General features: G+C 50.7%; 8 protein-coding genes, 1 long non-coding RNA gene and 1 pseudogene across 10 annotated transcripts; 5 read left to right on the top strand and 5 right to left on the bottom strand.

Moving 5' to 3' along the window:
- The first annotated feature begins 234 nt into the window (after positions 1 to 234).
- Positions 235 to 16,087, top strand: LOC120702355 (haloacid dehalogenase-like hydrolase domain-containing protein Sgpp). 2 transcript variants are annotated; one of them, XM_039986117.1, is made up of 5 exons: positions 235 to 558; positions 14,681 to 14,789; positions 14,885 to 15,039; positions 15,287 to 15,548; positions 15,638 to 16,087. In XM_039986117.1, exons 1-5 carry the CDS (start codon positions 521 to 523, stop codon positions 15,830 to 15,832), a joined length of 759 nt encoding a protein of 252 aa, XP_039842051.1. In that variant the 5' UTR covers positions 235 to 520; the 3' UTR covers positions 15,833 to 16,087. The 2 variants fall into 2 exon arrangements, with proteins under 2 accessions (XP_039842051.1, XP_039842052.1); XM_039986118.1 differs by lacking the exon at positions 235 to 558 and adding an exon at positions 856 to 1,043 and having other exon boundaries at positions 14,624 to 14,789; positions 15,638 to 16,084.
- A 149-nt stretch (positions 16,088 to 16,236) lies between these two features.
- On the top strand, positions 16,237 to 17,612 carry LOC120702356 (haloacid dehalogenase-like hydrolase domain-containing protein Sgpp). The gene is made up of 2 exons (XM_039986119.1): positions 16,237 to 16,629; positions 16,741 to 17,612. The coding sequence occupies exons 1-2, from the start codon at positions 16,622 to 16,624 to the stop codon at positions 17,480 to 17,482; spliced, it is 750 nt and encodes a 249-aa protein (XP_039842053.1). The 5' UTR covers positions 16,237 to 16,621; the 3' UTR covers positions 17,483 to 17,612.
- LOC120702354 (cell division control protein 48 homolog C-like) lies at positions 17,519 to 25,668 on the bottom strand. The gene is made up of 10 exons (XM_039986116.1): positions 24,698 to 25,668; positions 22,367 to 22,959; positions 21,983 to 22,135; positions 19,086 to 19,202; positions 18,892 to 18,996; positions 18,638 to 18,703; positions 18,459 to 18,523; positions 18,175 to 18,376; positions 17,821 to 17,967; positions 17,519 to 17,704 (listed from the first exon to the last, which is right to left on the bottom strand). Exons 1-10 carry the CDS (start codon positions 25,464 to 25,466, stop codon positions 17,657 to 17,659), a joined length of 2,265 nt encoding a protein of 754 aa, XP_039842050.1. The 5' UTR covers positions 25,467 to 25,668; the 3' UTR covers positions 17,519 to 17,656.
- On the top strand, positions 19,400 to 21,486 carry LOC120702357. Its single transcript, XR_005686355.1, has 2 exons — positions 19,400 to 20,447; positions 21,205 to 21,486. It is a non-coding gene; the product is annotated as an uncharacterized LOC120702357 (long non-coding RNA).
- Positions 25,669 to 26,516: 848 nt separating the features above from the next.
- Positions 26,517 to 27,468, bottom strand: LOC120702353 (pectinesterase inhibitor 12-like). The gene has a single exon (XM_039986115.1). It carries the CDS (start codon positions 27,390 to 27,392, stop codon positions 26,757 to 26,759), a length of 636 nt encoding a protein of 211 aa, XP_039842049.1. The 5' UTR covers positions 27,393 to 27,468; the 3' UTR covers positions 26,517 to 26,756.
- A 157-nt stretch (positions 27,469 to 27,625) lies between these two features.
- LOC120702351 (WAT1-related protein At3g30340-like) lies at positions 27,626 to 29,788 on the bottom strand. The gene is made up of 6 exons (XM_039986112.1): positions 29,509 to 29,788; positions 29,329 to 29,391; positions 29,048 to 29,164; positions 28,336 to 28,753; positions 28,066 to 28,217; positions 27,626 to 27,971 (listed from the first exon to the last, which is right to left on the bottom strand). Exons 1-6 carry the CDS (start codon positions 29,697 to 29,699, stop codon positions 27,836 to 27,838), a joined length of 1,077 nt encoding a protein of 358 aa, XP_039842046.1. The 5' UTR covers positions 29,700 to 29,788; the 3' UTR covers positions 27,626 to 27,835.
- Positions 29,789 to 30,440: 652 nt separating this feature from the next.
- LOC120702352 (WAT1-related protein At3g30340-like) lies at positions 30,441 to 33,018 on the bottom strand. Its single transcript, XM_039986113.1, has 6 exons — positions 32,776 to 33,018; positions 32,619 to 32,681; positions 32,397 to 32,513; positions 31,919 to 32,312; positions 31,158 to 31,309; positions 30,441 to 30,946 (listed from the first exon to the last, which is right to left on the bottom strand). The coding sequence occupies exons 1-6, from the start codon at positions 32,964 to 32,966 to the stop codon at positions 30,808 to 30,810; spliced, it is 1,056 nt and encodes a 351-aa protein (XP_039842047.1). The 5' UTR covers positions 32,967 to 33,018; the 3' UTR covers positions 30,441 to 30,807.
- Positions 33,019 to 42,898: 9,880 nt separating this feature from the next.
- LOC120702350 (brassinosteroid-responsive RING protein 1-like) lies at positions 42,899 to 46,026 on the top strand. The gene has a single exon (XM_039986111.1). The coding sequence runs from the start codon at positions 43,050 to 43,052 to the stop codon at positions 43,455 to 43,457; it is 408 nt and encodes a 135-aa protein (XP_039842045.1). The 5' UTR covers positions 42,899 to 43,049; the 3' UTR covers positions 43,458 to 46,026.
- On the top strand, positions 44,363 to 46,123 carry LOC120702349 (phosphoglycerate mutase-like protein AT74H). Its single transcript, XM_039986110.1, has one exon. It carries the CDS (start codon positions 44,796 to 44,798, stop codon positions 45,879 to 45,881), a length of 1,086 nt encoding a protein of 361 aa, XP_039842044.1. The 5' UTR covers positions 44,363 to 44,795; the 3' UTR covers positions 45,882 to 46,123.
- A 10,188-nt stretch (positions 46,124 to 56,311) lies between these two features.
- Positions 56,312 to 59,127, bottom strand: LOC120702348 (annotated as a pseudogene).
- Between the last annotated feature and the right edge of the window lie 1,821 nt (positions 59,128 to 60,948).

Raw genomic sequence — 60,948 nt, 5'->3', positions numbered from 1 at the left:
CCACCTTCTCTGAGAAAAAGGTATTTTATCATACAAAACAAATGCACCCCTCAGGTACGTTTCCCTTGTGTGTTGACGTATTGTATTCGGACAATGGTGTAAAAAGGATGAACCGCAGCACAAAAGTACCGTATTTTCTCAGCAATTGGGTAGGTATTTGAGAAGTGCGACGGAAACCATCATCATATACTTACGCTGCTCGCAGCCAAAAAGAAAAGGAAAAAAAAAGGAATGGTGAGCATCTGATTCGCAGCAGCAGATAGGTTGGCAAGTGTCCTGCTGGTGGGCCCAGGGAGCAGCAGGCCGCTCGCTGCTGGGCCACACAAAGGAAACAGGGGAGAGGAGATCCAAAATAACAAGAAACTCCAGCAGATTGCGAAACCCATCTGCGCCTCCTCCTCCTCGATCGAGAGAGGGAGCTCGCTCATCTCATCTCATCTCATCTCTCTCCGCCCCCGCCGGCCGGTCTTCTCGCCCGGGGCCCTTCCTCCGGATCCTGGATCGATCGCCTGTTCGGCACATGGCGGCTCCCACTGCCAACGGCAATTCCACTGTCAGGTATCACTTCTTTTCTTTTCTTTTTCTTTGTCTCAAGGAAATAGAGCATCTCGCGATCTGCTTGTTCTCCCCGAACTGCGATCCTTCATGCAGACGCCCATGTTTTGAATTTCCATACACTAAAGCCATAGCATAGCGAGAATTAAATTATCTACTAGCAAGAGGTAACGCCCTTTCGTGATCGATGTTGGTATGTACTAATGAACCAACCGTACAGATTTTTAGAAGCTTACAACATACCAAGACAGCGCCTAGACACGCTTTTGTTGATCCATCTTGTAATAGAGATCTTGCAAAATTAGGGCGTGTTTTACAGCTGCACAACATTGCTGGATGGGCCAATCGGCACAGGACATTGCATTGTTCTACTTCTACCCGGTGTATACATGTGAATTTGCCAACTGAATTTCTACCGCTTCTCTACTGAAACTGCTGAGTTGCACGAGCACAGTCCTAGTCCTAATAGGGGAATTAGTTCCGCTTTGATATTGTCGGTACCCTGTAGCAGGGGTACCCACTCTTACCGCAGCAAGACAGGACCCTCGTAGTTATCCGTAACTACGCGTAAGGACGGAGTAGCCAGGCCCCACCGGTCAGGCTCTTCCCTCACCAGGCCAACGGCCCCGGGCCCGTTCCCCGCCTGGGGATGGGTCCGGAGACGCCACGTGTCTCTAAGGGATGGAAGCTCCGAGCTGACAGCCAGGCCTCGGACCCCCCATAGGGGTCCGGGACCTCCTGCACCGTCCGGACCCCATACCGTGCGGGGGTCCAGAGACGCCACGTGTCCTAGGGGCACGGGCGCGGGCTCGTGCGCGAGTCCTCCGCAAGGGGGACTCGCCCACCCACCACATTTAATGCGGATGGTTGACGCATGCTCTGCCGCTGCAGCACGCGGGACAGCCTTTGACAGGCCCCGCTGTGCACCGCGTATTACCAAGGTGTACAGTGCAGCCACCTGTGCCGCGCCCGCGCAGAGCTCGTCAGCCGCATTAAATGGATACGACGGCACGGCACTTTTCCATCATGCCGCCTACGCCGCTCCCTACACAGCCGTTCAGCTACGTGGCAGGCGACGCCACTGGCTACGACGGGCGCCGTTCCGACAAGACAGCGCCTAGACACGCTAAACGGGAGACTCCAAGAGCAGGCAAAGATATCCAGAGAAAGATCTCGTTTGCCTGCAGCGCCATAATGATGAACAGTACTATATTTTATACCGCATCGCTGGGCCCACTTGTCGGGGTCCCAGCAACCATGTACGCGCCTCCCTTGGGATATAAAAGGGAGGCACTCGCTGTGCACAGGACAGGTTTTTTCCAGACGAACGCAAGCTCTCACACTCTCGTGGGGAGGCAATACAACACACAGTGGACGTAGGGTATTACGCTCCGGCGGCCCGAACCACTCTAAATCTTGCTGTGTTCATCGTGTTCTTGAGTGAGATCGTTCTGGGACTAGCTAACCCCCGAGTACACACCCTCTGGGCTAGGGCGGGTGCCTTCCGCCACCCGGCCGTGGTTGCAGCTCCACGACATTTGGCGCGCCAGGTAGGGGGCGTCTTTAGCTGGTCACAGTTCATCTCCTCAACGTCCCCATGGTTCGTGTGGACGACGTAGAGATGACGGAGGGTGTGGCGTCCTCTACGCCACACGCTCCTCGTGTTCCTGCTCCAGGGGCAACTGTGCCTGTGGAGCAGCCACCGTCGGCAGCAGCGCGCGCTGCTCGCCGGCAAGAGTCAGGGCGCCCATCAAGGGCCCCCTCACAAGGTGCGAGCGGCGGAGCGCTGGCAGCGGCTAGGGAGTTGCTTCGCAACCCCCCGGCTGGGGCAGCCTCGCCAGACGCCCTGAAGCAGTGGCGGGATGACGTTGACCGTCTCCTCCACCTGGCTCAGGCCTCCCCCAGCTCTGCAAGGACTGGGCAACGACCTCCGCCCGGCAACGCGGTGGTACCTTACCACCAGCGTCAGGGCGGTGCGTCGGCGTCTGTGCGCTCCCCTACCGTGAGGGGTGCACGAACAGAAGACCTGCGGGCGGAGATCAACCGCCGGCGCGGGAGAGGATGCCCGCGTCTCCGTTGAGAGGGCGCGAGAGCGCCGTCTTAACATTGAGGGTCGTAACCTCAACGCCGACTTGAATGTGGTGGCACCCAAGCCCCCGGTGAACGCCCGGATACAGCCAGGCGCACCAGTTGGCGGGGTGGGCTGCGCTGCACTGGCGGACCACCTCCGAGCGGTGGCATGGCCATCCAAGTTCCGCCCCCATCTGCCGGAAAAGTACGACGGTACCACTAACCCGTCGGAGTTCCTGCAGGTGTACGTTACTGCCATCACAGCGGCTGGTGGTAACGGCGCCGTCATGGCAAGCTACTTTCATGTAGCCTTGTCTGGGCCAGCCCGGACCTGGCTCATGAACCTCACGCCTGGGGCGATCCAGTCCTGGGAAGAGCTATGTGCAAGGTTCACAGCGAACTTCGCCAGTGCGTACCAGCAGCATGGCGTGGAGGCGCACCTCCACGCCGTGAGGCAAAAGCCCGGAGAAACGCTCCGGGCCTTCATCTCGCGCTTCACCAAGGTACGGGGTACCATTCCTCGTATCTCAGATGCATCTATTATCACTGCTTTCCGCCAGGGGGTACGTGACGAGAAGATGCTCGAGAAGCTGGCGACGCACGAGGTGGAAAGCGTCACTACGCTCTTCTCCCTGGCAGACAAGTGTGCCAGGGCCGCTGAGGGTCGTGCATGGCACTCAGCCCCCCAAAGCGGAGACGCCAAGGCTGGCGGCTCCAGTGCTACCGCTCAGGGCGGTGGCAAGAAGAAGAACAAGAACCGGAATCGCGGGGAACTGCAATCTGGTGGACCAGTCGTTGCAGCGGCGGCGCCAGCGGCGACGCCGGCTACGGCAGCAGCGGCTGGGGGCCAGAATGCACACGGCAAATGCCCTCGCCCGCAAGGTGGAAGCGGAGGTTCATGCCCAGTGCATCCCACCGCTCGCCACAGCGCCGCTGACTGCCGTGAGATCCAGAAGCTCGCGAAGCGGGTCAGTGGGCGGCGTGAGCAGTCCTCCAAGGACGGTTCATCCCCTCCTCGCCAGCGGGCCGGCAAGGAGAAGGCCTCCGACAGCGGGGCCGCCGCCGGGGAGAAGGAGCTGGGGTACCAACCCCCCGCTCGAGAGCTGAAGGGCGTCTACCACGACGACGACTCCGATTCCGACAACGGCGACCGCCGCAAGAAGCTGTATGTAATGTACGGCGGAAGTTGGGAGCTTGTCTCCCGACGGGATGTGAAGACCCTTCGCCGAGAGGTCCTCTCGGTGAAGCCGGGGGTCCCGAAGGCGGCGCCGCACCAGAGGTGGATGAACACCACCATCTTTTTTGGGCCATCTGACTGCCCGGAAAATATGGCCGGAGCTGGTGTACTACCTCTAGTCACCGCTCCTGTCATATCCAACGTGAGGCTCTATCACGTGCTGATTGACGGTGGGGCAGGCCTCAATGTCATCAGCTATGCAGCGTTCAAGCAGCTGCAGATTCCGGAGTCCAAGCTGACTCCCTCTCGCTCATTCTCTGGAGTGGGCCCACACCCGGTGTTCCCTCTGGGGAGCATCACACTGCTGGTCACGTTCGGGACCGAGGAGAACTTCCGCACATAGAGCGTTCTGTTCGATGTTGCGGAAGTAAACCTCCCGTTCAACGCCATCATTGGCCGACCGGCGCTCTACCGCTTCATGGCCATTGCTCATTATGGGTATTTGGTCTTGAAGATGCCTTCTCCTGCCGGAGTCCTCACCGTGCAGGGCGACCGCACCGCTGCCGTCGCTGCAGTTGAGAGGCTGCATGCTCTGGCGGCAGAGGCTGCGCGTTCCGAGGAGGATCCGTCCACCTCGCAGCCCAAGGCGCCTGCAAAGGCTCCCAAGGTCCAACCGTCCAATCCGGACCATGTTTCCGTGAAGACGGTGCAGATTGGAGCGGACTCCACCAGGACCACCCGTATTGCAGGGAACCTGGAGGAGAAATAGGAAGACGCGGTCATCGCTTTCCTCCGGGCAAATGTCGACGTGTTCGCCTGGGAACCGTCACAGATGCCCGGGATCCCCAGGGAAGTGATCGAGCACAATCTGAGGGTCTACCCCGACGCCACGCCGGTGCGCCAGAAGCCTCGGAAGCAGTCCGTGGAGCGACGAAACTTCATCCGCGAAGAAGTCCACAAGCTCCTACACGCCGGCTTCATCGAGGAGGTCCACCACCCCGTGTGGTTGGCCAATCCGGTCGTCGTCCCAAAGGCCAACGGGAAGCTTCGGATGTGCATCGACTACACCAGCCTCAACAAGGCATGTCCTAGAGACCCCTATCCTCTACCACGTATCGATCAGATCGTGGACTCCACCTCCGGGTGTGACCTTTTGTCTTTCCTAGATGCGTACTCTGGTTTCCACCAGATTCAGATGTCTATAGAGGATAGGAAGCATACTGCCTTTGTAACAGTAGATGGGCTTTATTGCTACATTATCATGTCGTATGGTCTAAGGAATGCCTTACCCATGTTTGTACGAGCTATGAACAAAACCTTCTGTAATCTGATTAGAGATGTTGTTGAGGTTTATGTCGATGACATTGTGGTCAAGACTAAGGTAGGGTCAACACTAGTGGAGGACCTGTTCCTCGTCTTCGACCGGCTCCGCGCCACACGCACGAAGCTGAATCCCGAGAAGTGCATCTTCGGCGTCTCAGCAGGGAAGCTGCTGGGTTTCCTGGTCTCACATCGAGGCATCGAGGCAAACCCAGCCAAGATCAAGGCGATCGAAGCAATGAGGCCTCCTGACCGCATCAAGGATGTCCAGAAGCTCACTGGATCTCTCGCTGCTCTTAGCCGCTTCATATCGAGGCTAGCTGAGAGGGCCCTCCCCTTCTTCAAATTATTGAGGAGGTCCGGTCCATTTACTTGGACCGAAGAGGCTGAACAGGCCTTCCAGGAGCTGAAGCAACACCTCACCTCGATGCCAGTATTGGTGGCTCCAGAGCCCGGTGAGCCGTTGTTTCTGTATCTTGCTGCGTCTGCGGAGGCAGTCAGCATGGTGCTGGTCGCCGAGAGGGCGGAGCAAGCTCGCCAAGGGGACACCAGGGTCTCCCCGGCCAAAGATGGTGAGCCGGACCCCGGACACGGGGGCGCGTCAGCCTCACCTCTGCCTGAAGCCCCGGGCCCCGCACAAGGGGGTCCGGACGAGCCTTGTGCCAGTGGGAGCCCGGAGCCGTTGGGGGCCCAAGGACCTGATGTGGTGGATAAGGGCGTGCCGGACCCGGTAATCGGGATCCGGACTGTCCAAAAGCCGGTTTACTACGTCAATGAAGTCCTCCACGAGGCGAAGGCCAGGTATCTTGAGACGCATAAGCTTATCTATGCGATACTAATTGCGTCCAGGAAACTGCGCCACTACTTTCAGGCACATCGAGTTGTCGTAGTGACCTCTTACCCGTTAAGAGCGATCCTGCACAACTCCAACGCCACAGGCAATATCGCCAAGTGGGCGGCAGAGCTGGCAGAGTTCCAACTGGACTTCCAGCCACGCCATGCAATCAAGAGCCAGATCCTGGCCGATTTCATAGCGGAGTGGACTCCCTCCCCAAGCAATCCTGGGGGTCCGGTCGTCAACGCTGGACCCCCGGAGCCGGAAATCAGGGCACCAGTCTTCACCGAACCCCACTGGACACTCTTCTTCGACGGGTCCGCCCGCGAAAAGTGGGCCGGAGCTGGTGTGGTCCTCATCAACTCAAATGGAGATCAGCTGAAGTACATGGTGCACCTTGAGTTCAAGGCCACCAACAACATGGCGGAATACGAGGCGCTGATCTTTGGCCTGACGCAAGCCCTCTCATTAGGGGTCCGACAGCTCCTGGTGAAGGGGGACTCCCAGCTAATCATCAAACAGGTCCGAGGGGATTGCAACTGCAACAATCCCCAGCTCGCGGCATACCTCATACACGTGAGGAAGCTCGAGAAGGACTTCGACGCCTTGGAACTACAACACGTTCCCCGCGAGCACAACTCAGCAGCAGATGATCTCTCCGCGAGAGCATCTACCTGGGCACCCGTGCCTGAAGGTGTCTTCGAAAGACGGCTGCAGAGACCTACCGCCCAGCCTGTCGAGCTGGGTGAAGGGGATCAAGCTAGCACCTCAAAGCCAGCGGTCCCGGCAGCACTCCACCTGTGGTGCCCAACCTGGGCCGTGTGCCCTGTAGAGGATCCTGGTGACCTCGCAGAGCCACACCCACCTACTCAGGGAGCTCCCGATGCATGGATCTCCGAGATCCGGGACTACCTGAAAGATAACATCCTCCCTAATGACGATGTGTCCGCTGAGCGCATAGTCCGGTTGGCTAAACGCTACGCGGTGGTAGAAGGGGATCTCTACCACCGTGGCGCCAACGGTGTCCTCATGCGGTGCATTTCCCAGGGAGAGGGCCGCGAGTTGCTCGCGGAGATCCATGGAGGCGAGTGCGGAAGTCATTCCTCCTCTCGCACGCTTGTTGGCAAGGCCTTTCGGCATGGCTTCTACTGGCCAACAGCACTCCAGGATGCGGCTGAGCTGGTAAGGTCCTGCAAAGCATGTCAATTCCATGCAAAGCAAATACACACCCCGGCTCAAGCTCTACAGATGATTCCGCCCTCATGGCCATTCGCTGTGTGGGGTGTGGATATCCTGGGGCCATTCCCCCGGGCTGTCGGCGGGTACCGGTTCCTCTATGTCGCCATCGACAAGTTCACCAAGTGGCCGAAAGTTACCCCTGTGGTGAATATCACTAAGAAATCAGCAGTCGCCTTCCTCAGGTCCATTGTGTGCAGATTTGGCGTCCTAAGCCGCATCATTGCGCATAACGGGACCCAATTCAAAAGCAGACTCTTCCAAGAGTACTGTGAGGACATCGGCATCCAGCTATGCTTTGCGTCCGTAGCACACCCCCGCAGCAATGGACAGGTTGAGAGAGCGAATGCAGAGATCCTCAGGGGACTCAAGACCCGCACCTACAACTACTTGAAGAAGCATGGTGCCAAATGGGTTGACGAGCTTCCATGCGTACTATGAGGCAACCGGACCACACCCAGCCGAGCCACCGAGGAGACTTCGTTCTTCCTGGTCTACGGGGCTGAAGCATGCTTTCCCCTAGAAATTCACCTGGGCTCACCACGGGTCCAGGCCTTTGACGAATCCATGCAGGAACAGCTGCGGCGCGACGACGTGGACTTCGTTGATGAGCGAAGGTGGCGAGCAGCAATCCGAAATGCACGCTACAACCAGGCGCTCCGGCGCTATCATCAACGGTTCGTGCACAGCAGGGAGCTCCGGGCTGGCGACCTCGTCCTCAGACGAATTCTGAGCCGAGCAGGGCTTCACAAACTCTCCCCCAGCTGGGAGGGGCCCTTCAGGGTTACAGAGGTATGCCGGCCCGGATGCGTTCGCCTCGCCACAGAAGATGGAGTGCCGCTGCCCAACCCATGGAACATAGAGCATCTGCGTAAGTTCTACACCTAGGCAGAGCCGGAAAATAATCCTTTCCTTTGTAATAAGATAGAGTTACCGTGCGGCCCAGAGCGGTTGGGGACCACCCTCGTAAACCCGACCTCTGGCATCCATCGCACCGTCGGCTAACGCGCGGCCCAGAACGGTAGAGGTCTGACCTCGTAAACCCGGTCTCTGGCACCCATCGCGCAAGCCATGTACAACAAGATTGCAAAGGAAATAATTTCTCTCAGTTCTGTCTTTGTGTTAAAATTTAAATTCACATGCCGATTCTCAAAGTTTTTACCTCTCTAACCCCCTCGGGGACCTCTGCCCTTGTTGCTACAACTAAGATCTGAGCTGAGTTACTGGACTGCCGTACAGATCCGGACCCTCTTGCTGCTGGAGAAGAGTCCAGACCCTTAGGGACCTACTCTGGAGAGCGGGTGCTTGTTTCCTGGGGTGGTCCGGAGTCCTGTGTAGCCGCTTAGCTGGTTCTGTACTCAAAAGCCTACACATTCCACCACCCTGTAACAAGTACTCTAGTACCTGGAGTCAGGTAATTAAGGGCCCGGACCCCGTTCCAGCTCAAGAGTTGGTTTCCTAAATCCAACACGGCATGCCCAGTCCTATAACTCAAAAGATCAAGTACAACGAAGTGACCTTGCCACTGCTGCCAGAGGCCTGGGATGATGAAGCCAGGTCCGGGAAGATCGTGCTGTTTCCTGGAATGGTCCGGAGCCTTGTGTAGCGCCTTAGCCTGGTCCCGTACCCTAAGACTACACACTCCACCACTCTGTAACAAGCGCTGAACAACCTGGACCTGTGCATCTAAGAGCCCGGACCTTGTACCAGCCTGGCACTGGTCACGGACGAGTCCCGCGGGCCTGTTACTAAGCTGTAAATTTGAAGTGGTACACAGGTTAAGCCCTGATTGGTGGTAGACAGCCTCAAACCATTGAGCCTACCTACCAGGGGGTCCTAGCATCTGCTTCAAAGCCTTCATGCAGATCAAGATCCAGTCTCAATGGTAGACAGACTCAAAATATCTGAGTCTATCTTCCAGGGGGCCCGGAGCATCCGCTTTGTTCCACACATCACAGACGGATTCTGCATGCGTCAAGCAGCTAAGTTGTAGTATCATTGCTATTGTATAAGTGAACTTGATTCTTCTATATGAAGTCCTGAATATTACACAGGGAGCAAGGCGCTAGCTCGTCTTACAGACTATGCTGCCCTATACCAAGGAGGTCCAGAGCATCTCCTACGGCTCACGTGGCAGACAGGTCCAATCAATTGAACCTATCCGCCAGGGGGCCAGGGCGCCGGGGTGCTGCATACCGCAAATCAACAGACAAACAGCTAAGTTGAAGTTTCTTCTACTTCAAAAATTTCAGCTAATACAAAGTTTGTTACATAATGCAAAAGGAAAAAGGTACAATGCCCCGCTCAAGGGTCCGCAGGCTCCCGCTTGAAGTAGGCGGCAACGAAGTCAACGACCTCTCGCACGCTGTCCCGAGCGGCAGCCTCCGTCTCCGCTACAGGGCCATTGACCACGGGCGCCAGCGACATGGCCGGGTCATGGCTCCGGAGGCAAGTCAGGATGTGCTCCGCCACCATCCGGATCAGCTCGCGACCCTCGGCTTCAAGCTAACCAGCAAGGACTGGCTCCAGACGATGGAGCCTATCCGAAGCAGAGCTCAGCACTGGGAGAGCGTCAGCTATCGAAGCTGGCGGCTCCGCCACCTGGATCGGGCTCATTCCCAATGGCACCAGTGCGAGGCTCGCTTCGGCCGCCCAGTCAGCGATCCGCTGGGCTCCCGCGCGCTGGTCCTCCTGGTGCTTCCGGACCGCCTCCTGGACCGCCTCTTGCACCCGGGTGTCCAGGGCCGCCTTGGCCACCTCCACCTCGCGGGACCTCTCCTCGAGCACGCGGGACCTCTCCTCGAGCTTGGCCTCCCTCTGCTCCGCCCACTCCTTCAGCTTCTTGAGCGAGTCTCGCTGGCGCCCAAGTTCTTTCTCTATGCCGGTGGCGTGAGCCTCCCGCTTGGCGAGGGACTTCCGGCCCTCCTCCAAATCCGCCTCGTCGGCAGTTAGCTGGCGGGCTCTCTCCTGCAGTTGTTCACGCCATCCCTGCAGAGTCGCAGAGAAGACGTCGAGCTCCTGCCTCCGGACCTCGAGGTCCCCGCTGCGAGCCTCCAGCTCGGACTGTTGAGCTGCGAGGTGAGCCTCGAGGTCGGACCGCTGAGCAGCGAAGCCAACAACCTCCAGGGTGAAGTCCTGCTCCCGCTGCGCCAAGGACTTCTCTCGGTTTGACACTGCGAACTCTTGGTCAAACACCTTCCTAAGGTTGGCTCGGTAGGCCTCTTGGTCCGCCTTGAGTTTTGACCGAGTTTCCGCAGCGAGGGAGGCTTCAGCCTTCGTGCGCGCTTCCAGGCGGGTGTGCCAATCGGAGAGGCGCTGGCGCTCGCTCTCCAGGGCAGACCACTCCCGCCGGAAGGCCACCTCGGCGGAAGAGGTTGCCTCCTCGATCGACCGCCGAACCTGCAACAGCACCTGGGGAAGGGGAGTCGCATCCTCCTCCGGGAGTTGGAGCTGCAGGAGCCGCCGGCCAAAGACCACCTCCAACTCCTCCTCTGCAACCGGACCGGAGCTGGAAGTGGGGGCTTCCGCTGCGGCACTTGTCTCCGGCGCCTCCGCTGCCACCGCCGTCGGGTGCGGCTGTGCCCAGCTCCGGCGCCCCCGCTGCCGTCGTGTCGGGCGCGGCCGAGCTCAACTCCGGTGCCTCCGCCGCCGCCGCGTCGGGCGCGGCCGTGTCCAGCTCCGGTGCCTCCGCCGCCGCCGCGTCGGGTGCGGCTGCGCCCAGCTCCGGTGCCTCCGCCGCCACCGCGTCAGGTGCGGCTGCGCCCAGCTCCGGCATCTCCACCACCGCGTCGGGTGCGGCTGCGCCCAGCACTGGCGCCTCCGCCGCCGCAGCGCCGGGGGCCACGGCGCCCAGAGCCGGCATTGCAGCCGCCGCGGCATCGGGTGCGGCAGCACCCGGCACCGGCGTCTCCACCGTCGCCGTGTCGGGCGCGGCTGCACCCAGCACCGGCGCCCCTGTCGCCGCCGCCGCGTTGTGCGCTGCGGAGTCTAAAAATGACACGCCAGTCAGCATCACGTCATACGCCACGAAGCTAGTAGCAGGTCGCCGTACCTGTGGGTCCCGCATTTGCTGTTGCCGTCGCTGTCGACGCCGAGGCCGCCGACGCCTGGGCACCTGCCGATGTGCCGGCGAGGGTAGAAGAACCGCTGGGGCGAGGAGCCCTGGTAACAAAGCAGAAAAGCCTTCAAAAAACAAAACAGAGCACCGGCGCAAGGGAAGAGAGCAGGATGACACTAACCCAGAAGTACCGGGTACCCAGCGTCCCCGGAGCCCGGGCCTCTTCTCTTGCGGCTGCTGCTGCTGCTGTTGCTGCTGCTGTCCTTGCAGCTGCGTTGCAGGTGCAACCCGGGCTTGCTCCCGCTGCTGCTGTCCCTGTGGCTGCGACATAGGCGCAACCCGGGGTCACACCTGTTGCTGCTGTTGCCGCCCGCGTGCCTGCTGCCGCTGCTCTTGCGGCTGTTGCTGCTGCTGCTGCTCTTGCTGCCGGCGGGAGGAATCCCTCGGCGGCGATGGTGGTGGTCCAGTCGCCCCAGAGGGCCCGTGGGGCCGGCAGCCCGGGAGCTACCCTGGCCTGCACCCTCGGAAGACCTCTGGCGCTTCGCGGCGGGCTCCGAGACCAGGGTCCCGTCGCCCCGGAGTAGCCTGCGCCGGCCTGCGTCGCCCGACGATGCACCGGAGCTGCCCTGTGCCCGGCTGGAGCCGGCTGCGGCCGCACTGCTAGCCGCGGCCTGCTTCCCCTTCGTGGTGGCGCCGGACCCCGCAGCACTCAGCGTGGCTTGATCCCCGGACGCGCCAGGGATCCGGAGCCCACGGTTCGCGTCGCCTCCGGTTTGGCGTGGGGTCAGTCCCCCGTCGTCCAGGGTTGGCAGGGTGGCCAGCACCGCCGTCCTCGCGGAGTCCTCGCAGAGGGGGACTATGCTCTGCGGGAGGATCAGGCTCTCCGGGATGAAGGCGTCCCCAGTCACATTCCGCACCAGAACCTCCAAGGCCTCCTGAGTCAGATCGCTCCCCTCACCGCGTTGGGTCCTGCTGCAGTCGTTGAGGCCGGTGAAGTTCCATGCAGGACGCGGCCGCTGCTTCAGGGGAGCGATCCGGCGCTTCACGAAGTCTCCGAGCACGTGCCACGAGGTGAGGCCGCTCTCCGCCAGTGACCTGATCTTGTCCAGCACGGAGTCGAACTCCGGCTGCAGCGACGGCTTGGCCCTCCAGGATGCCTTGTCGGAGGCGGGCCCCTCGGTCGGCAGGGCGAGGCGCTCGTTGGCTTCAGTGGTGGCGATCACCCAGTCCCTGCGCCACTCCTCCCACTTTCCGCCAGCAAGGCCGGGAATGTAAGGAGTCGCCAGGTCACTCCTCACCTGGAAGTAGTACCCCCCCACCTCGTCCTTGCTCCTTCCGGACCTCACCAGAATGAAGAAATAGCGGAAGAGGATGACGCAGGGCCGAACTCCCACGAACATCTCGCATAAATGCACGAAGATGGACGTCAGGAGGAGGGAGTGCGGCGTCAGATGCTGAAGTTGGAGGCCGAAGTCTTCCAGCAGCAGCAGGAGGAACGAAGAAATCGGCAGACCCACGCCGGTGGAGATGTGCGAGATAAATAGCACAAACTCCCCGGCACGGAGGTTGCCATGGGGAACCGAGCCTGCTCGCACCCCCCAGCCGGTCTCCTGAGCACTCCATCCCAGCAGACGGCGCACTGTGTTCAACTTTCCCTCGGTCTGGTAGCGGCGGGGATGAACAAGGGACGCCATCTCTCGGTGGAGTAAGAAGCAACCTGTGTGGGGGAGAAAGGGGCGAGGAAAGCTCGAAGGCAAAGGGGCGCAAAGGTTGGAAGGAAGAAGGCGAATGCGGGAAAGTAACCGCGGAACGCGAATTCATCCCATTATAAGCCCGATTCAACCGGCGCACTCCGGAACCGTCGCCGGAACCCAAGCGACGCCCGCGCCTGGAGTTAACCGCCCAGTCCATGACATGGGGGCCCAGGCCCACCTGGCGGGGTGAGCGGGTAACGAACAAGGGTGCGAAAAGACGGGATCTGAACCGTTGGCCACACGCGCGCGGAGCGAGGCGGAAGCCGAGCTGACGTGCGCGCATTAAGCGCTGGCGTGGCCGAGCTTTTCGGGAACTGCGCCGGTGGTAAATGATCCGTTTACTCTGGCCGCAAGAATGCCGAGCGTCGTGCGCATGACCAGGTGTACCACTGTGCGTGGGGGCCACGAGTCAATAAGCCGTTGCGATGTGATGAGGCAACGAACAATCCGATGGATGGTCAAGGCCGGTCAAGACCTCTGCAGCAAGAAACTTCAAGCTATGCAGAGCCAAATCGCAGTAGTGGCCCCACCTGCGGGTTCGTACCTCCCCCAAGGTGGGCCCGGGGGCCACTGTCGGTACCCTGTAGCAGGGGTACCCACTCTTACCGCAGCAACACAGGACCCTCGTAGTTATCCGTAACTACGCGTAAGGACGGAGTAGCCAGGCCCCACTGGTCAGGCTCTTCCCTCACCAGGCCAACGGCCCCGGGCTCGTTCCCCGCCTGGGGATGGGTCCGGAGACGCCACATGTCTCTAAGGGATGGAAGCTCCGAGTTGACAGCCAGGCCTCGGACCCCCATAGGGGTCCGGGACCTCCTGCACCGTCCGGACCCCCCCTTACCGTGCGGGGGTCCGGAGACGCCACGTGTCCCGGGGGCACGGGCGCGGGCTCGTGCGCGAGTCCTCCGCAAGGGGGACTCGCCCACCCACCACATTTAATGCGGATGGTTGACGCATGCTCTGCCGCTGCAGCACGCGGGACAGCCTTTGACAGGCCCCGCTGTGCACCGCGTATTACCAAGGTGTACAGTGCAGCCGCCTGTGCCGCGCCCGCGCAGAGCTCGTTAGCCGCATTAAATGGATACGACGGCACGGCAATTTTCCATCATGCCGCCTACGCCGCTCCCTACACAGCCGTTCAGCTACGTGGCAGGCGACGCCACTGGCTACGACGGGCGCCGTTCCGACAAGACAGCGCCTAGACACGCTGAACGGGAGACTCCAAGAGCAGGCAAAGATATCCAGAGAAAGATCTCGTTTGCCTGCAGCGCCATAATGATGAACAGTATTATATTTTATACCGCATCGCTGGGCCCACTTGTCGGGGTCCCAGCAACCATGTACGCGTCTCCCTTGGGATATAAAAGGGAGGCACTCGCTGTGCACAGGACAGGTTTTTTCTAGACGAACGCAAGCTCTCACACTCTCGTGGGGAGGCAATACAACACACAGTGGATGTAGGGTATTACGCTCCGGCGGCCCGAACCACTCTAAATCTTGCTGTGTTCATCGTGTTCTTGAGTGAGATCGTTCTGGGACTAGCTAACCCCCGAGTACACACCCTCTGGGCTAGGGCGGGTGCCTTCCGCCACCCGGCCGTGGTTGCAGCTCCACGACAGATATTTTCCATTCAGTGTTCGTGGCTGGCACTGATCCATGCCGTCAAACCTTTGCAGCTCTCTTGCAACAACTGTTCCGGTTCAGGCAGTCCTGTTTGATATTGATGGAACTCTCTGCGATTCAGACCCTCTCCATCATGCGGCTTTCCAGGAATTGCTCCTCGAGGTATGGTTTCTCAATCAGACTGCAGTAAGTTACGTTCTTTCTCTCACACTTTTACTCTAAGCGACAAGCTGTGATCGACCACATGGCTTTATCAGATTGGGTACAACAACGGCGTGCCCATAGATGATGAGTTCTTCATCAAAAATATTGCTGGAAGGAGTGATGTTGAGGCTGCCCAGAATTTGTTCCCGGACTGGGACCTTGAAAAGGGGCTCAAGTTCCTAGACGAGAAGGAAGCTAAATACAGAAGGTACTGCAATATTGTGCTCCTGCTCCTAGTTTCCAGATAGCTGAATAATTCAGAGTTTGCAGCAGCACTGGGTACTATACAAAGCTGTGGAGGGTTTTGTTGTTATCTCTTATGACGTCCAGTCACCAATGACTTATTTTTCCTTCGTTTTTATGTGCTGTATACCTTGCATCATTGCATTTGACAACTGGTATTTAGTTACAACTTGATGGGCCACTGAATATTTCTAGTTGTTCGTTTGATTCAGTTTGGCAAAAGAGCGCTTGGAACCTGTGAAAGGCCTTGGGAAAGTTGTTCAGTGGGTCAAGGATCACGGCTACAAGCGTGCAGCAGTGACCAACGCCCCTAGGATTAACGCAGAGCTCATGATCTCACTCCTTGGCCTCTCGGACTTCTTCCAGGCCATTATTATCGGAGGTGAATGTGAGCAGCCGAAGCCTGCCCCATACCCGTACCTGAAGGCCATCAAGGAGCTTCAGGTGTCTGCAGAACACACCTTCATCTTCGAGGTAAATCAACCCTGGCGCCTAGAATTTGCTGGAGCTCTTCTGATCTGCTTGGAGTCGTAGTAGTCACTAATAAGAGATTTCTGTTGCAGGATTCTGCTTCTGGCATACGTGCTGGTGTTGCAGCTGGAATGCCTGTCGTCGCCGTGGCAACGAGGAACCCTGAGAAATCCCTTCTCGAAGCAGGAGCCAGCTTGCTGATCAAGGACTATGAGGACCCCAAGCTCTGGGCTGCGCTTGAGGAGATCGACAGAGAGGAAGCTAAGCTAAAGAAGGCCAGCGAATGAGATGACAATGAACAATTGATTAGATTTATTAGCAAATTAAATTTACCCTGTGTTGCAGCTGAAGGAACGGCAAAGGGCTCAATTGGGTATATTTTGAGCTTCTAGTTTGGTATTATTTCCCTTTTCTCGATGAACTGAAACCAAATAAGAACTCAGAAATCTTGCCGTGGGTGGTTATGATTGTTTGATAGATGGGACTCACTCCGTGAAACACTCCGTGAAAATGAAAAATCTGGTGGGTCTTGTTGCGTACCATCTCTGAATACTGACTTGTTGCTTCATCACTCTTGACTTGGTGATCTGAAAGAAAGATGGCAATTCTTTCTACTCCTGGAAACTGTGTTGAAATGATTTGTGAATTCCATTAATTTGTCAAATTAATCAATGTTTTCTCAAGATTTTTAATTCTAGCTGTGGTTATGGATACTGTTCTTTTTAAAAAAAATGAACTACGATGGAAACCGTGTTGAAAGTGGTTTCTGGAGCTATGCAGCATGAACTGAAGTCAAAGAATAAAAAAAATAACAATAATATGAATGTCTTTTTGAAAAGCAGGCAGGTCAAAAAGAAAAATGGTGGGGCTGGTGAGATGATGAAATGGAATGGCATGGGAGGTGTGTAACATGAGATGAGGACTGCCGGAGCCACCAACCGCGCCAACGAATCCTCACCAACCAACCCTCTTCCTCCCACGTTCTTCTTATATATATAAAAAAAACGTCCAGGCAGCATCATCAATCAATAATCAAGATTGAGAAACTCAAGCTCACCATTTCTTCAGAGGAAGCCATGGAAAGGTAAAAAATCCCGAAGCTCGAATTCAGTCAAGTTTCTCCAAAGTTTCAAAATACTTTGCCCCGAACTAACATTCCAGGTGACATGTGCTGTGATATCTGTATGGCTTGCAGTGCGATCGGCAGCGTCGCTCCTCTGGAAGCCGTCCTGTTCGACATCGACGGGACGATGGCCATCTCCGACCCCTTCCACCACCGAGCCACCTCCGAGATGCTCATCAAGGTGGGCTACAACGACGGCGTGCCCATCACTCATGAGTTCGGCATGACGCACATGGCCGGCCGGAGCAACGAGCAGATCGGCCAGTTCCTGTTCCCGGACTGGGACCGGGGCAGGCTCGACGCCTTCTTCGCCGAGAAGGAGGCGCTCTTCGCCCGGTACGCCGGCGAGGGGCTAAAGGAGATTGCCGGCCTGACGGCGCTGTGCCGGTGGGCCGGCGAGCGCGGGCTCAAGCGCGCGGCGGTGACCAACGCGCCCCGGGCCAACGCCGAGCTCATCATCTCCATCCTCGGCCTCTCCGACTTCTTCCAGCTCATCATCACCGGCGAGGACTGCGAGCGCTCCAAGCCCTTCCCGGACCCCTACCTCAGGGCGCTCCACCTGCTCGGCGCCTCGCCGGACCACACCCTCGTCTTCGAGGACTCCACCGTCGGGGTGCAGGCCGGTGTTGCCGCCGGTATGCCGGTCATTGCCATCGCCGACGAGAGCCGGGAGGGCAAGCTCCTCACCGTCGGCGCCTCGCTTGTCATCAGGGACTACGAGGACCCTAGGCTCTGGGCCCAACTGGGCAAATTGGACGCCACCAGACATCAAGCTGCTGAGGCCAATGGAGTAGTACCGCATAGCAATAGCTGAGCACGACACTGGAAAACAATTTCTTGCTATATTTCATTTCACGCAAAACTGTAGTCGCACCCATTTTGTCATTAACGTATGATGTATCTTTAAGTAAGGTCATACAAAGTTGCCCGTAGGCCATTGATTGCGAGGGATCTCATACACACACCAAAACAGAGACACGATGATCCATCAGTTTGACGAGTATCTCTTTGACAATGCCTCGTAGTGTTTAATTTGCTGCAATCAAGAAGAACGAGATCAAAGGGTGAAATAAGCGAACGTAGGACAATGGTGAGCAGAAAGTAATATTAGCGTTGACATTAGGCTCATGTAGAATCAGCCTTCGCCCACACCTGTTCAGATACTGATGGCTTAACCTTTGATAGTGCATGTTCGAAGTGTGAGAGCTCGATCAAAGAAGAGGAACTCATTGACGATGTCCCATTCCCAAGGAGGAATTCCAATCTCTCCCCCAATGCTGCCATCGCTGCTTCATTGACCTGACAAAAGAAACACATTGGTTCCATTTGAAACACATTCTCAAATCTCAAGTCAGATTGAATTCATCAGCGAGACAGCTGCTCATCCCAAAGCAAAGCAGATCCAAAGCTCATGCCAGGAGGGGAATGAAGTCTACGATACGCAAAATGAAGCACTAGTGCTTTGGACAAGTTAACAAAAGTTCAATGAAATATCACAGAAATTATCAGTGATGATAGGTCGGCTCCAGTGAGACGGTTGCATTCCTCACGATGTGCCAGTGCAGCCAAATCGACATCAGATGAGATGGGCTTGCTTCGAGCATGTGCTTTTAATATTGAGACCCGCTCTTCCGCATTAGGTAAAGGTACATAAAGTTTCTTCCCAAATCTACCAGGCCGTAGAACAGCATCATCTATCACATCGATTCTGCAAAAGAGGGTCTGCAGATATCAACCATCCATTCTGGGTTAAATAACAAAAACTAGGGCTGTCACCATCGGACAGTTACCTGTTTGTAGCTCCTATCACATAGACACCTTGCCGTTGATCAGCACCATCAAGTTCAATAAGTAACTGCGAACAGAAGAATCAGAATTACACAGAACAGAAAAGCAACATAAAGGGGAACACGTTAGAGAATATTGTTTTCTGAATAGGCAGGTTGTACAAAATGTACAATATTCAAACCTGATTTAGGAGACGTTCAACAACCCATCCTCCCTCTTTCCCTCTCTTTGTTGTCAAAGCATCTACCTGCCACATCATATTGAATTAAAACTTGAACTCTGTATACCAAGAGAAACAGCTCCCCTACTGACACAATAAAGTTACTTGACTGCTAAATACAAATGCAGCTAACACCCAGAATTTATTTCAAGAGATTAATCCAGGCTCTCCTCAACATACTGTATTATATGGCAAGGCTGCACATACTCTCTTACCTCATCGAAAAATAGGATGCATGGGGAATTTGTACGTGCACGAGTGAATATTTTCCTCACTTCTGATTCACTTTCCCCAACATACTTGTTCAATAGCTCAGGCCCCTAAAGAACCATAAAAGAAAAACCTTAGACCTAGCTTGTATGATTTCGAACAAGTGAAGTCAAAAAATGGAAATCCAAATGTCATGTACCTTGATATGAATAAAATTAGCCCCTGCCTCATGGGCCACTGCTTTTGCAATTAGTGTTTTCCCACAGCCTGGAGGTCCAAACAACAGGAAGCCAGCTTGCATATTCACTCCAAACACCTTGAAAGACAAAAAACAGAGAGGGCATCTCTAAAACACGAAAAGGCGTCCCCGCACGGGCGATTCTCTGGCATCGCGTTGCGCCACGTCGCGCAGAAAGATATGGGCCGTCGATCGGTCCATCCAACGGCCATGTGAAAAAGTTGATCTCGACCCTGCTGCTCTCTCTCTTTGGATAAGATGCCGCGTCCCTCTGCCTACTGCCCTCTCCGCTGACCGCGACCCACAACCAGGCTGTGCAGTGAAGTGCCACCTTGCCAACCCGACTCCCCTCCCCTTCGGCTGCAGGCTCCCGGCGGCGACTCCCCTCCCCTTCGGCTGCACCGCTGCAGGCGCCCGGCGCGCGGAGCTGTGCCGGCCGGCCGGCGGCGTGTGCTTATCTCCTTCCCCGCGGCTGCAGTCGTGCGGAGCTCGGCTCCATCAACGACCGAGGCCAGCGGCGCACGCGGCTGCCCAGCGAAAGGGCGCAGCATCGCCAGCGCTACGCCAGGAGCAGGACAACCAGCGGCTCGCACCACATCTGTCTCCACCGCGCTCCCTGCCACCACGCTATGGTGCTCGCGCCGCTTGCCCAGCCCTCAGTAGTAGCCATGGACGTACTGCGTCCCCTCTTACCCACCTTTGTCTATTAAGAGCACATATGCACAGCAAGTGTTCGATATTTTGCCTCTATAAGATGATTGCTCAGTTTGAACCTGAAACATATGTGCGGATGAATGATATTATGTTCGTCACCAACTAATGGATATGGACCATTGCCACCATGGCACTTGATTGCCATCTTCGACCATGACCTAGGAATAATTGCATTCCTAGATGAATCTTGGGAATCATGTAGGATATAATTATCATTATCTTAAATGATAGATACAGTGTGTATACTATTTTGTCAACTCATAAATACTTCTAACCTCCAACTCTGGTATCCAAAACTTTGGATTGTTTATTATCTGGGTTAACCATTTTACTATTAGAAGTATTGAGGGTATGACACCTGAAAATTAATTGAACAATGATTAGTTTGATATTTTCATCTCAACTGAACAAAGACTAATTTGATGTCCAGATCGCTTGCATCAGACAATGCCGGCGAGCATCGTCGTCAACTCCACCAAGGCAAGCTACATCAGTCTCTTCTCTGCAGGCGCTGATGGCCTGCTGCTTGCATTTGAGGTCTCTAGGAGACCTACCACCCTTTTACAGAGCTTCATGCAATCGTGCTGGACTATGCTTACAACAACAAAGGTACTTTTATGGACAGCCTCGACCTGCTCGGTGAAATGATAGTAAGGACAACTGCATGCAAATGGCAACCTTAAATATAAAATTGGAAAAGTATCAGGGAGCTACTCACATGTTCTATCACATAAGATTACATAATGTCATTACACACAAACCTGATCTTGTTTGGTTCCTCCAATATGATAATTTTGGCAAGTATATTTGTGAGATTATTTTTCTGCTAATTCTTATCTTAAAAAGTATATTCTCCAATGCATATCTTCTTTAATAACCAACCTATTGCCGGATACCGGAATTTTATCTATGCGAATAGTTCTGAAGATGGCTGCCTATCTATCATTATATATTGCTTCAGAAAATATGTCATCTGAATAGAAGCATAAAGACACAGTAACAACTTCCTGCCAAATTCGAAACAGTATTATTTTGAACATCCACTGTACATAGAACTGTAGAATAGAATATCAACACATCAGTTCTAATCATCAAAAGAGAAACCCAAAACCTTTATAGTTACGAGAACCATGTGTAAGTTGAAATTTAACTCTTGTTGTTTAAACAAAGTTACACATTCACAATATCGCAAAAATAAAAAAAAACAATGGGATCTTCATTGGCCAATGAAGTATATCAATTAACTATGTTGTACAAAGTCTGGCGCTGCCAAGGAAGAATTTTAATGCAATTGCCTTTGTACAAGACCCTTACGGCTACATGTTTGAACCTATTCTGAATACATTTTCTTTTCCTTTTGTTAAAGGATGGGCAATTCCAAAGGACGGAGTTTCTTAGTACCTTCAGAGAAGCAAGATCTTTGGATGAAGTTCCTCAACAAGAAGAAGGATGTACCTGATTACCTTTGTATATGCAGTTTATCAGACAAGAATAATGTTGTTACATTTCATGCCATGCAACTTTTATTCAATTCTTCGTTTCATGCCATGCAACTTTTATTCAATTCTTCGAGATAGATTTATGCATATCATTTTTTGTTTGTATGGCATATGATAGAGAAATATAGAAAAGAAGCCAACTAAGAAAATGTGAAACTTCTCTGCTGACAAAGTGCACCCATATTAGGATCAAATTCTGTCATTCTACAAGAAATTCGTGCCTGCAAAGCTAGCTGAAGAGACAGAGCATAAGCCTAAGCAGAGGCTTGATAGCTGCTGCTCTGCCTCGGCTTCCTCGACCATGATTTTGAGGTCACAGCTGCCAACTGAGCAACATTATGCTTCTACCCCTACGGTCCTACCTCTTTTTATTTTAATTTACAAATTGATTCTTCTCCTATCATTATTGCTCTTTCGCCATTATTCTGAATTGCTATATTGGCATCTTCTATCTACTATTACTCTTTTCATCAATTTAGACAGTGGCATCAATATTCAATAGGCTGGCCCACTCCAAAGAAGGACGCGGCCACGTCAGTGTTTCTAGTGAAAACCAAGTGTAAACAATAGTCAACATGTAAGGTGTCAGTCCAAGTAGTCAGTAGAACACTAGATAAAAGACAGACAGTACAATTCTGTATTCACCTCATAAACTTCAGGATGCTTGATACATCGAATAATGCAGCGGTCAAACTCTTTCCTTAATGAATCAAGACCTCCAACATCATCCCATGTGACATCAGGGACAGATGAAAACCCTTCTCTTCTCAAGGATGGTTGAACCATTTTTGTTGCTTCCTTCAGCAAGTGAAATGAAGACATATATTCAAAACGGTAATCGATAGAAATCTGATATAAAAATCTAATGACAAAAGAAAACTGGGAGGGGGAAATATGCCCCATGTATCAAAATGCAAAAGCTTTAGGGGATAATGTGATCAAACTACAATCCAAATATAGCTTACACTGGATGAAACTAACACAGAATTTTTGAACATGTGCTGTACATGGTAAAGGTGCAAACCTTACCTCAAAGTCATCCATTGTAATATGTAGGCCCTCCACCTCACTGGCATCCCAAGGTTGTCTCCACCAGTCATGCTTGCTGTACTGAGCTTTTCTTTCATCAATTACTTTCTTCATTGCTAGATTGCCTGCTTTGTCCACTAACGCCTTCAGGTCCGCACCAACAAAACCTGGTGTGGCCCTAGCTATCTTGAACAAATCAAATTCGCCTTCAATTCGGAGACTCTGAGTAAGCATCTTAAGTATCTGTTTCCGTGCATTCTCATCTGGAACACCAAGAGATATCTCTCGATCAAACCTTCCTGGCCGCCGCAGAGCTTGATCCACAGCATCAGGCCTATTTGTGGCTCCAATGACAATAACATAACCAGGTTTCTTTTCAGCTGATTCTGCATCCAAATCACTGCTGCCGGCTCCAATATTCTGGTGGAATTGATCCATGCATGTCATTAATTGAGTAACTATCCGTCGCTCCATCTCTCGTTGCAGATTCTCCCTCTTGGATGCAATTGCATCTATTTCATCAATGAATACAATCGAGGGAGCAGTCCTATAGGCCTTCTGAAACAAGCCCCTGATGTTTTCCTCAGAAGCTCCTGCAAGAACATAAGCATTATGAGGTGAGCTTCCGCATGATTCCAGACAGAGAATTCAAACTGTGTGAAGGAATGGATTCCTCTCATTTGTTGGTTAGCCACAAGTTGTTTTGAAAACTGTTAATCATATATGAACCTTTCAGCGCCTATTTAGTATGTCAGGGTTTCATGACTGCTAGCCAGGCTTGGCATGTGATAGAGCCTTGTTAGTAACAGTGTACAGTTGACTGAGGCACTGAGAACTACAGTGATGTTCAGGGGCGGAGCCAGGGCCTGTGCTGGGCATGCTGCAGCACGGCCTAGTTCAGATTGTCTCATGTAAACTTGTAGTTGGACCCAAAAACAGTAGAATTCAGCCTAATTTTAGCTAGTCCAACATTTTGTCCACTCGTCAGCCCCACTTGGAAGCTTTTTCTGCTCTGCCCCTGCTGATGTTAGAGAAAGGTCCATCCATATACTGGAAAGTGCATTAATCGAGCTCATCCATTTTACTAGTTCCTGATTGTAAAAACTATTACTCTATTAGCAACATAACTTTCTACAACTATGTTTGGTATGTTGAATACACATCATGCAGGGCACAAATTATTGATTTTACATTTTAACTGATGATGTCTATTACAACTAAAGGATATAGGCCCCACCTATTCGTGTTTCAGCAATTTCAGGTTCCAAGTGAAATACAGTCTGTGGCTTAAGAAGAAATGACAGAAATGTGTAGGGGATGAAAGCAGGAACGGGAAGATCCCGTACCGACCGACACCGTATTCCGTATATACCAACCATATACCGTATTTTCAGGGAAAAAACGAAAACAGGAAAAAGTTACGGGAAAACAGACGGTAGCGGGAGCGAAATCAGGCGAGGCATTCTCCTGATCGATTCCACGGATCCCGTATTAATACGGGAAATTCCTGTCGGGAATCCCGTTTATGTTTTCTTTTCTCAGACCCAACAAGCAAAGCACCTAAATATTTAATCCGGCCCATCAACTGAGGAGCGCGGGGCACATTCGCTGCTTGTCGCCCCGCCTCTCGGTCCCATTTTATAGTGCACCAGCAGACACCCTTCTATGTCAGTTTCGCGAGGTGGTACTAAAGCTCCTGCGTTGCTGCCCCCTGGCTTGCTGGATTGCTGCCGCCCTCCACGCAAGGGGCTACTAAGGACGCGGCCCACGATGGCCCAAGCATTCACGAAGGAGCACAGAGGACAGAGCAGCAGGTTTCATCAGTTTTATTTCTTTTCTTTTCCTTTTTTATCTTCTTACAATTCATTCCTTTTATTTTTTCATGTATAAGTTTTATGCACGGTTGTAACTACTTTGTTGAGCTAAATGTTTGAAATGGTAACATGTGGTGTTGTTCCCGTTTTGAGTTTTCAATTCCCGATCGTAACCGGCTTATTCCAGATCGAATTATTCTGTTCCCCGATATCCCGTAATATCGGTTTCGTATTCCCGTCCGGCGTTCCCGTTCCCGACAAAAAAATGTGGTTGCGGGAATGTTTTAAGAGTTTTCCCGACCGTTTTCATCCCTATTCACACCAATTGAACACAAATAGCAACATATTTCACATTCCAGCAGCTATGGCATGGGAATCTAATCTATTCACCAAGCAAAGATTAATAGTATTCACTGGCCACGTTTTAAATCAAACATGATCAGTTGATAAATCTTATTGTGTCCAAAAAAAACGTCCGAATTTCCCCAATTTTGATGCAAAGAATGAGAAAACATACCAGATACCCCAGATACGACTTCCGGGGCTGAGATCTTGTAGAATGGCACACCAGTCTCATTGGCAATGGCGTGCGCAAGGGTGGTCTTTCCGCAACCAGGCGGTCCATGTAGCAGCAGCCCAGCTACAGGCCTAACCCCAAGGCGCCGCGGCAGCTCCGGATGGCACAGGGGCACGACCACTTCCATCATCAGCTCCTCTATCACCGCCTCCATCCCACCGAGGTCGGCGAACCTCGGCCCCTTGTCCTCTCTGACGATTCCTTCAGAGGCTGCGGCGTCCGGCTTAGCATCTCCGCTGGCGCCCCCATCGGACGTGATGAGGCGGCGCGCCTTCTCTGCAGCCAACTCAATCTCCAGCTGCTGCTTGTTAGCGGTGGGTTTCCGCTTGGGCGTCTGCGGGCAAGCGACGTACTGGGAGCGGAGCAAGGACTTGGTGACATCGTTGTCGGGGGACGGCTGCGGGTGAGCGGCCTCGTTGGAGACGGAGGTGGAGGAGGAGGTCGTCGCGTGGGCGCCGTGGCGGCGACGGGATGCGGAGGAGCCGGAGGAGGAGGGGGAGGGTATCGAGGAGAGGACGCGGCGGACCAAGGCGGTGAAAGGGTCGAGCTTCTGGCGGCGGAACTCGGGGTGGCGAATGCGGAGGGTGTCGGCGACGTCCTCGGCGGAGGCGCCGGCTAGGCCGCCGTTCAATATGTAGCCGCGGATCTTCCCCAAGGAGGGCGGCAATCTGGAGCGGCCAGCGCCGCCGTGACGCGGGCGCTTGGCCATCGGTGGACGGCGGCTAGGGTTTTGATCGCGGCCGGGTTGCCTCCTCCCAAGCAGTATGGTGGAAGAAGATGAAGAGGCGTGGGCTGCCTTGCGCGGCCCATGTAAATGTTATTCTGTGGGCCTGGGCCGGGCTGCTAACCCCTTTCCTTCCCATTATGTCACTCAAAATGTACTAAGCTCAAATCAACCAAACATTTCTTTTATTTATTGCATCTCTGAGATGAGATTATGCGCTAACTTTTCTCAATTAGTGCCTGTGAAAATAACAAAATATTTTTTTTACACGCTCAAATACACATAATTTTATGAATACATGCTCAATTAGATTTATGTTAAGTAGGGAATTCAGGCATGCCAAGACTATTCAACATGTATGATGTACTCTACTAACTCATCAATAAAAAGTCAACATATATAATCAGGACACTTACCGGGAGCATATCTGGTGGAAACTAGGGTTGTTGTGCAACCTTGGAAACTAAGAATCTGATCCATAAAATGCTCATCCAGTGGCTAAGGATAGAGGTGGGGCAATTTTCCACTTAGCCGCTCGCCATTAGCCCCACTAATTGTGTTTTTTTTTTTTTGCAAATCTCCCCTAATCTGGTTACTCCGTTTGTCCGTCAGCGACGTTTCGTTTCTATGGAAGGCTCGCCGCCACCCGCCCGCGCTTCGCTGCCGCCCGCCCGACCGCGACCTTCGGCGGAGGTTTTGCCGCTGAGGATCTTGGTGCCGCGACGGAGGCTGTGCAACCATAGTATTGTTGGGTTTTTTTTGCAGGTTTGGTTGTTGAGGTGGTGTGGGTTCCTTTGGTCTGTGGGTTGAGCGTGTTGTCCTCCTTGTGTTGCTTGCTGTTGTACGTGTTGTCGCTATATTTTATCGTTTGTGTATGCGTTTTTTCAGTGTTTCTCTATTTTTAGTGTTTTGTGCTCTTGTGGTGGTCAAGCTCTGTTTGATCGCATTAAAATTGTGTTTGTAACCGCTTTTTTCTTAATTAAAACATACTCAGTCATGGTCGCGAAGAAAGAAAAAAATTGGACACAAGGGGGATTGGAGAAAAAAAAGATTAACAACAGCTAAAGAAATACTCTAGACATACAAGATCGATCACATACATATGTAATTAAATAATTAATTAATGTGGGAGAAGAGAGGACTCCGATCCGATGAGCTAGACTTGTGATGGCTTTGCATTGGGCGCAGCAAGCCATGGCGGCAATGGCGGCATTCGTGATGCGTTGATGATGATCGAAGAAGCGACAGTAATAAATAATGGCGATCAGGCCGGATTCAGGAGGCGATGCCGGTGGTGAGGCCGAGCGCGACCACCGCCATGCGGGCGTACTCCCTGTCGTGGGTGGCGACGGGGACGCGGTCCTCGCCCTTCCAGACGTCCTCGCAGCTCTCGGCGGCGCCCAGCGCGGCGGCCAGCTGCTGCGACGCCTTGCCGTAGATGCGCGCCCGGAGGTTGTCCAGCGCGTCGCGCAGCACGTCGGCGGCGGCGCTGTAGAGCTCCCGGCAGTGGTGCAGCCGCGCGCGCGCGTGCGGCGACTCCACCACCTCGTTCAGGCCCTCCATCCTCGCCTCCGTCGTCGCCGCGTGGTCCACGGCCATCCGCGCCGCCACCACCGCCAGCTTGTGCAGGTCCGCCGCGTCGCGGCTCCGGGCGTCCGACGCCAGCGACGACACGCAGTGCTTGTAGCTCACGCCCGCGCTCACGCTCGCCGCCTTCTGGCACGCCTCCTCGATGCTCATCACCGTCGCCGCCTGCGCGCAGCACGGCGCCGCGCCGGTGCCCAGGAGGAGGACCGCGGCGACCACGGCCGGCAGGTTGATCCGGCGTTCTTGCATTGTTGCTTCTATAGATTGCTTCGACTGATCCTTCCTTCTTGCTTGTGCTTGATCCTGTTTGTGTGCGAAACACATCCGCTCGCTCTTTTTATCGCCTGGATGGTGGCCAAGAGCCGTGAGGTCAGGAATTGTTCACGGAGGGGACGGCACAAGTGTCCGATGCACAGATCTTGCATTGGTTGAACCATTCTAAGAGTAAGAGCGACGCGTTGCTATTCTTGAACACGAGCGAGCAGAGAGCATTGCTCTCTCATTCAGTCTGTGGCCCTACTTGTCAGCCACCCAGCAGTGGACGATGCATGCTGCTCTGAGATCTCAATTTTTTTTCTTTTTTCTTTTGGGAAAAAAGTGCACATCTTTTCTTCCATTGGTCACTACTATATGTTTAAGTATTTGTATAGACTAGCATACAACAGTGAGGGCTTGGTGATCATTTGCGCTAGCTATGACAAGTTACTCTCGGCCATACTAGCTATGATTACAATACAGCAGCTTCAGGTCATGCAGCCAAAAAAAAATCACACTTTCTCTTGCTGTTCTACCTCTGCCTGAACCTGAACCGGCTTCGCCGAAGCGACAGCGTTGGCAGCTTCCTCTTTCTTTCCCCACAGAACCATGTAGAGCCCAAGAATCACCAGCACTGACCCTAGCACGCTGAGAGATCGTCATCAAGCAACAGTTAGATTAAGCACTGCAGTTGCAAGTAAAAATGAGGCTGCTGCAGCTATGGAGCAGATGATGGGATGACCTTCCAAGGTAGAGCGGCTCATGAAGGATGAACAGATCGATGCCGGCGACGAAGATCTGAGATAGAGGGCTGAAGGCAGCAGTGAACACAGGGCCTCTCTTCTCCACACAGTATGTGAGCAGAAGGTACCCCATACCAGATGCCACTACACCCTGAAACATCACACACACTTTGCATCGATCAGTGGCTGTGTAGGATTTTAATCTACTACAACACAGCACATAAACGTACATGGTGCGTGTCTGCAAGAGTAGTTCAATACAATCTTACACAGTACACAACAGTGACGATCTCTGTTGTCCCCTTGAGAGCCCAGACTGCAATGCTGGCTCTTTGTATCGACAGGGCCAGCGCTCCTGCCTGAATGAAGCTGAAGAGAGACATGAGCGCCGTTGCCGAGTACACGGCCGGGTACTTGCTGGTGAACTTCCTCTGCAGCAGCAGCCACAAGGCAAACCCAACAACGTTTGCCAGCATCGAGACGGAGCCGAGCACCCACCGGACGGTGCCGTGCTCTCCTCCGGCTTGCCTGTGGCCACTGCTGGAAGCCGCCGGACTGATGGATGGTGTGGTGTGGGTCAGTGCTGAACCCTTGTAGAAAGTGAGCATCATTGCACCGCCGAGGGAGATAAGTGTCCCTGAGATCTTGGCACTCCCTGACATGCTCCTCACCTCTACTGATTCAAACCTAAAGAATTGTTGTTGGTTTCAGTCTATAAGTCTTGTTCGAAAAAAAAGTCTATAAGTCTAAAGTGGTACTGTTTCAGCGATCCATACAAAAAGCACAATGATCCTAAAGCGAGTGATGAGCTGGGCTAATTGTAGCATGCATGTGCATTTAGTAGATTTTTTAGGATGCCATAGCAGTGATATATAGCGCTGTGTCAGGTGAATTTGCAGCAATCTTATAAATATAAATAGATACTCTAAAGTTACATTAGATAAAGCCTTTCAGACTGCTGAAGAAGTGTGGGTTTTTTACCTGAAAGCGAGTGATATCAGGAAAGTAACCACTGGAAGCATATTGGAGAAAGTTGCAGCAAATGTTGCTGTTGTGTAATCCAATCCGACGAACAATGTGTACTGAAGCAGCACCGGCCTGCAAAATGCATGTCAAAAGGAAACAATTAATAACCTCGGTCTCATCGCTTATGAATGATCAAGGCTGGAACTATCCATATTCTAAAAAAAAAAAACTAACCTAGGTCTCATACTGATGAAATCAAGCTGAATAACAGTGTGTAAGTTGGATTGTTAATTTACCCAATAATTCCACTGAGGAACGTGTACACAAAGATTTCAGCTGTGAACTTTGGTCTCATCTTCCTGAAATAGCCATTGATTATTCGCGAGAAGCAGACCAAAACAACAGTGGTCAAGGAAACGACCAGCAGATTCTTTACTGTTAATTTTTTTCCCCTTTTCCTTTGACATAACTATTACCTTTCCTTGAAGTAGGCAATGGGGCCAAGGAACACAGTGGCCACCATTTGCCGGAAAGTGATGAGGACCAGCCTGTTCATGCCCTGGTTCAGTGCCTGCTTGATCAGTGCGGTCATGATGGCGATCACGACGTTGGTGGCGACCATTGCCGCCGTCGGCATCCACTGCTCCATGCATCCTGCACTCCACATCTCAGGCAACCAGATCACCTGCAGTGCGCTGTTCCTGAGCTAACTGCGCGCGATCTGATGGCTTTGTCTGAGCAATTTGTTCTGGTCATATGTCATGGTTTTATAGGGGTGCCGAGGTGCTGATGGCCGGCATCTGCAAGCATGTTCGTTTCGTTTTCTCAACACGTGACGATGAGTTGTGACTAGGGTTTTGGGATTGTTTGCTGACCTCAGAATATTTGCAATCTGGAAGATTTGGATGTTTGAGCAAATTGCGCAACCAAGTGAACAGAATAGGTGTCTTTATTAGATAGTGCGGTGGAGAATTTTAAAGTTCCTCACTCATCTTTTTATCAGTTTTGGCAAGCAAGGTGTGACATGTGATCCTGCATCATCAATCGCTTCAACTGTAGGGCATTGGATGCTGTTTCCGCACTAAATAAACATTGGCATGACCTGATCAATTCAGATTTAGGGCCTATTTAAGAACATGTAGGAAAACATCTTTCCATGAGAAAGCACCAAAATCCAATACCCACTGTCTCTTCTTTCATTAGCAAAGATTGCTTTAAGTCCAAATCAAATCCAAAGCATTGATTCGCCGCCCTCACAGGAGCATGGGTGCACCATGGATCGTGGGAAGAACATTTTTTTCTCTCCCCATTAATTTTCGTGTTCAATATGACAGAATAAAAAGACATTTTGACATGTCGAACTTTGGGTAACTCATGCCTCCATTCACTAAGATCCTAAGACCAAGTCTTGTAGAGTGTGATAAGATTATAAGTACTTCCATGGTTAGGCCCACTATACAAACTAGGTTACAGTGCTATATCACGGTTGGCAAGCAAAAAAAACACATGCTAGAAGACAAGTACTATTTTCCTGGGCTGTATTCTTTTATTTAGAGGAAACAACACAAATACTAATTTGCCCACAATCTTTCAAAAAAAAGGCCACAAAGGAAACAGGTACTAGCAGAATTATTAGTACCATTCTTTTTAGTATTTCCATATAGGGGTAGGAGAGCAAGCAGGAAATTCCGTATGTCCTGTAGCACAATCCAAGAATTGTGTATTTTGGTCCTTATGGTTTGTTTTAGAAAGAATATATTGTGGTTTGGTCCTCATCATGATTTGACTTGCTTCTCCTTGTCCTCCTCCTCTTCCTTGGCGGCGGATGACGATGCTTCCGAGGCCGAGGCATCCCTCTTCTTTCCCCACAGCAGAATATAGAGGCCCAGAATCATGAGTATGGATCCCAGCACACTGCATGATGGATAACAACAAAATACAAAAGTGATGCAATTTGGTCCATCCATTGCAATTCCAAAAACTCAGCTGCCATCACTTCAACGTGATGTATATATGCAGGTATCTTTGTGTGCTGATGAGTTATCATGAGTATGTATGGTATAGGGAGAATTTCGATAGCGAACAGCTTCTTGAACTGATGGGTGATGGGTATGGCAAAGCTTACCTTCCAAGATAGAGATTCTCATGGAGAAAGAAGAAGTCGATCATGGCAACCATGATCTGAATTATAGGAATGAAGGCTGAAGTGAACACCGGCCCTCTCTTCTCGACGCACCATGTCATCACCACGTAGCCCACGCCAGACCCCAAAATTCCCTGAAATATAATCATATGCTTGAATGTTTGATTCAAGAAGGGAAAAGGGAATACATAATACTACTATTTTCTTCTTTGGCTTTTTGATGGTCTTTCAAGGGTTACCAAGAGGTACGTGTAAATCCTGGTATCATTAATTAGTACAAATTTTGGTTGCAAAAAAAAATTTGTACAAATTTTAGTAATTCCTCATAAAAAAGATAGATTTCTTAAAGCTTGATTTGACTTTAGTTGTGATTGAATAGATATATGAATTACAAGAATTCGGGGGGTGGGTGTGGGGGGGGGGTAGTGATTATCTTAGAAAACATTTGTATTTGTACTTTTGCCATTCCAGGAATTCTGACGAGTTTTCTACTAACTTTTCGGGGGTCAAAGCTACAGGTGCTTTTCGGATTGGCTTCAGGGTTCTTCCTGTTTTATGCCAGAAATGATGGTTTGGTTCCATTGTTTATCTGAAAAAGCTACTTTGCAATTTATCAAAGTACTTTTTATTGTCATGCCTATAAGGGCTTCACCAAGCAAGGATTCAAGGGCATTTTATCAACAGGAACAGAAGCAGTGTAAAGATACCAATAGAAAGTGACAAGGGAAATAAAGTCATCTTACTGTGTATAAGACTGTAACGATCTCCAGTGGCCTCGTCAGAACCCACACTGAAGCTCGCCTTTGTATCGCCACTGTCAGGCCCCCGCCTTGCAGGGAACTGATCAGGAACATGTAAGCGGTGCTGGAGTAGAGTGCTGGATACTTCTTGGTGAGCTTGGACTGAAGTAGAAGCCAGAAGGAGAAGCAAAGGCAGTTTGCCAGTAATGCTACAGTACCCAGGGTCCAGCTCTTCTTGCCAGACTCTGCTGCATGATCTGGGCTCTCAGAAGGCTCAGCTTGGTGTGTCAAGGCCACACCCTTGTAGAGGGTAAGGAGCATGACACCAGCGAACGACATGAGGGTTCCGATGATCTTTGCAGCTCCTGCCTTGTTCTTCATGTTCAGTGACTCCACCCTGAATGAAGTATGTATTCCAGGGTTTCAGACAGCACAGGAGGACCAAAAGCAGGAAATGAAAAATGTTTGGATCCTGGAGCACCTTAGCAAGACTGCAATGAGGAAAGTGAGCACAGGAGCCATGTTGGTGAAAGTTATAGCGAATGTTGCAGTCGTGTACTGCAGTCCGTAGAAGAAGGTGTATTGAGAGAGAGCAGCGCTGGAAAGAACAAACGAAAAGAAATGAATCAAACAGAATAATTCACACATAAGAAAATATTGGCCTAGTTGTCAACTAGTATGACCAAGTGATCAATGACTGTACCCAAACGCTGCACTGAAGAAGAGGTACACAAGGATCTCCAGTGTGAGCTTAGGCCTTGTGCTCCTGAAAAGACAGAAAAAAGGGAAGGAAATTCAGCATCACATTACAGTCCAAGTTCTGAACTTTGATCATCCACTGAGAAGTCACATTTCTGTACCGTTCTTTGAAATAGGCAATCGGAGCAAGGAAGACCGTGGCCACCAGTTGTCGCAGTGTGATAAGTACTAGACGGTCGAGACCCTCCTGCAGCGCCTTCTTGATCAAGGCTGTTGTCACAGCAGAGATCAGGTCAAAGAATAGCATTGCAATCACCGGTTTCCACTCATCGATGTGCGCCATCCCCAACATTGCTGCTTCAGTTGTGCTAAGTCTTTTGGCCCCTTCACCTCAATTGCCATAACAATGCTCCTGTAATGGACTATTTATAGGTCTTTTACTTGGTAGTGCCTCTGATAAAAGAGATGTGACAGCATATGCGCAATTACCCTTTACCCAAAAACAAACGGCAATGGTGCTACTGATTAAAAAAACACATAGATATATAATATTCAACTGGAAAGGGCATATGTGGGACATCCAGAATTAAATCAGCGTGTAAATGTGAAAGGGAAGAATCCTCAAATAAACAGTCCACCGTGACATTATTTCTCTCCCAGAACCATGAAAAGTTGCTAAGTTGTCTAAATATTTTGACCGTGCAAATGTCTTGTTTGTCGCGAAGTTGAGAGTGGTGGTGGAACATGATGGAGCAAAAAATTAAGAAAAATATAAAAAGGTAGGGAACACTTAGCACTATACCGAAGCTTAAGGAAGAACCAGAAAGAGATAGGCCTAATTGTCTGCACAGTTTGAAAATCCTGTCTAGATAGCCTACACACTTGACGCCTTTCATATCAGTGATGAGCAAGCAGTACTACTCCGTAGCGGAGAAAAGGCGACGCTACCCAATCCAAGGGAAAGAAGGAGAATTAGTGGGGCGATCACCTCGTATATATGAAAGCTCTCTGCCTCATCCACCACCTTTAATTTTGTGATCACTACACTAACCGTCACCTGTATATACTCCTCATTCCTGCTGCATTGGTGGTGCATCAGTATCAGTATCACTGGCCAGTGCTGGTGAGGGATGCAACTGGTTCATCAAGCGCATGAAAAATATGCTTCGATCCAATTGCTCATATCGGATCCGGTATCTCGTCGTACATGCATAAAGATGAAGCTGAGGGACAAGCAACTACCTCCAATTTGCATAGAGGAATGGACGAGCAGTTGTCGCGAAGCGCAAAGCACATGCCACGGTGCACTGCACTTCGGCTGCAATTGCATTTGCAGCAAGTGGCCATACTGACCTGGATGAAATGGGAGTACGGTGTAGTTCATCGCCGACAAGGCTACTAGACTTAGAATGGCATAGTGTTTCCACCAAAGTTCTCTGATATTTTAGTAGTTTGCAGACAGGAAACACATTGTGCAGAGAGCACTGAGCTCAATGGTCATTTTCAATTGTATCAGTAACTGCGAGTTAATATCTATGTATAGACATTTTTGACCGAGCACCTGTCAATGGTCACCTTCAGTGGTTACAGCAGCGAGTGGACAGCTCGCATGTCTCTACTGCAACTGCAACGTTGAATTCATGATTCAGACACGCAAGATCCTGATGCAGATCGAATTACATCCTTGCACGGTCTGGATCGCTTGTGTTCTCCAATAGCAATATCTTATCCATGTTTGGAGCAAGAGCTAGCTAGGCAAAGCTACAAGAAGAGAGGCACCACTCTGTGCATAAAGATTGAACACATGGAATGCAAAGCAAAGCAAAGATAAAAAAAAAGCTTGTGGGCGTGCCCTAGCTATCAAAGTGCGTGCCCTCCCTAATTGTAAAGCTTGTATAACGTACATATTATTAGACCTTTACTTAACAAAAGTTTTTGTCTTTTGCATGCGTCGGCAACATCACTGGATTTTTTTTCTTCGGGGAAAGAGATTGTGCGTGCTACTCTACTAGATTTGCTAGTGGATCTGCTCTTAGCATTGAGAGCGTCTTACCAAAAAGAGACCTTTAACCGTTATGATCAACAAGCTAATGCTACCCGCAAAAAAGAAATGCTATATATCGCAGTAGTGCGCATTGTAATCGATCAGCTACTATACCTGTACTCTAGATTGTGAAATAGTATCACAGCAGATCTAGTGGGCGTCAGCTTCAAGCATGGTTTATTGTACAGCATGGCATGGCAGCATGGATCAACATGTTGTATTATTCAGATCTTTGCCTTTTTGATCGATTGGAATATGTACACGTAATGTACTCCCTTTTCTGTTAAAGGCAAGCAAGTAACCTTCCCAATCCCATCCGTAAAAAGTTGTGAGGGTAGTTATTATTATTAATGAACTAATAAAAGATGACGATGAATGCTGCCATGCCTTCCTAATCTTAATATATTGAGAGAGAGAGAGAGAGAGAGAGAGAGTGCGTGATAATTGGGCTTACTGGATTCCTAATTTCTTGGGCTCGCATACTGGACTTTGTGGTGGCCTGTATTGGGCCTGAACTTTCCTTTCCGTTGACAGGGCATCAGTGGAATTTATTAAGTGATTGACAGTTAAAGCATCATTGAAAGTGATCGGGTGCTCTAGCCTAAGAGGGGGAGGGGGTGAATTAGGCACTAATAAAAACTCAGACCTATGGCTCCAACTAGTTTGCACAAAACTTAAACTAAAACATGCTATCAAAAAGTGCAACTAGGTTGTTCTAGTGAAAAACCCCTATCCCAAAAGAGTTTAGCAACCTATAGCCTTTCCTACCAAGAAACTATTCTATGAAAGTAAAGGCATACAAATTACTAGAAAGAAATGCGGAAGCTTAAAGAGCGGGATAGGAGATAGCAAACTCTTGACGCGGGTGTTTATCCCGTGGTTCGGTTAGCCACAAAGGCACACCTACATCCACGTTGTTGTAGCACTCACTAAGAGTATTGCTACTCGGCCACCAAGTCTCTTCCGTGAACACAATCACGGTCACCTTGGCCCCGTGTTCCACTAAGGAGCTTCTCCACAAAGGATGGGGGTCTCCACGTCCCCCGCACAAAGGTGTCGTCGCCGCTCCACACCAAGTCGGAGGGTCGATGACGTTGCCGGCGAGCTCCACGCTCCAAGGTGCCGGCGCACCAAGCTCTTGTTTTGGTTCACTAATGAACCACAGCACAAAGGCTCTAAGCCTTGCAAACTCACTCACTAAGAGCTAATCCTTTACACAACACTCTCAAAGTGTGCTAAGGGCTAAGGATATGATCTTGATGCTTTTGTATGGCTTGGAGATGTTCTTGGGTGTGTGTGGGATGTCCAGCAACTCCAGCAATCTTCAAATGGCCGGGGTGAGGCGTATATATAGGCCACCAAGTCTTGTAGCCGTTGCTCCAACGGTTAGCTGAAAATCTGCGTACCACCGGAAGAACCGATGCCTCTTGGCAGGGTAGCGTCGGTTCATCCGGTCACTCATAACACGAAGTAGCCGTTGGACTCCTGATGGCTGACGCAGAGACCACCGGTTGAACCGATGCTTTGCACCGATGCCTCACCGGTTCAACCGGTGCTGAAGGAATCTTCTCCTGGACGCTGACGTCATTACACCGGTGGTATGCACCGATGCACCGTCGGTTGAACCGGTGCTGAAGAAACTTCTTCTGGGCACTTGACATCGTCTCTGGTACAAAGGACGGCCATTGCACCGATGCCCTATTTTAGACCGTCGGTTCAACCGGTGCCTATAGGCTGACTTGGCTTCGATTCCCTTCTGCACCAAAGTATCAAGGCGTCGGTTCTTCCGACTACCATCGGATGCTCCGATGCCCTGGCGTCGGTTCTTCCGGTGCTCCTGAATCGAAGAGCTTTCAGGGCGCAGTCCATCGGGCCTTGCTACGCCTATCTTCTCTTTCTCTTTGTCATCACTTGAACCTAAAAGCCTGAGAATGATTATCTTAACAATCATATTAGTCCAAGTGTTGTGTTGTCATTCGATCACCAAAATCACTCGAAATGGCATCAATGGTGCCATGTTCGTTACAATCATACAGTCATATTTTTTAAAACTATATATTCAAATTAAAACCCAACTGTACCATTGTGTTCCTGCGACGAAATTTTCAAAACAAGATAATATTTGAATAATTTTTTTTGATTTTTTTAAACACAAAATAATTTTCTTTTTGAAGCCGTAACAATTGTTCCAGCAATAAAAATGTTCCGTCCTATGTATTATGTATGGTTTAACTGTTAGTTACATGTGTGACTTGTAATATTTGCGTCATGAGCTGAGAACTTATCATCTTTCAATTCTATATATGTTTATTTATTGTCATCCATCGCACGGTCGTACACAACTGTTTAATACTGTACACAGCCCTGCCGATGCAGACATGAAAAAGCTAGTGTCGTTTGACGAGAACCAGCTAGCTAGTGTTTTTCGTCAGAGCAACTCCAGCCGGGTGACTAAATAGGTCTCTATCTCTTCTTTTAGTCTCCCAGGTGGAAAAAACAATTCCAGCCGGGCCCCTAAACGGGCTACCATTTTGTGAAGGCCACTAAATTTTGGTCCAGGGCCCCTAGAACTGGAGGCCCTCTATTTCCACCCGACACATGGGCCCCACTTCTTTTTTTTCCTTTTTCTCCTCTGGTTCACTCGCTCGGTCGATCCACTCCTCCCGCGCCGCCCGCCGCCGCCACCATCCCGCCTCGCCGTCGCCGGAGATCCTCGCCCACCGCCGGTAGACTCCCCGCCATGGCCAGATCCACCCCTCTGGGGATGGACGGCCGGCTTGGGGCACCGACAGCGACGGGCCGAGCCGGACCAGGCCGCCGCTGTGCCTGGTCGGGGCGTCGCTGCCTCGCGGCATCTCCGGCGACGGGCGCCCTCCCCGGTCGACCGCGCCTACCTTGGCATCCAAGAAACGCCGCTCGACATTCGTGGCACCCACACAACCGGCAGGTCCTTTTCCCGGCGGCATCCTACCTCGCTAGAACCTCGATCCCGGGTCGATCCCGGCGGCGTCCGGCCATGCCAGGTCCCCGACGCCGCGCTCGCACCCGGCGCCTTCCTGCCTCGCCATCTCTTCCAATCGCCTCCACCCGGCCCCCTCCTGCCTGCTCCCCTGCGCCATGAAGCACCACATCGCGGCTCTGTCTTCACCGGCGCCGGCAGGAAGGCCCAAACGCCGAGCTTCTCCGAGCCGGCACAGCTTCCGTCGCACCAAGTCCAGAAGACATCAATGGAAGCCGCCGCCGCCGCCTCGGACACCCGAAGAGCTGCCTCAACGACTTCACTCCAAGACGACGGCGACTACTTCAGCTCCTCCTCGATGCCATTGTATGACTGGAGCCCTACCCTGACTGCCGACAACACCATGCGGGTAGGAGCAACTCCACCTAGTTCTCAATTTAATTTGGTGAATGTCGACAATATAGTAGTTGTTCTGTGAATGTTGATTGGCGATTTGTCAGTACATTTTTGCCTCTGTGATAACAACCGACTAGCCTCTGCATTATAGGACCCAATGGACAGTTCTCAGTCATTGGTGGACATACTGACACAAGACTCTGAAGCCGATCAGGAGGTTCTCACACAAGCACCAATCCCAGATAGTGGCGGTAGCAGAGGGTGGGGAGGAAACTACAATCACAATGAGAACATCCAGTTGTGTTGGTCTTGGATGGCCATAACATTTGGCCCAAAAATAGGAAGTGATCAACCAAAAGGCACATATTGGAATCTGATAGCACAACACCATCATGAGAACAAGACTTTTGTCTCTGATAGAAATGTTACCTCACTTGAAAAAAGGTGGAATGGCATCCAAAGGGAATGCGTTCGGTTTCAAGAATGCATCGAGAACATAGAACGTCTCCGTCCAAGTGGCGTTCCGCATACAGAATATGTAAGTTCGTAAATTCATGACTTCATCAAATGCTTCTCATTCTCTAATTGTTGATTTCATCTTTGTTGCAGATCAATTTAGCGCAAAAATCCTATGATGAGACCAAAGGTTTTCCTTATTTTCACTGCTGGATGGAGGTCTGCCATACCGAGAAGTTTCAAACAGTATATGAAGCAATTAAACAAGCCCAAGGAAAGAGGCAAAGCAAGCCCACAACCCCATCGCAAAAAGCACAAGAAGATGATCGTGCACCTTCCAAGCGACCTCCAAGTTGCAAACAATCAAAACAGAAACAAAAGAGGAATGATGGAGAAGATGAATATGCCATACAGCTTGCAACCTTTATACAAATGAAGGCAGAAGAACATCAGAAGCGCGAAGAAAGATGGAAAGCTGAGAAGGACCTCGAGGAGCGAAAGTTGCTGTGGGATCAAGAACAAAAGATCATGTTCTGCAACACCTCCAACATGGATGAAAGCCAAAGAGCATATGTCAAGGCAATGAGGCAACAAATAGCAAGTTTCTCATGTGAAGACTATTTTTCAGTGAACTACTGCAAGTTTCAGTTACTGTTTACATGTGATTGATGTCTGCAACATTTGTTTGGCCATTCAACATTTGATGTCTGCTGTATAAATCACAATATTACACTTCAGATTAGCAGTCACACGGTCCCTCCAAACGCAAGTAGCTCTGGTTCCAGGGCTGCTTCAGGTATATCGTGTTCATCCCCTGGACTTACACTGTCTGGGTATAGTTCTGCATATCGTTCCCAAAGTCCGTGCTGCCTTAACATGCAATTACCGGTGACTGTTCAGAAGACTATTTGGAGTACAATCTATTGACATATTTGCGGCGGCGCGGGGGAGAGGCGGCCGGCGCGGCACGAACTCGCCGCGGATGCGGGAGGGAGAGAGGGAGGACGGTGGCGAGGCGTGAGGTCGCCGATGCAGAGTGAGGACGGCGGCGTAGCGCGAGCTCGAGCGCGAGCGTTCGCGGCGGGAGAGAGTTACTTTCTTTCGCTGACAGCTAGGTCCCACTGGCCAAATTGATTGAGGGGCCATCATTTGGTCGGGCTGGCGAGAGTTCTGAGAGGATTTCAAACCTCTAAATTTTATGAGCCAGCCCAAAATTACAAGATAGGGGCTCATGTTTGTTCAGCCGGCTGGAGTTGCTCTCACAGCCAGCTTGATCAGTACTAGTGTACTACTCCGTAGTAAGACTGTCTCCAACAGGTGACCGAAAAGGGCACCCAAACCCAAAATGAGTCCTTCACAGTGGTTTGCCTATCCCAAATCGCGCTCCAACGGATCACCCAAACCAAGGACCCATTTTGGGTACCGACCGAGACAAGACGCAGAAATGCGTCGTCTCTCTCCGCACAACGCAAATCTCGTCCGCCCTCGAGAGAAAGCAGAGCCAGTTCCGATCCCTCGACGCGCCGGAGAGTTCCGCCCGGCGCCGGTGAGCTCCAGCCGCCACGCCATGGTCGCCACTCCGCCCCGTTCCGCCGCCGTGGGCTGCGCCCGAGCTCCAGCCCGACGGGCCGCCGGGAGCCGCTGTCGAGCTAGCCCGCAGCGCCGCCGGGGGTCGTGGCCGTGCGCCAGAAGGGGGAGAGAGGGATGGCCGCGGCAGAGCTTGGCGGCGCGCCTCCGCTGCCGTCGAGGCCGCCGCGCGCGCCCGCGTTTTCTCGCGTCGGAGCTCGGAGGTCGCGCCCGCGGAGGCTCACGGCGATGTCGAGCTCGCCAAGATCTAGGCGAGGTGGTGCCCGGCCTGCTCGCACAGAGCTCGACGCTGGCGAGGAAGCAGGCCCTGTGCCGGCCACGGCGCCGCTCTGCGCAGGGGACAGAGCAGGGGAGGGAGGAGGAGTGCGCGGTGGGGGAGGTGGAGCGAGGAGGGCCGGTGGCGGTGGGGCGGAGGGAGGAGCGGCGGCGCGCGGGCGGCACAGGGAGCAGTGGCGGGGCGGCCTGCATTGGTAGTTGCGGCGGGGCGGCCTGCGCGGGGAGCGGCGGCCAGGCCGCGCCGCGCGCGGGGGAGCTGCGGGGTGGCCTGCACAGGGAGGAGCAGCGGCGCGCGGCCTGCATGAGGAGCAGTGGCGGGGCAGCCGGCGCGGGGAGCGCGAAGCACGTGCACGGGCGGCCGGGGACCAGCGGGTGCGCGGCAAGGCGCAGAGGCCGCAGCATCCAGCGGGCGTCGCGGGGAGCTGCGGCCGGCGAGGTGGATCCGCATCAGGGAGCCGCCGGAGCGGCGAGGACGGGCCGCGGCGAGCCGCCGGCGGGGCGACGCGGGGAAAAGCAGGCGGTGTTTGCGTCGGCTGTTGGAGAAGCAGCTGTTTGGGTCCGTGACCCTTTCCATTCGCACGACCCAAACATGGGAATGCATCTTGTATTTGGGTTCCCTTTGTTGGAGATAGCCTTAGGAAGGAGTTAGTTGATGAACAGCTAGCTAGCTAGTGATGGCAGGTGCACCAACATCCACATCCACATGGCTTGCCGGGTCGCGGTCGGTGGCAAATCATACATGCAATGCATCCGACCGACCGATCCAATCCTACCAGCTCGATCGTACGTACGGCCTATCTAGCTAATAAGCCCCATACTAGCTAGCTAGGTATAAATAGACGCGTGCATGGAGACGAAGATGGGACTTGCTTGCGGAAGGGCGGCTCCGCTTCATAAAATCAGCTCCACCTTTTAGATTCAGAAAAAAGGTGGAGCTGATGAATCCATTTGTGGCTGATGACTCCTAAAATTGTAGGATATGGTAGCAATAGTCTCTTTTACCCAAACGCGCCCATATATAAATAAATATGATTCGATCGATCGCATAAATAAATAAATAAATAAAACTCTGGCTCGCTGCATGCACATCTGAGCGATATATAGATCAGTCTCGATGTGATATCGATGCAGGCCCCCACAAAATTAATTAACTTGTTGGTTAGTGCGGCTGATTAGATTCACATGGCCTGTCTCTTTTTTGTACCCCGGCCCGCCCGCCCGGCCTCTACATACATACATACTATACGCAGGGGAGATCGACAGCAGCATGGGCATATGTGCAGTGCAGCAAACTAGCTAGCATAGAACGTGTCATTTTTGTCTCAGCTCAATCGTCACTACTATAGCTACTACCAAACTACTCCCCTGTTAACTTGCATTTTTTTTTAAAAAAAATACCATTTTAATTGTATAGAGAATCAAAGCTAGATATATATATTCTGTAAAAAGAGCTCTTCCAAATAGTAACCTATAAATTTGACGGTGAATATATTTATTGGAATACTACTGGAGAGTGGAGATGCTCCTATTGTCAATAATAGAACCACCGTTCACTAAGCCCACAATATAATATAATATATCCGTCGTATACAATAAATAATGTGTTATATTGGCGCACATGCATGCATGTCGAAACACAATAATATTGCATTTCTGGTTAAATTTTGCTAGCTATAGTGATCTGATGATGATCTGCCTAGTGTTGATACCCTAGGAAAAAGTACTCCTGCATGCACTGCATGTGATTGCTAAACTGTAGTAGTATGTAGAGACAGTGAGACAGGTGATGCATGGATCGATGAGAGTGTGCCTGCGTGCGTGAGAGTGAGAGTGAGACCAGGGGAATATTTTCGTACAGGCAAGGCAGGCAGCAACAGCGAGGCACGCAACAGGCCACGTCGTCTCCTTCCTGCTCCGGTCTGCTGCCATGCCATGGTACGACGTGCCCTCCACCACGGCCTCGATCTATAGCTAGCTACTTTTATATTAGTTACTGTGTAGTAGTTGTCATAATCAAATTATTAAATCGGCCTAGAAACGACTATATATATATAGACACACACACAAACCCATCGACTACACGAATCATCGACACCAGTGATGCATCCATTATATTGATGGCCACCGGACATGGATGGATGGACCGTCTGGCCGGCCGGTTTTCCTGAAGTTGAAAGAAGGAAGGTGAACAGCTAAGCATTGAATTATTGATGGAGAAGGCATAGCAGGCAGGCAGACAAGGGCACCTGCCTGTGCCCTGCCCTGCTCGCCAGGTGTGGACATGAGACCAGATGAGATTGGACGAATGACGCTGATGATCGATGAGAGGGAGCGAGGGGTACGTACACCGTACACGTACTGTGTACGAGTATTCAATAATACATGCATACTGGAGCTCCCTAATAAACACATTGTATTAATTATCTGTATTTGTATACAACGAATTAAGCGCCTCAATTATCTATCTTATGATCCCAAATATCAAATTGTTTGTTTAAGACTCTCCACCCCAAATATCAAATTAATTAAGTATTTTTACAATTGTACTCTGTCAGCATCCCGCCTGCGACTCCCATCCACTTTAATGCATGTAATCACCTGTCTCTTCTGCTCTGCTTGCTTGCTCTCCTCTTCTTATTATAAAGGCAAGGTCCATGTCCATCTCCCTCGCCCTCGCCCTCTCTTTCTTGACAAATCACAACAACTAGGGTAGGCAGATGCTGATGGGTTTCCCCGTCGGGTACTCGGAGGTGCCCAAGCTGTTGCTGCACCTCCTCGTCCTGCTCGGCCACCTGCGCCGCCTCTCCTCCTGCCTGCTCCGCCTCGCCGGCCTCGACGCCGGCTCCCACCAGCACTACTGCGACTGCGACGACGGCGCCGCGGCCCAGCGCCTCGAGGAGCACTCCCCGGCGGTGCGCTTCGACTCGCTCTCGCCGGCCGCGCTGCCGGACGACGGGTGCTGCGTCTGCCTGGGCGACTTCCACGCCGCCGCCGAGGTGCGCCGCGCGCGCGGGTGCCGCCACGTCTTCCACCGCGCCTGCCTCGACCGCTGGGCGGCGCACGGCCACCGCACCTGCCCGCTCTGCCGGACGCCCATCCTGCCGCTGCCGCTGCCGCCGTCCTAGCCCAATCACTCTCTTCTTTTCGAAATCAAGTAAGCATAGATAGAGAGCGCTGCATGGCTTGGTGTGATTTTAAACAAGTATAGACTATAGATAGAGAGAGGGGCTCAAACTCAAAGGCGCCTCGTGTATTCTGCTTTGTTTCTGCTCTCCTCTCCAAGATGCATGCAACATCAAGGGCCACAAGAAAGTGACAAAAGGTAGTAGATGCTGATAGATAGACATGTTTATTTAGGTTAGGCAAGTAAATACAAGACTAAGTATATCCGCTCATTTTTCTTGTGTCCCCCCCCCCTCTCTTTTGGGGATCTGGAGATTAGGAAGGCCCTGTTTCTGTTTGTTAACGATTTTGTGTGTTTTTACTCTTACTTACTTATGTTGAGGAATACAGAGGACATTGATGATGGTTCACCTAAGCTTACTTGTAGACTTGTATGTTGCAGTAGGCAAATTCTAATGCGTCTGCTAGCTTCAAACAAGCTTGGGTTTAGTCTTGAGACCCAACCCAATGTAAAAGCAAAGCATTTCTCTGCTTTACACAGTCCAAAGGCCCAAACCAAACGGACTAATTTCTCTGCTTCACTGCTAGCCGCATGGTGTGCGTGGGCCAACACACAGAGAAAACTACGGAGAGCTTTTCAAAAGAGAAAAATACGGCACTAGTTTTTGAAGCCCATTGGGCTTGACAAACCTTCCAGAACCCGCCTCGTGCGTGGCAGGAACAGGAGGTACTGGAGAACTGGTGTAAGGTTTCTTAGGGTGAAATCTGCCCATCAGAATTTAAATCCTCGATTTGGTACAAGTGCTCACATTTTTTTGAATTTATTTCAAAATTTAGCTGGCATTTTTATTTCAGTGGTAGACGACGTGCTCGTTGATAGCGTGATGACTTCATCGGTCCTCATGATCTGTCGAGATGTTCATAAAACTAAACTAGTATAGGATATTCTTTTCCTCTCAAATAAAAAGGATAGGATATTCCTTCCTCGGAGCAGGACAACTGGACAAGAGGCAAGAGGGTGACTCCAAGTTGGTTGGCACTGCAGCAGCCGCAGCCGCAGCCGCCGCACGATACGCCACGCCACAGATGGCGGCCGGCAGCGGCATGCCGTTGCCGGGAGCAGGCAGGCACACCACAAAACCGCACGGCGCGAGTACACACACACAGGAGGAACACGACAGACATGGCGAGTGGCCGGCCGGCCATGCGCTCCTCGCCACACAAGTGAACAACTCCATCATCAACATCTTGCGTGCCATCCGCCTCCTCATTTCATTCCTCTGCTTCTAATTCTTCAATCGGTTCTTCTTCTTATCTTGTTATCTTCACGTACGGATGCCATGCCCTGCCAATGCCATGCCATCATCTACCGGCAACCAACAAAGCCAGCGAAACCCTTAATTATTAGCTCCTCGTTAACGACGACATTGCCTCCTGCATCTGCGGCATACCGTCGTCGATCGATGGCGGCGCCGGCGCCGCCCATCAGCAAGCGCCTGATGCGGTGCCGGTGCTGCGAGGACACGCTGGGCGTCCCGCTCCGCCGCGCCCAGCAGCAGCAGCAGCAGTTCCCGGAGCTGGTGCGGCTGCGTGATGCGCCTCCGCCGCCGCGGCCCCGGCGCATCGTGCTGGTGCGGCACGGCGAGAGCGAGGGCAACGTGGACGAGGCCGCCTACACGCGCGTCCCAGACCCGCGCATCGGCCTCACAGCCAAGGGCCGCCGCGACGCCGAGCTCTGCGGCCGCCGCCTCCGGGACCTCTTCTCCTCCGGCTCCGACGACGACTGGAAGGTCTACTTCTACGTCTCCCCCTACCGCCGCACGCTGGAGACGCTGCGCGGCATCGCCCACTCCCTCGAGCCCCACCGCATCGCCGGCGTCCGGGAGGAGCCGCGCCTCCGCGAGCAGGACTTCGGCAACTTCCAGGACCGCGACCGGATGCGCGTCGAGAAGGAGACCCGCCTCCGCTACGGCCGCTTCTTCTACCGCTTCCCCAACGGCGAGTCGGCCGCCGACGTCTACGACCGCATCACCGGATTCCGGGAGACGCTGCGCGCCGACATCGACATCGGCCGCTTCCAGCCGCCCGGGGAGCAGAGCCCCAACATGAACGTCGTGCTCGTCTCCCACGGCCTCACGCTCCGCGTCTTCCTCATGCGCTGGTACAAGTGGACGGTGCGCCAGTTCGAGAGCCTCGAGAACCTCGACAATGGCGGCGCCCTCGTCATGCAGACGGGGCAGGGCGGCAGGTACAGCCTCCTCGTCCACCACACCGCCGACGAGCTCAGGGCCTTCGGGCTCACCGACGAGATGCTCGAGGACCAGATGTGGCAGAAGACGGCAAAGCCAGGGGAGCTCAACTACACATTCATGACCAACGGCCAGTCATTCTTCGATCGATTCACTACTACTACTAGTACCTACTAATTAACCAAATACTAACTAGTAGATGTATCCTGCTGGTCCTTGTTCAAAAAAAAAGGATATATCCTGGCTAGTAGTACAGTACCAACAACTTAGCCTTTTTTTTGCTTGTACGTACGGAAGATCATCTTAATTACTGATTAATTCACTGCTGTATCTTGGCCCTGTTTGGTTTGTTTGGGCCAGAAAGTAGCACAAACTTAGACTAATAATTACGGGTATTAAATAAAGCTAGTTTACTGCAACCCCTGCACTACTTCGCGAGACGAATTTAATGAGACATTTGACTGCATGATTAGAGGTTGGTTACTGTAGCATTACTGTAGCCAAACATCGAATAATTACCGTCATTAGATTCGCCACGAAAAATTACGTCCATCTGTGAAAAGGTTTTGCAAATGAACTTCGTTTTGTACTCCATGTATATAAGATTCTTTTTTAGCGCGAGTAGCGCAACACTAACCAAACAGGGTTTGTATAATGTATATAAGACATGCGGGTGGTCGTCAAATTTGTGAGATTTAAAAAGTCAAATGAATTATAATTTGGAATGTAGAGAGTATATGTTACTAATCCATATATAGGTCTCTGTCTAAGTAGATACTACCGGAAATCGCTAGAATGCCGTGTGACTAGGTCTTTGCCGTGTGCTTTTTATCGGGCACACGGCAAAGAGCCACTTTGCCGGGTGCCTCAACAAAAACGCATGGCAAAAAAATACACACGGCAACATCCATGCTTTGCTGTGTGCTGACACACGGCAAAGACTTTGCCGTGTGTTTTTTTGGCACACGGTAAAGTCAATAGTTTGCCGTGTGTCATTTTCGACACACGGCAAAGTTATAATTTTTTTCTTCTCACCTCGAAACTTTTTCTACCCACCACATACAACATGTAGTACCCAAGTTAAAATTAGGTATATTTTTAATTTTTTTTGCTATATATAACTAATTAATTGCATTTCCAGCAATTTTTGAATCAAGTCATATTTGAACTGCAAATGATTCAAATAATAAAATAAAATTAGTGAAAAAATGATATTCATATTGTTGGAAATATGCCCTAGAGGCAATCATATTTCATTGTATTCATGGTTAATAAAGTGTACCTTGAATATTCATGGATGACAATTTGTATTGATTAATGCTTATGTGAAATATTTATGAAACTCTATACTTGTATGAATATTCTAAAATGTTCTTAGTCGGAGTTCCTGTGAGGACACACATGAATATTAGACTAGCACATGTATTAGTTGATTGACTATGTTTCACAAGTCATGGATATGTGGATGTCAAACTAATAATGTGGGCTCATGTGAGACATGAGACTGAACTGACCCAACACGAGATGATGCATTCTCATTACACAATATGTACGCTGTGTCCTAAGACCTGATATCGTCATATGTACTCAAGATGTGAACCGACTTATTTAGGAGTCATCAAACGCTGCACCGTAACAGGGTAGTCATAAATGTGGCTTTCGGGTCTGTCAAAAAGCATGCTGTGAGACATAGTCGGTCAAGATGGGATTTGCCCCTCTCTACAAGAGAGATATCTCTGGGCCCCTCGAGTGATTCGGATCAGGAAATGCATGGCCATGTTGGGGTTAAGAGTTAACAAAGTATTTCGAATCACAGGATCAAGAAAAAGTGGTCGGCTTTAAACTAGACCAAATATCGTGAGGTAAAGGGAACAACAAGTATATGATATTGTGGCGGCTCGTTTGATATGATCTTTGTGTGTGTATAGTAGTTGACATGTCTTGTTAGAGGCCACTGTCTACTATTGGGCCGAGTAAGAGTACTCAGGCCATGCCTATTCGCATGTGAGCCCATAGGGCCACACACTTAAGGGAAAGAAGCATGATAAAGATGAGATCCGAATTAGACTGGGCTTAGGTGCACTAATGGGCCATTTAGGCCCAAAAGGGGGCACCCAAAATGGGGCCCAAGGCAGCCCACCTAAGGGGCTATATAAACAGAGGAGGGGCGCCTAAACAGTACTTGCTACAGTAGCCATTCCCTTTTTTGTCCGCCCCTCCTGTGCGCCAAGCCCTAGGCCGCCCTCGCGGACCTAGCAGTCCGGATCGCGACGCTTCTTCCCGTACATGTGGATACCTTGGAGGTGCCGCATCTGCTGCACAAGGACGAGCCGCACGTGAGGAGGTTCTCGCAACTGCACTGCCGGCTTCCATCTGCACGACACCGACGCGCTTCAGAAGTTCCGCATCCGCGCGTCTAGTGGTAATCCCGTGATCTATAACTGCAGTAATCCTGATTTATGCAGTAGAAAAAATTTATTTTTGCTACCCCATATTCCTACAGTGGTATCAGAGGCAGTGTTGTCTCATTATAGATTCGGATATGTGCATATGGAGATATGCGTATTTTCAGAATGATCTATGACCTAGTTTCGTAAACTAGCTGCGAAGGTTGTGCAACGACATACTCCTACCGGTTGGTTTTCCGCCATCGGAGTTAAGTGATGCACATAAACCCGGTCGCTGCGGTTGGAGATCAATGTGATTGGTCGAATCGAAACTTAGGGCATAAGCCAGATGCATGAGATGCATAGGGCAGTAGATTGGATCTACTGCGAATTCCGTTTTGTTGCAAAAGCGTGTTTTACAGTAAAACAGTCATAACTTCTGCATACGAACTCAGATTTAGGCGAATTTTATATCGATTTGTATCTACAGAAAAAGTAGACTTGGTTCAGAACAGAACTGCTACTTTCGCGAAATTTAGATTTACGAAATTCAGCCCAGAAGATAGAGTTTTCGGCATTTTAAGTTCGGACGTCGGAATCGCATAACTCTGTTTTGCAGGTTTTGTGATCGGTATGGCCCATATGTGTATGTGATGCATGTGTGTAATTGTTCCATGACCTGCGTGTCGTGATTATGACAATTCGACTGGAGCCATATAAATTGTTGCATTTGGTGTAATGGTCTGCGTGCCAACCTGTGATGATCCAAGTCGTGAATGTAATTTTATTTACTAGCTATTAGGTGTAATAGCAAGTTCTAGTTCTTGGAGTTTTCATTACATGAAGGATGGTGCACATGTACATGGAGATGGAGATCAACATGGTGAACAAGTTCCATGAAGATGGAGATCTACATGGCGAACAAGTTCTATGGAGATGGAGATCACCAGAAGAACAAGGGTCATACTGATTCACAATTATGTGCTTACCGTTCTTGACGTTTTACTACTACGTGCGTCAGAGTAGAAGTAGAACGATCCCTCACAAATTTCGAGCTATCATGCCCTACCAACTAAACCTTGCACTGTCACATATCTTGTACAATTGGTGGTGGGTCTATGAAATTAGGACGCCAGTGGTTTTCCTTGACTAGACAGGCTGTATCGGATACATGCACGCATAAAGGGTTGGTTAACTTGACAAGGTCATCTTAACGGTTAAGGACCTAGGGGCATAAAGGTTGGGAGCGAGACATGGAGATGTCACCCAACAACAAGAGTCATATGCGATATGATTAGCAAAGAGTTGCTTACCGATCTATCTAGTCTTCTAGCGGTGATGCTAAAGCTCACTAGTCGACTTGATAGTTGTGGGTCTTGAATCGCTAAGAATCAATAGAGGGATATTGATTTTAGTGGGAGTAAATTTTGTTAATTGCTTAATATCGTTTACTCCAATATGTTTGTCTTAGTATTTTGCATTATTATTTTGTTGTAGATCATGGTCCGCAATAACACCCAATCCTTTTCATTGCGTTCGGTCCTTGAGAAGGACAAACTGAATGGGACTAACTATGCGGATTGGATCCGCAACCTGAGAATTGTTCTCAGGGCAGAGAAAAAGAAAGATGTTCTAGATACCCCATTACCAGAAGAGCCTGCTGATGATGCACCTGTTGAGAAAAAGACTGCTTACAGAAAGGCTTGTGACAACAACCTTGAAATAAGCTGTCTTATGCTCGCTTGCATGGAACCTGACATACAGACGCAGTTCGAGACAAACCATGATGCACACGATATGATCGTGGTGCTTCAGGACAATATTCAAACTCAGGCCAGGACTGAAAGGTTCAATGTGTCCAAGGCCTTTGTCGAGAGCAAGCTCGCAGAAGGCACTGCAGTTGGTCCGCATGTAATCAAGATGATTGGTTACACACAGAGATTTGAGAAGCTGGGCTTCCCACTTGGCCAAGAGTTGGCCACTGATTTCATTCTCACCTCTTTACCGCCAAGCTATGGGAACTTCATCTCGAACTACCATATGCATGGGGCTGAAAAGGGCCTGACTGAACTGTGTGGAATGCTCAAGACAGCAGAGAGTGACATCAAGAAGAGCACAAGCGGCGGCCATGTGATGGCTGTCCAGAACAAGCCTGCTTTCAAGAAAAAAAGTTCTTCTTGGACACGAGGCTAAACCCTAAGCCAAACTCTGCACCCAAGGCTAAACCTGGACCAGCTGCAGATAATGAGTGCTTTCATTGTCACGAGAAGGGACACTGGAAGAGGAATTGCAAGCTGTATCTCGCCTCGTTGAAGAACCGTTCTTCCACCTCAGGTACGCTTGTTGTTCATATTACAGAAATATTTCTCGCTGACTCTTATGTTAATTCTTGGGTGTTTGATACTGGATCGGTTGCTCATATATGCAATTCAATGCAGGGAATGACAAAGAGTAGAAGCGTTGAAAGAGGAGAAGTTGACTTCCGCATCGGCAATGATGCAAGAGTTGCTGCTGTTGCTGTCGGGATGATGCAACTTCACCTGCCATCAGGATTTGTCTTGGAGCTTAGTAATTGTTATTTTGTTCCTAGTTTGAGTCGAAATATTTAGTCTCCTTCATGTTTGATGAAGGATGGTTATTCTTTTGCAAGTGAAAACAATGGTTATGCTATCTCTAAGAATAATATGTTTGTAGCTTTTGCGTCCATTGTGAATGGGCTATTTGTTTTAAATATTGATGATTCACCTATCTGTAATATTAATGCTAAAAGGCCTCGGCTTGCTGATTTGAATCCTACCTACATGTGACATTGTCGTCTCGGTCATATAAGCGAGAAACGCATGAAGAAACTCCATTCGGATGGACTTCTAACTTCGTTTGATTTTGAGTCATACGAGACATGCGAAGCTTGTTTGCTAGGCAAGACGACCAAGACGCCATTCATAGGTTTTCCAGAGAGAGCATCGGACTTACTGGAACTCATACATACTGATGTATGTGGACCAATGAGCTCGATTGCTAGAGGTGGATTCCAATACTTCATAACTTTCACTGATGATTTGAGTAGATATAGCTATGTCTACTTGATGAAGCATAAGTCTGAAACTTTTGAAAAATTCAAAGAATTTCAGAGTGAAGTTGAAAATCAGTGTGGCAAGAAAATTAAAGCTTTACGATCTGATCGTGGAGGTGAATATCTGTGCCATGAGTTTAGCAATCATCTAAAGAATTGCGGAATTGTTCCACAACTTACGCCGCCTGGAACACCTAAGAGAAACGGTGTGTCTGAGCGACATAATCGAACTCTGTTGGACATGGTTCGATCAATGATGAGCCAGTCGGACCTACCGTTATTGTTTTGGGGTTACGCTCTAGAAACAACAGCTTTCACATTAAATAGGGTGCCATCAAAATCCGTAGATAAGACACCATATGAAATATGGACTGGCAAGACTCCCAGTTTGTCTTTTCTAAAGATTTGGGGTTGTGAAGCATTTGTCAAACGACTCCAGTCTGACAATCTTGCGCCCAAATCGGATAAGTGCATATTCGTGGGATACCTTAGGGTATTACTTCTACAATCGATCTGAGGGCAAAGTGTTTGTCGCTCGGAACGGAGTTTTTCTAGAGAAAGAGATTCTCAAAGGAGAGAAAAGTGGAAGAACGGTGCAACTCGAAGAAGTTCGAGATGAGCCAATAGGACAAGACTCTACAAGTGACGCTAATGTAGCTGAACAAGTTGAGATGCCTATGGCAACAGAAGCACCTCCGCAACCACGAAGGTCAGCAAGGCTCCGCGCAGCGCGGGAATTATTATTGTTAGACAATGATGAGCCTGCAACATATGCAGAGGCGATGGCAGACCCTGACTCTGAGAAATGGTAAGATGCCATGAAATCCGAAATAGAATCCATGAAGGAAAATCAAGTTTGGAACTTGATAGACCCGCCTGATGGTGTGAGAACCATCGAGTGCAAATGGATCTATAAGAAGAAGAAAGATATAGATGAAAATATTCACATCTATAAAGCTCGACTTGTGGCAAAAGGTTTTCAACAAGTTCAAGGAGTTGACTATGACGAGACTTTTTCGCCCATAGCGATGCTTAAATCTGTTTGGATTATTCTAGCTATTGCTGCATATTTCGATTATGAAATATGGCAGATGGATGTCAAAACATGTTTCCTTAATGGAAATCTGACTGAGGACGTGTATATGATGCAGCTCGAGGGTTTTGTCGATCCGACCAATGCTGGAAAGATATGCAAGCTTCAAAAATCCATTTATGGATTAAAGCAAGCATCTCGAAGTTGGAATATTCGTTTTGATGAAGTGGTCAAAGGGTTTGGCTTCATTAAAAATGATGAAGAAGCTTGTGTTTATAAGAAGGAAAGTGGGAGCTATGTTGCATTTCTAATCTTGTATGTAGATGGCATACTGTTGATTGGAAATAATATTCCTATGCTTGAGTCCGTAAAAACTTCATTGAAAAATAGTTTTTCGATGAAGGATTTAGGAGAAGCAGCATACATACTGGGCATCAAGATCTATAGAGATAGATCAAAGAGGCTTATAGGATTAAGCCAAGATACTTACATTGACAAAGTGTTGAAGCGGTTCAACATGGAAGAGGCAAAGAAAGAGTTCTTGCCTATGTCACATGGCATACATCTTAGCAAGACTCAGTGTCCTACGACGACTGATGAGCGAGAGTGCATGAGCAAAGTTTCATATGCCTCAGCAGTTGGATCTATCATGTATGCAATGATAAGTACACGCCCAGATGTTTCTTATGCTCTAAGTGTTACGAGCAGATACCAGTCTGATCCGGGTGAGAGTCACTGGACAGCTGTGAAGAACATTTTTAAGTACTTAAGAAGAACTAAGAATGCGTTTTTGGTCTATGGAGGTGAGGAAGAGCTCGTTGTAATGGGTTACATCGACGCTAGCTTCCAAACTGACAAAGATGATTCAAAGTCCCAATCAGGTTACGTGTTCACAATAAATGGTGGTGCTGTTAGCTGGAAGAGTTCCAAGCAGGAGACGGTAGCCGATTCTACGACAGAGACCGAGTACATCGCAGCTTCGGAAGCTACAAAGGAAGGTGTTTGGATAAGGAAGTTCCTTATTGAGCTTGGTGTGTTTCCTAATACCTCTAGTCCGCTGGGTCTCTACTTTGACAACAATGGAGCCATTGCGCATGCCAAGGAGCCAAGGAATCACCAGAAGAGCAAACACGTTATGCGGTGATTTTATCTCATTCGAGAGTTCATCGATCAGGGTGAGATCAAGATATGCAAAATACACACGGACCTGAACATTTCAGATCCGTTGACAAAACCCCTTCCACAGCCCAAGCATGAGAGGCACACAAGAGCAATGGGTATTAGATACATTCTGGATTGACTCTAGTGCAAGTGGGAGAATGTTGGAAATATGCCCTAGATGCAATCATATTTCCTTGTATTCATGGTTAATAAAGTGTACCTTGAATATTCATGGATGACAACTTGTATTGATTAATGCTTATGTGAAATATTTGTGAAACTCTATACTTGTATGAATATTCTAAAATGTTCCTAGTCAGAGTTCATGTAAGGACACACATGAATATTAGACTAGCACATGTATTAGTTGATTGACTACATTTCTCAAGTCATGGACATGGGGATGTCAAACTAATAATGTGGGGCTCATGTGAGACATGAGACTGAACTGACCCAACACGAGATGATGCCTTCTCATTACACAATATGTACGCTGTGTCCAAAGACCTGAGATCGTCGTATGTACTCAAGATGTGAACTGACTTACTTAGGAGCCATCAAATGCTGCACCGTAACAGGGTAGTCATAAAGGTGGCTTTCGGGTCTGTCAAGAAGCATGCTGTGAGACATAGTCGGTCAAGATGGGATTTGCCCCTCTCTACAAGAGAGAGATATCTCTGGGCCCCTCGAGTGATTCAGATCAGGAAATACATGGCCATGCTAGGGTTAAGAGTTAACCAAGTATTTCGAATCACAGGATCGAGAAAGAGTGGTCGGCATTAAACTAGATCAAATATCGTGAGGCAAAGGGAACAACATGTATATAATATTATGGCGGCTCGTCTGATATGATCTTTGTGTGCGTATAGTAGTTGACATGTCTTGTTAGAGGCCACTGTCTACTATTGGGCCGAGTAAGAGTACTCAGGCCATGCCTATTCACATGTGAGCCCATAGGGCCACACACTTAAGGGAAAGAAGCATGATAAAAATGAGATCCGAATTAGACTGGGCTTAGGTGCACTAATGGGTCATTTAGGCCCAAAAGGGGCACCCAAGGTGGGGCCCAAGGCAGCCCACCTAAGGGGCTATATAAACAGAAGAGGGGGTGCCTAAAAATCCTAACCCTAGGTACTGTCCACGCGCTTGAACAGTACCTGCTACAGTAGCCGCCCCTCCTGTGCGCCAAGCCCTAGGTCGCCCTCACGGACCTAGCAGTCCGGATCGCGACGCTTCTTCCCGTACGTGTGGATACCTTAGAGGTGCCGCATCTGCTGCACAAGGACGAGCCGCACGTGAGGAGGTTCTCGCAACTGCACTGCCGGCTTCCATCTGCACGACACCGACGTGGTTCAGAAGTTCCGCATCTGCGCATCTAGTGGTAATCCCGTGATATATAACTGCAGTAATCCTGGTTTATGCGGTAGAAAAATTTTGTTTTTGCTACCCCCATATTCCTACACATATTATTTAGCCCAATTTGAGGTCTTACACGTGAAATGAAAAGAAATTTTCAACATCTTGTCTAGCAAACACGACCACGAACGTGTGTTCGAATGATTTTAAAATTCTAAAAAAAAACAAATGAAGCCTAAAAATTATGAGATTTGTCAATATCTCGTTATATCATATGTGGAGGTAGTGGTAAAAAATTGAGTAGGTTTCGTAATTTTTTCACGTACGATGCTTACAAATGAAAACATCTCCGGAGAAGATTCGGAGATTTGAGAAGGATGCAGTTAGGTTTGGAGTAAAAGTGACGGTTGAATTTGAGTTCGACTTCGAAAGTTTTTCCACTCTTCACATACAACATGTGGTACTCCATATTAAAATTTGGTATATTTTTGTATTTATTTTCTATATTTAACTAATTAAATACATTTCAAATAAGTTTATACCGAAGTTTATACTAATTAAAATTTCAAAAAGTGTATACCAAAGTCATACAGCTCGATGGAATCTAAAACTTTGTAGTTATCAACTTTTGTATTTCACATGAATTTAGAAGAACACGTGATAAAAAAAAGAAGGAAAAATGAAAATCATGTCATCTTTGCCGAGTGTATTTGTGGACACTCGGCAAAGTTGCCATGTCATCGATCCGTCCCTTGAAATGGGGCTCTCCCATTGGCCCTCACGCTCTCTCTCTCCCTCCGTCTCTCTTTCTCTCTCTCCTGCCGCTACCTTTTCTTCTCCGCCTCCCCTACTCCCTCCAGATCTCGGCGACAGTCAGCGCGTGGCGGCGAGGCTGGCCGAGGCGGCGAGGCACGCGCGTGCGGGCTGCGGCGGCGAGAGGCGCGCGCGGCGGGGCGGGCCCCTCCTTCTCCCAGCGGCGAGGCTCGCGGGCGGGCTGTCGCGGCGAGAGGCGTGCGCCCCTCCTGCTCCCGGCGGCGAGGCTCGCAGGCGGGCTGGGGCGGCGAGAGGTGCTCGCCCCTCCAGGTCCCGGCGGCAAGGCTCGCGGGCGGGCTGCAGCGGCGAGAGGCGGGCGCGGCGGGGCGGGCCCCTCCTCCCGGCGGTGAGGCTCGTGGGCAGGCTGCGGCGGCGAGATGCGCGCGCGGCGGGGCGGGCCCCTCCTTCTCTCGGCGGCGAGGCTCGCGGGCGGTCTGCGGCGGCGAGAGGCACGCGCGTTGGGGCGGGCCCGTCCTTCTCCCGGCGGCGAGGCATGCGCGCGGCGGAGGAGCCGAGGTACCCCTGCTATGACTCGCCTCGGCCGGCGCTCCTGGCCAACAAGGACCACCAGCGGCGGCCGTCCCTCCCCTCTGGCGCCCCACGGACCAGGAGGCGCCTGCCCCCCTCGTGCAGCGGCGACGGCCGGGACCACGACGGCGGTGGTGGGGACCAAGAGCGCGGCGGTGGCTCCTCCAAGCGGCGACGGTAGGGACCACGACGGCGGCCACTACGGCTCCTCCGAGCGGCGATGCCCGACAATGGTGTCGGCGGTGGCGAACAGTGGTGCCGGCGGCGGCGCCACACGCGGCTGTTTTTTTTTATTCCTTCAAAATTTGTTTGCCGAGTGCTACAAACCATATGGCAAAGAGTTTGCCGTGTGCCCGATAAATGGCACATGGCAAAGGACCTCTTTGCCGACGTCTATTTGTCGTGTGTTGGTTGCCGTGTGCAGCACACGGCAAACCCTTTGCCGTGAGTTTTTCACTTTGGCACACGGCAAACTGCCGGCCTCCCGTAGTGAGAGGGCTAGCAATTACATTTGTTGTGTGCCTCTTGTTAAGATATAAACTGCAGTAGCAAGCTAATATAAGGCTGCTACCCTACCAGCTGATCAAGATCATGCAGCAACTGAGACCCCATGGGGTCTCTGTCTCTGTATGGCATTGGCACCACCACCACCGGCTCTTCCTCTTCGCCTTGCAGCATGAGCGACGATCGGTGATGAAGATGTGGCGGCATCAGCGGCGGCGGCGCAAACGACGGCTGCTGCTGGAGCCCCAGAGTAAGCGACACCACCGCGCCGCCGTGACTCCCATGCATGCTTGGGTAGCTACTACTAGTACTCAACAGATAATGGTCGCCGCCGCCGTCTGTCGACGTCACAATGGAAGCGGTCCTAGGGTTCCCGACGACACTGGTAGTTGATCGGAAGTGGTGGTGCTGGCTTTCGCCTCCCATGGCTCCCGCCGTAGCGTTCTTCTCAGCTTTGACGGCGACTCCGGCGCAGGCGCTACTAGGGTGGTTTTGTGCCGTCGCCGCCGCCTCAGATTGCTGCTGCTTCACCTCGTCTGCGTACATGTCCTCTATCATTGGCTTCCACAGCCTCACCCTTGCGTTGATGAACCAGTTGGAAACCTGCAGCTAGTAACAAACATCAGTAGGAGTACGTACGTACTCATTAACATCGAGAAATTTTATTTATCTTGCACAACCAGCAGATTGCATTGGTCTTTTTTTTTTTGTGAGAACAAATAAAGGAAATTCTGACGATATGCTACGTACCACAAATACAATGCTGGGAGATAATTAAGTGATCCTACTATATAGCAAGCATTAAAGATGTGTGTGGAGTAGTGACACTAACATGGATAGATCGATCCTCGTAGTTATAAGTCCACACGTTCATAAAAGAGAGACAGATACAGGCCGGCGGTGGTTGGATTATTTGTAGTACTACTCTAACAAGCAGTGCAACACATCATGCATGCATGTTTGCTTGCTTGGCTTATTTTGTACCTTGCCAACTGTTACTAATATAGATAGAATTAATATAGTACGTTCTAGCAAACAAATACGGAGTAAATCACTAAATATATAATTATACATAGTAAATCATCACCACCTCACCTGGCTTCTGGATAAGCCACGTCATTTGGGTACGGGTGGAGGAAGTGGTCGAAGAGCCAGGCGCGGAGGACGGCGACGGCGCGCTCCGGCAGGCCGCGCTGCGGCCGCCACGGGTAGTTGTCCACCGGATGCTGGAACGCCCGCTGCTGCCGCAGGCACTGGTCCAGCACCTTGACTTGAGCCGTGGCGTCTCCCCCTTGCTCGCCCCCGCCGCGCCGCCGTAGTCGCCCTGCTGCCTGCTGATCTCCCCCATATGGGCCTGCTGCTGCTTCCTCAGCTGCGCCACCAGCGCGTCACGCAGGCACCGGAAGTGCCGCGACATGGCCAGCCTCGTGTACACCTGCGACGCCCCGCCTCCGGCCACAGCCTCGAACCAACCCTCCACCGCCCTCATCTGCTCCCGGTACCGCCTGTCCACCTGATGATTATATTCATCCATCGATCCATCATTTGATTCAGTGGACAGATCCTAAAGGTGATCTCTAGCGATCGACAACACAAGTTTCTGAAAGTGCCTGCTACGTACCTAGCTATAGCTCGAACTGAAAGAAAAGTCCTACTAGCTGGGTTACCATACCAATTGAAGAAAGTACATGGGTTGCTGCATGTAAGAGTAAAAATGTACTCTACCATGCACACAACAACTACGTCCCTACCTCTTCAACCATGGACAAGAGCCTGGACTTCCTCCTCTCAAGCTCCAAGAGATCCATGGAGCTCATCAGAGACGGATGCCCCCAAAGTCCCGAGGACGACGACGACGGCTCCACGTCCTCCCACTTGCCTGCTGCTTGCGGAGCTCTCTTGTTGACGCCGCCGTTCATGTCCCCTTCGAGGCTGCAGAACGCGGCGAGCAAATCCTGCACAGGTCCCAGGTACTTGGAGCTCCTCAGCTGGAACGACGGCTGCACGCTCGGCGTCGGCAGCAGGCGATCATTAGGCGCCTGCAGCGACACCGCCGCCGCCGGAGGCACGGCGAACTGATGATGTTGCTGGCCGTGGCTGAACAGCGACGACGACCCTCCCGCCGTGTCGCTGTAGTTGTACAAGGAGAGGGAGACCGCGCCCTGCGGCGGCGGCCATGCTGCCGTGTCGTCGGCGAGGACACGGTGAGTAGTGGTAGGCAAGCCTCCTCCTAGGGACGACAGCGTGTCGGTGCCGTCGGCATGGAGCGCGAGGAGCTGGCCGTGGTCGAAGGAGGGTGGTGGGGGCGCCTCATCCATGGCGGCCACCGTGCTCGGAGGCAGCGAGAAGTCGAGGAGGTGCGGATGGTGGATGGCCATGGACGACGATCGGCGCACCAGTTGGACCAATAAGCAATTGGCGAGCAAGACAGACACACACTGCACTATATATGGTTAGCTTCCTATATGTCTTGATGCATGACTAGTTGAAGGAAATTAATGACTCTTAGATGTTGCTGCTGCAACCGTACTATGTATATATATGCATCATGGCCATCCTTATTAACCCTTATATATAACATAACTTTTGTGTACCGTGTGGAGTGCTCAAATAATTGCATGCTATATATATATATATATATATATATATATATATATATATATATATGTATGTCTGTATGTGTGTGTGTGTGTGTGTGTGTGTGTGTGTGTGTGTGTGTGTGTGTGTGTGTGTCGTAGGCCTAATATTAAAATGATGGAGGAGGAAATTTCAACAAGGTAGGGTTGAGCCCCAATTGTACTTCTCTACTTCTACTATTATATTGGATATGTGGGGGCTTAATTTAGCTAGCTAGGAATTAATCATTCAGATCCTTTAGAAGTTGGCCTATCTTTATCCAGCAGCACTAGTTATTATGTAGTGGTCTCCTAGCTAGGACGACGATGTATGGATGTGGATCACCATCATCTTCACATGCCAAATTCTATGCTACCTAGGTTCTCCATCGCTCTCTCTCTTCCCAACTCTTCCTGCATGCATGCTTCAAATTTATTTTGCCAGCAAGTGTAATCGAGGTCATAACAAGTGGAGTATACTACACTATTCATGATGAAACATGATTGTTTATTAGCTAGATAAGATAAATAATAATGGTAATATATAATAATTAAAGCATGCACACGCCTTTTATAAATCTCTTGCCAAATTATTTATGTATCCAAGCATATATTTACTGTTCTAAATAAGTTAAAAGAAGATGCATTTTGGAGGTTGTTGTTGCCGCAAATTGCAAAGTCTATAAATTTGGTTGTGGTGCTTCATATGTATTCCACCGAATTTATTCGCCGTCCACATCGGATGGATGGATGGACCGACCGGCCTGTTCGATCATACATATCGCCTCCAGCAACTTGCCTCTTGTGGTCCAAGCGTACGTGGATTGCGACGCCATTTCAATTGCTCTCTCTTGGTTTAATTTGTTTGTCACCTCCGATCCGTTCGCTGGATACCCATGGACCACACAGTGCAAGGAAGAACCAGAGTCCAAATGTCTAAATTTATTTTCTGTAGCCCGTGCGTGACAGGAAAATCTACCTACCCTGCAATGTTGAAAGCATCATGTAACTGATAACAATTAAGTGCAAATTATTATTAAGCATTGACCACTACCGGAGAAGTGTACATTGGTACCAGCACGGTAGTGCCGGTCAAGCCTGAAGAGTACCCGGCGGGCACGTTAGTGCTGGCTAGAAACCCCAGCGGGTACTAACATGCCATCCCCCAACGGTCAGCAGCTCACCCACAACGGTCAGAAGCCATGTTAGTGTCGGCTGGGGAGCCTGTCCAGCACTAACTTGGCACGGGCAAATTAGTGCCGGCTGGTGGTTCTAGCCGGCACTAAATGTCGACACTTAGTGCCGGCTAAAGCCACCAGCCGGCACTAACTTGCCCCGTATATACCATCCACTCCTTTTTCCCCAGCCCGACCCATCCATTTGGCCGAGCTCCTCCTCTCTCCCATGGCGTGTTAGAGGGAGGTGTTGCCCATTTTGCCCAAAATTTGTGAGGATTTCACCCATCCAAGTGCACTAAAGGTTAGTAGCTTCTTCCACTCTCCTTTCACAGTGTTTATTCTTTCGTGTCATGCTTCCTAGATAAAGAAAATAGTGATTTTAAGATTGAGGAAAAATGAGCATAATTTTTCGATTTGTTCATTAATTTGAGCAAAGTAGAATTGATTTGGTGCTTTTTAGAGAAGGTTTACTATATAGTTTGACTATCACACATTTAGAATGATTTTTTCGAATTATTTCATGGTGATATGTGTATATGTTATTGTGCCAATTTATTTTGCTATTTAGTTTAGGTTTACTAGATAGGTGGCCTATG

Source organism: Panicum virgatum, chromosome 4K, assembly GCF_016808335.1.
Source record: "Panicum virgatum strain AP13 chromosome 4K, P.virgatum_v5, whole genome shotgun sequence".
NCBI lineage: Eukaryota > Viridiplantae > Streptophyta > Magnoliopsida > Poales > Poaceae > Panicum > Panicum virgatum.
The sequence above is the reverse complement of the archived record's forward strand: the minus strand, read 5'-3'. Positions and strand labels throughout refer to the sequence as shown.

What these genes read in the sequence shown, in the direction of transcription:
- LOC120702355 (XM_039986117.1), top strand. Translation starts at nt 521, where the DNA reads ATGGCGGCTCCCACTGCCAACGGCAATTCCACTGTCAG. An exon ending in AACGGCAATTCCACTGTCAG is followed by an intron (nt 559 to 14,680) that starts GTATCACTTCTT and finishes AAACCTTTGCAG; the next exon opens with CTCTCTTGCAACAACTGTTC. An exon ending in TCCAGGAATTGCTCCTCGAG is followed by an intron (nt 14,790 to 14,884) that starts GTATGGTTTCTC and finishes TGGCTTTATCAG; the next exon opens with ATTGGGTACAACAACGGCGT.
- LOC120702350 (XM_039986111.1), top strand. Translation starts at nt 43,050, where the DNA reads ATGCTGATGGGTTTCCCCGTCGGGTACTCGGAGGTGCCCAAGCTGTTG.
- LOC120702354 (XM_039986116.1), bottom strand. Translation starts at nt 25,466, where the DNA reads ATGGCCAAGCGCCCGCGTCACGGCGGCGCTGGCCGCTCCAGATTGCCG. An exon ending in AGTCGTATCTGGGGTATCTG is followed by an intron (nt 22,960 to 24,697) that starts GTATGTTTTCTC and finishes ATGTTCTTGCAG; the next exon opens with GAGCTTCTGAGGAAAACATC. An exon ending in AGCATCCTGAAGTTTATGAG is followed by an intron (nt 19,203 to 21,982) that starts GTGAATACAGAA and finishes TTGTCTTTCAAG; the next exon opens with GTGTTTGGAGTGAATATGCA.
- LOC120702351 (XM_039986112.1), bottom strand. Translation starts at nt 29,699, where the DNA reads ATGTGGAGTGCAGGATGCATGGAGCAGTGGATGCCGACGGCGGCAATG. An exon ending in ATTGCCTACTTCAAGGAAAG is followed by an intron (nt 29,392 to 29,508) that starts GTAATAGTTATG and finishes TGGCTATTTCAG; the next exon opens with GAAGATGAGACCAAAGTTCA. An exon ending in CTGATATCACTCGCTTTCAG is followed by an intron (nt 28,754 to 29,047) that starts GTAAAAAACCCA and finishes ACAATTCTTTAG; the next exon opens with GTTTGAATCAGTAGAGGTGA.
- LOC120702349 (XM_039986110.1), top strand. Translation starts at nt 44,796, where the DNA reads ATGCCCTGCCAATGCCATGCCATCATCTACCGGCAACCAACAAAGCCA.
- LOC120702352 (XM_039986113.1), bottom strand. Translation starts at nt 32,966, where the DNA reads ATGTTGGGGATGGCGCACATCGATGAGTGGAAACCGGTGATTGCAATG. An exon ending in CTCATTGCAGTCTTGCTAAG is followed by an intron (nt 32,313 to 32,396) that starts GTGCTCCAGGAT and finishes TACTTCATTCAG; the next exon opens with GGTGGAGTCACTGAACATGA. An exon ending in TCGTTACAGTCTTATACACA is followed by an intron (nt 31,310 to 31,918) that starts GTAAGATGACTT and finishes ATTATATTTCAG; the next exon opens with GGAATTTTGGGGTCTGGCGT.
- LOC120702353 (XM_039986115.1), bottom strand. Translation starts at nt 27,392, where the DNA reads ATGTGTTTCGCACACAAACAGGATCAAGCACAAGCAAGAAGGAAGGAT.